The sequence below is a fragment of the Salvelinus namaycush genome, chromosome 12, assembly GCF_016432855.1.
Source record: "Salvelinus namaycush isolate Seneca chromosome 12, SaNama_1.0, whole genome shotgun sequence".
Lineage (NCBI taxonomy): Eukaryota > Metazoa > Chordata > Actinopteri > Salmoniformes > Salmonidae > Salvelinus > Salvelinus namaycush.
This window is the reverse complement of record NC_052318.1, coordinates 11,938,745-12,010,833: the sequence shown is the minus strand read 5'-3', so window position 1 is coordinate 12,010,833 and position 72,089 is coordinate 11,938,745. Positions and strand designations below refer to the sequence as shown.

Here is a 72,089-nt window from a genome sequence, read left to right as displayed (position 1 = left end):
ATGTGCTGCTCACTGCAGTCTGCAGTTCTCCTGAGTCAGTCCACAGCACACAGTGAGACGCCTGAAGGACAGACTCATCATCTGTACACATGGGTTCTGTCCCAACTGGCACCCTATTCCTATATAGTGCACTACTTTGGACCAGAACCCTATTGGACCAGAGCAGAATACACGTGCCCTCACAAGTCGACGCCACTAATGTCCTCTCAATGCAGCACAGCCACAACCAATGTCCTCACAATACAGGACTACCACTGTGGGGAGCCTTTTATGGTTTAAATCGACATTTCAGAGACATTTGCCCCCATCTTGAAGTGTTCAGTTGTTCTCATATGGGTTGTTATTGATTGATTTGATGTTTAAGCCGATGACATATGTGGTGTGGCCTGATATGGTGAGGGTGACATTGATGGCTTTAGGGATTTCTATGGTATACGTTTAAAATGTCCCTTTGTCTCTTGCTAGCTCGATGTCGTTGTGAGGTTTGAGGCGGAGTATAGAGAGCCAGTAGTCTCTTACACTTTGAAACTTAGGGCACCTCGATGTGTCGCTAAAGTGCAATCACCCACCCCCTTCCCTGACATCCAATCCAGAGCCTTTGAATCCCGCGGTTCAAGGGTCAGCATTCAAAACACATATCCTGATAATCCTCTTTATATTCATTCTTATTCCGGGCTGGGTTTGTTTTGTTGTTTTTTTACAATAATGTTTGAAGTCTTATGTTCGGCCTCCTTGGAGGTTCCTCTCTTTGCTCAGGGTTTGATGAAGAAGATGTTAACATATATCTGTATAGCTTAGATTTATTTTAACATTTGTGAAACTGTGAGTGAAACAAGAGTTTCGATGAAAATGATGGATTCTGAAATATGAAAATACCTGGAATGTCGTGCTGTCTTCTCCTGCTTGTTCTGTTGTTTTCTTTGCTTTCTTCCAAATGCGTTCTGGCATGGCTTGCGGTATCGCAACCTGTAGGGTTGGTAGACCAAAGATTGTCAGGCACTTTAGTCAACCATGTTATCATAGAATCATGACGAGAAACATTAACATTCATCTCCAAACCACTGTAGCACAGATCTAGATCCCACCCCCCACCACCCTCGTTGTCTCACACTGTCATCCTCCTCCTTCCTCCAGCCTGGTTCTCCAGGGGGGACTCTCCACTATTCATACCCAAGAGAGGGCTTATCCTCTTGGGCTTACTGTAGACTGAACCCCCCGCCTACCCCCACCCGGCCAGGGAGGAATGAGGACTGGGAGTGCATGGCTTACCAACCAGACTGCATGGCAGTGTCTCCACTCCCCCACTAACACAACCCTTATCCCAGGTCACCATCCATCCACATCCAGTCTATGTAGGAACATTGGTGGGGTGGACCGTGAGGTGTGCATGGCCAGTGTGATCAGGATTAATGGCTGTGTGGAGGTGGCAGGCTTACATTTCCAGTATTTTTGCTGCTTTGATTTCACACACATCCATACAGGGCCAGTCGCTCCTATCAAGGGACTCATGGGTCTGGAGGGTTATCGAGGGTATGGCCCACTGACTGGCTGGCCAGTGGATTTAAATTCCGATTTAAGACTGAATCGGGTTGTAAAAAAACAAGAGGGAAGAGAGTTATATTAGTAGAACTGGGCTGATGAAATTAATGAAAGTTTTTTAAATTTAAATTTATCAAGAAAAAAAATTGGATTAGAACTTTTGGGCAAATGTATGGTCCAGATTGATTTTATCATTTGTATGTAGTAAATATATTCTTAACTCTATTTCTTGAACTGCATTGTTGGTAAAGGGCTTGTAAGTAAGCATTTGATGGTAAGTTCTACACCTGTTGTGTTATTCGTCGCATGTGACAAATAAAATTTGATTTGATTTGGAACTCTGGATATAGTGAACCAAATTGGTAACCCTTGCCTTTGTGATACCCACAAAACTCGGCGCGATAACAGAGTAGGCAGCATTTACAGGTTGTGGCTGTCTTTCTTTCTGGGTAAACTCCAACTTTTGGTAAAAAAACTCAAATGAAAGCAAACTCTTGGGGCATTATCAAACGAGGAGGCGGGAGTTTTATCCGTTGCATGCACTCCCATCGTCCTCTTAGTACAATACCACTGTACACGTGTTCAAAAATCCCCCAAACTTTTATCTTAATTTTCTTAAGACAAAAAGGTGTTTGTCGACTCCTATGTGTGTTTCTCTCTTCCGTCGTCACGATTCTGTACATTTGTTTATATACTCCAGTTCAGAATTAGTTTGCTGTGCTTCGTTATTTTTGAATTCAAATGATTTTCTCTCTCTATGAAAGTACATGGTGTATGTTAACGTTTTCTGTCCCGAATTGGACTTCCATCCTCACAATAGTGTCTGTCATCTCATGTCCCATCTTGGCTGTGTAATTTACCATATGCAGCTTATTCACAACCTTCAACACTCTCTGCCTCCTGTTACTTTTGATAACATTATCTGATTTTTTCATATATATTTATATATCTGATTTGATATATACATATATGTTTTTTTGTTTGTAGTGTGCCCTTTTTGAAGAATTTCTTATCTGAGAAGAGAATGGGCTCTTTAATTAAATAAACTAAGCATTGATTGAGAGGAATTATTTTGTTGCAACTTGTGAAATCAGACACCCCTTAAAGACAAATAAAACTGATTTGATGAATTATTTTGAACCAGAGTCTGTTATTTGCTGTACATGCCTCTTCCTCAATTTGCACAGAGAACTCTAGGGTTTCTTCAGTAGCTACAAAATTTGAGAAAATGTTCAGAAATGGAGTGAAACAGGGAGGTACCTGAAGTTGTCCAAGAAGAAACACACATTAACGTTTATCGTTTTTCTATGGTGGGACCCAATGAACACCACCCAGGGTTGTGTTCGATACGACAGAACATTGCTTAATTTAATGGAAAAGGTGTTGTACTGAACGACCAGTAGAAGAACGGTGTGATTATGGTGGCCCAGAGGGCGATGGAGTATGGTTGGCTGCATGAGTTTTGTGATATCTAATGGTCACTCCCATATTGATCAGGCTACACCTCGTCACACCCACCAAACGGGAGCAGGCGTAGCCTACTTCAAAGGCTGTTGAAGAACGGTGTGCACAGTTTTGTGGAAGCATGTCGTTCAGTACAAACCGTCACACAACGTAGAAAACATTGAACCGAACTAAACGCATCTCTGGTCTTTGTTTCACTCTGGGTGCATCTCTGAAGTCTGCAGTGTCTTCCACTCTAGTCCTTTGAGGTAACTGATTAGAAAGATCTGGACAAGTGAAAGCTGGTTTCCGGGTAGGCATCATTTTCCATATGTCTTCAGTACAGATGAAGGAGAGTAGAAGAGGATGCAACTTCAGGTTATTGAGATGCACCTTCTGAATCTTTCCTCCCACGTTCCTAGCCTTGTCCCAGATCTGTTAGTGCTGTATAGCCAACTCCTATAGTCGTATAACCACTAGAGCAGGGTTCCCCAACAGGTGATTTAAATTTTTTGTTGAAAAAAAAAAAAGCAAAAACACCAGAAAATCAGCTCCAACTGATTTAAATTTTGAAAATCTGTGCCGAAGTATCCCCACACATAATAGAGAGATATATGTGATCGTATACAAACGTAAGCACGGTTTGAAATTATTATATTTTAGTCAAATATTTTATCTGTTTGTGCTTCTTGCGGTTAATTTGCAGTTTACAAATGATTTGTAATTATGTTCCGGCCCCCTGACCATCCGCTCAAGAAAAAATCGTCCTGCAGCTGCATCTAGTTGATGATCCCTGCTAGAGAAACAACAAAGACTACACAAACCGATCTGGGACCAGGCTGCCACATTTCTTTAGAAAATGAAATGTTCTCTCTAAAACCAGCAGATGGCAATCACACGCAACACAATAAGGCACCTCTAGATCTCGACACCTAACTTAAATTTTCTCGCAGGTCTCCAGTTGCCATCAATGGATGATTTTACATGATTTGTGCATGGCTCGTCAGTCAAACTAGGTTGCATGGGGCGAGTGTTGGAGTCTGTTGGAGCAGATGCAATGGGAAAGGCCATTTCCCTGTCCTGGACAGTTGGGGGAGCAGATGGAGATTATAAGGCAGCTCTATTTGGGCCCGAAGCTCTTGTTATCCTGTACCACTGTAGAGAGTTATCTCATGTCACTTGTCTCTCTCAGTTTGATCTGAAATGTCTAAGGCTTTTATTTTGATGGCTACTGGGTTTATACTTATCTAGTTGAACCTTTTAAAATGCCACTTAGCAGCTTTCCCTTACGCAGAGGAAACATAGTCCTTTAAAAAATATTCATTTGAATTCATGACCTGTCTGTCTGTCGGATCAGCCAGTCCGAAATTGCTCCCTATCCCTCCCCCTTGGCCCTAACCGCTTGATCTTAGCATGTGGGATGGGCCTGGATATGTATCAGCAGTGTAGTGTTGAAGCTTCCACCATATTGCTTCCACCTGACAGATCAGCAAACATTAAAGGGTTTGAGGGGAGGAGAAGGTGGGAGGGCGATTTGGAACTGGCTCTGTTCCTTCTCACAGAGTCAGGTTAAACTATATAATGTTTATGTCTCGGTCCATGTCAGTCTGTGTGTTAAAGTTAAAAGAGTAGGGTCAGGCTGTGGTGGCACTTGCGGGGGACAGTAGTCAGGCTGTGGTGGCACTTGCGGGGACACATGTACAGGACAGGTCACAGGGTCAATTTGATTTGCTCAACTCCTGCGTCCTCTCTGGCCTACTTTTGAAAAAGCTCAAAAGTAATCGAGGATAAGTGGGGAAAAAATGCACTTGTATGAAATGGGACTCTCCTTCTACAATCGTGCTTCATTTGGCAAATTACATTTACAGGGTAGATTTCCAAAATAAATGTATAAAGTGATACAAACTAATTTAGCTAGTTATGCAAGACATTTTATTGATAAAAGGATACATAGCATATCGTTTTTAAATGTTTCCAATCTTTTCCCATTGAGAAAAATATAGCTGATTCAAAGGGGATCTGGCAGATTTTAAAGATGCACTATGCAGAAATCGCTCCGCAATTTCCTGGTTGCTAAAATTCCAATAGTTCACCTAACTTCTGTTTGTGACAAAAAAAGCAACTGTAGTGTAGAGAATCATTGTACCATCTAAACCGCTGTGAAATATATTTCCCATAACCAAAAATATTGTATTTTCAGCTGTTTGAAGCTGGTGTACAAAACCAGAAGCAAAAATTGAACTTAAGAACGGGAAGCATGGAAATAGAGCATATAGAACAGATATACCGCTTCTTAGACTTGCTTTCAATGAGAATAACATATCTATAACTCACATGTATTATTGAATTTGGTCAGGTCGCTCAAAAAGTTACATATTGCAGCTTTAAAAACTATTCGGACAAAAGCCTCCGGTAGGGTACACTTGTGCTTCCTCACCAAAAGGAGGCTATTGAAGAGGGGATGACCATCTTTCGTTTGCCTACTAATGAATTCACACACTCCTTGACCACTTATCGGTTACTGGGTCACGGAGGAGAGAGGACGGAGGACAGACTTTTGCCCAATGAGAGAACCCCATAGTGTCCCAATTCCAAAATGGTCGCTACTGCCTACCCACAAGGAACCTTTCTAGATCTAGAGAGATTAAATGGTGCCAGCAAAACAGCAATAATGACACCGAATATGGTAAGGTAGAGGTAATACAGCTAATAACCGTCTAATCATTTGAGATCTACAGTACGCCTGTTTCTGTAAGCAGTAGGGCTCCATTTAGATTCCCGCTAAATTCAGAGAGGGCTGAAGCTCTTTCAAAGACTCTAAAGTCCAATCTTTCTTCATACTACTAGTACTGCATGGGAGGCCATGGCCCTAAGGCAAACAGGTGAGTGTCCTTGCATACTTTTCAATGTAGCCTGTAATGTTTTTGTTGGACCAAGGGACAAATCACTCCACACTTGAAGAAACACCACCAGCAACATGAACAATACCTTGTATTACCTCCAATAATAAATCACTTTTACTACCCTCTCTACCCACCCTTCCTGCCTGATTAGGTGTTTCCTTTCAAAGAACCATGATATCATAATGTTGGCACAATGTTTTGTTTGGTTTGGTTCTAAAATCCGTCTCTCATAGCAACCGTGATGTCACGGCCAAGACAGAACAGACACCGACATCAATCCATCATCGATAGACACTTTTTATAGTTGTTTGTCGACGCATCGAAGGAAGCTGTTTTTTGGTGTCTCCAGTGTGTCTAGCTGACTGTTTGTGCACGTATTTCTCTGTAGCACCCGTGGGATATGTCTATTCAGGTGTCTGATTGTATCTTATGTGACCTTACATGGTGTGGAACAGTGTAGTAGTAGTATAGTTTTAATTCAGTACAGTAGTTTAATTCAGTACAGTAGTGTACAGTACACTATACTTTTCTATACTGTATTCTAGTGTGTATTGTACTGTACTCTACTTTTCTTTACTGTACTGTGTACGGTACTGTGCTGACCAAACTATGTTTGGGCTAAAAGGCCGATCCTGATGGGACCAAATCAGAACGTCTTTGTTTCGGTAAAATATAGGCCGTTCCGGACCAAAAATCAATGTCCGTGGAAGGTGAAATCAAGGCTGGTCCGGATCACATAAAAAAATATCAAAAAAAGGCATTCAAAAGACGTCAAATGCTTAGTGGAATATCTCTCTAAAAACATTCGCCTCCATAACATCCCGTTGTGCTTCAACAGTACAGCTGAACCTACAAAGATTAGTGAAGTCTGGGGCCTGTTCATTCCCAGTGGTGAGATTGCACTCTCATTCTGACTCGTGTACCTGCTCCATCAAATAAGAGTATGACTCATGGGAGGCTAGCTACACAGTCACTACCCTTACAGTCAATAACTATACATTCACTAACTATACAGTCACTAGCTATACAGTCACTAACTATACAGTCACTACCTATACAGTCACTAGCTATACAGTCACTGGTTATAAAGTCACTAGCCATACAGTCACTACCTATACAGTCACTAGCTATACAGTCACTGGTTATAAAGTCACTAGCCATACAGTCACTAGCTATACAGTCACTAACTATACAGTCACTACCTATACAGTCACTAGCTATACAGTCACTGGCTATACAGTCACTAGACATACAGTCACTAACTATACAGTCACTAGACATACAGTCACTACCTATACATTCTTTAGCTATACAGTCACTAGCTATACAGTCACTAACTATACAGTCACTATCTATACGGTCACTGGCTACACAGTCACTAACTATACATGCATTACCTATACAGTCACTAACTATACAGTCACTAGCTGTACAGTCACTAGCTATACAGTCACTGGCTATACAGTCACTAGCTATACAGTCACTATCGATACGGTCACTGGCTACACAGTCACTAACTATACATGCATTACCTATACAGTCACTAACTATACAGTCACTAGCTGTACAGTCACTAGCTATACATCCACTGGCTACATAGTCACTAACTATACATGCACTAAGTATACAGTCACTAGCTATACAGTCACTGGTTATAAAGTCACTAGCCATACAGTCACTAGCTATACAGTCCCTAGCTATACATTCACTAGCTATACAGTCACTACCTATACAGTCACTAACTATACATCCACTGGCTACATAGTCACTAACTATACATGCACTAAGTATACAGTCACTAGCTATACAGTCACTGGTTATAAAGTCACTAGCCATACAGTCACTAGCTATACAGTCACTAGCTATACAGTCCCTAGCTATATATTCACTAGCTATACAGTCACTAGCTATACAGTCACTAACTATACATTCACTGCCTACATAGTCACTAACTATACATGCACTAACTATACATTCACTAGCAATACAGTCACTAGCTATACATTCACTAGCTATACAGTCACTACCTATACATTCACTAGCCATACATTCACTAGCTGTAAAGTCACTAACTATACATTCACTAGCTGTACAGTCACTAGCTATACAGTCACTATCTATACGGTCACTGGCTACATAGTCACTAACTATACATGCATTACCTGTACAGTCACTAGCTATACAGTCACTATCTATACGGTCACTGGCTACATAGTCACTAACTATACATGCATTACCTGTACAGTCACTAGCTATACAGTCACTGGCTATACAGTCACTAGACATACAGTCACTAGCTATACAGTCACTAGCTATACAGTCACTGGTTATACAGTCACTAGCCATACAGTCACTAGCTATACAGTCACTAGCCATACAGTCACTAGCTATACAGTCACTAGCTATACATTCACTAGCTATACAGTCACTAGCTATACAGTCACTAACTATACAGTCACTAACTATACATTCACTACCTGTACATTCACTAGCTATACAGTCACTAGCTATACAGTCACTAACTATACATTCACTACCTGTACAGTCACTAACTATACAGTCACTACCTATACATTCACTAGCTATACAGTCACTAGCTATACAGTATCTATACAGTCACTAACTATACATTCACTAGCTGTACAGTCACTAACTATACATTCACTAGCTGTACAGTCACTAGCTATACAGTCACTAACTCTGCAGTCACTAGCTATACAGTCACTAGCTAAAAAGTTACTAACTCTACAGTCCCTAGCTATACAGTCACTAGCTATACAGTCACTAGCTATAAAGTCACTAACTATACATTCACTACCTGTACATTCACTAGCTATACAGTCACTAGCTATACAGTCACTAGCTATAAAGTCACTAACTATACATTCACTACCTGTACATTCACTAGCTATACAGTCACTAGCTATACAGTCACTAACTATACAGTCACTACCTGTACAGTCACTAACTATACAGTCACTACCTGTACAGTCACTAACTATACAGTCACTACCTATACATTCACTAGCTATACAGTCACTAGCTATACAGTATCTATACAGTCACTAACTATACATTCACTAGCTGTACAGTCACTAACTATACATTCACTAGCTATACAGTCACTAACTCTGCAGTCACTAGCTAAAAAGTTACTAACTCTACAGTCCCTAGCTATACAGTCACTAGCTATACAGTCACTGGCTATACAGTCCCTAGCTATACAGTCACTAGCTATACAGTCCCTAGCTATACAGTCACTAGCTAAAAAGTTACTAACTCTACAGTCCCTAGCTATACAGTCACTAGCTATACAGTCACTAGCTATACAGTCACTAGCTATAAAGTCACTAACTATACAGTCACTAGCTATACAGTCCCTAGCTATACAGTCACTAGCTAAAAAGTTACTAACTATACAGTCCCTAGCTATACAGTCACTAGCTATACAGTCACTAGCTATAAAGTCACTAACTATACATTCACTACCTGTACATTCACTAGCTATACAGTCACTAGCTATACAGTCACTAACTATACAGTCACTACCTGTACAGTCACTAACTATACAGTCACTACCTGTACAGTCACTAACTATACAGTCACTACCTATACATTCACTAGCTATACAGTCACTAGCTATACAGTATCTATACAGTCACTAACTATACATTCACTAGCTGTACAGTCACTAACTATACATTCACTAGCTATACAGTCACTAACTCTGCAGTCACTAGCTAAAAAGTTACTAACTCTACAGTCCCTAGCTATACAGTCACTAGCTATACAGTCACTGGCTATACAGTCCCTAGCTATACAGTCACTAGCTATACAGTCCCTAGCTATACAGTCACTAGCTAAAAAGTTACTAACTCTACAGTCCCTAGCTATACAGTCACTAGCTATACAGTCACTAGCTATACAGTCACTAGCTATAAAGTCACTAGCTATACAGTCACTAGCTATACAGTCACTAGCTATAAAGTCACTAACTATACAGTCACTAGCTATACAGTCCCTAGCTATACAGTCACTAGCTAAAAAGTTACTAACTATACAGTCCCTAGCTATACAGTCACTAGCTATACAGTCACTAGCTATACAGTCACTAGCTATACAGTCCCTAGCTATACAGTCCCTAGCTATACAGTCACTAGCTATACAGTCACTAGCTATACAGTCACTAGCTATACAGTCACTAGCTATACAGTCACTAACTATACAGTCCCTAGCTATACTGTCACTAGCTATACAGTCACTAACTATACAGTCACTAACTATACAGTCACTAGCTTTATAGTCAGTAGCTATACAGTCACTAACTATACAGTTACTAACTATACAGTCACTAGCTTTATAGTCAGTAGCTATACAGTCACTAGCTATACAGTCACTAGCTATATAGTTACTAGCTATACAGTTACTAACTATGCAGTCACTAGCTATACAGTCAGTAGCCATACAATTACTAGCTATACAAGCTATACAGTTACTAACTATGCAGTTACTAGCTATACAGTTACTAACTATGCAGTCACTAACTATACAGTCAGTAGCTATACAATTACTAACTATACAGTCACTAGCTATACAGTCATGTGAAATCAATGGTTCAGGCTTGTCATTCTCTAATCTCCCAATGCATTCCCTTTTCTTGTATCGGGCATATTTAGGTGATGTAATCTTCCCTCTCCTACACACACACACACACCAGTGGAGGTTGGTGGGAGGAGCTATAGGAGGATGGGCTCATTGTAATGGCTGGAATGGAATTAATTGAACGGAGTCAAACGTGGTTTGATACCGCTTGATACCATTCCATTTATTCCATTCCAGCCATTACAATGAGCCCATCCTCCTATAGCTCCTCCCACCAGCCTCCACTGACACACACACGCACACACACTTACTTTCAACTCCAGCACAAGTTGGGCCCACATCAAGGTGGGAGGGAGGGAGGAGGAGTGCTGCATGAAGTTTGAGCCCTCCCCTTTTACTCCCTCCTCCCGCTTATTCCCCAAATACAGAGATGAACCTACTCACAAGGCTGGTGGTTTAAAGCAGAGCTGCACAGCACACAGAACACACACAATAAAGCAATTCTCATGACATTACTTTAGAGGTGTGTGGATGAAATCCACACAAACAACCAAACAAACAGATACACACACAAGAACACACTTATATAAACATACACACATGGGGACTGGATTACACTACTGGACTGCTCCCTCAGCAGGACTCTTCAAAAGGTTTGTTTGACGTCTACCTCCTCAAATTTTCCATAACCTTCGCAGTATGACAGGTGACAACTTGATTTTGACAACTTGACAACTTGATTTTGAAGGGTATTTTGAAGGATATTTTGCATCTCTCTTTTTGAACAACCACAGAGCCTAGAAATAACAGCTCTTGTCCTCTGGAAGTGAGAGAATCTGACTGTGTCGAGACTGAAAGACCTCTGTGTAGTTAATTGACTTGGCTGCTTAGGAATCTATTTTCCAGCACAGTCCTCCTTTAAAACCACTTTAACTGTACTGGGAAACAGTTATAGAGCACCTTCTAAAACTCCCCTCTTCTAAGAGAAAGATCAATCCCTCTCTCATCACCTCCTCTCAGTAGCCCAGGCAGGAGAAACGGGGAGAGAAGGAGAAGAGGAGGAAAGAACAGTAGAGCCGCCGCCGTTGTCCATTAAACATATGCACCGCTCCATTTCCTCTAAGCTGAGGGTGTCTGTTGCTAGTGGGGACATGGACGCCGCTCCTACAACCGTGTTGGCAGCCGGGGATGCCACGTGCGACGAGACGGTGTGTGAGGCACTGGGTCGCTTCGAGGCCACGCTGGCGGCGGCGGTGCGCGAGGTGCACGTGGACGTGAGTGCCTTCAAGCGGGGCGTGGAGCGGCGGGTGGACGAGGCGTGTCAAGCCCAAGGGCCCCTGGCCGAGGCGGTGCAACGGCTGACGCAGGAGAACCTGCAGCTCCGGAGTCAGCTGGAGGCGCTGGCCCGCCTGGTGGAGGGTCTGACAGGGAAAGGGGTGGACAGGAGCGCCCTGGAGGAGAGGGACAGTAGGGGACAGATCCCCATGACTTCGTCCCAGGGGATGGTGAACAGGAGCCACGGGAGTCCCTCCACCATGGTCCCCAATGGACCGTCAGAGTCTGGTTCTTCTGGTCTTGGTTCTGGGTCTTCTGGTTCTGGCGCCTCTAGTTCCACATCAGCCCATCTCTCCAGCAGAGAGCCCATGGAGGACAACATGGTTAATGTGAGTATTGCCTTGTTACTGAAGAAGATATTGTCCCATTTAGTATCATTTAGTAGAATGCAAGGGAATGTCATCTGGGAAAATTGAAAGCCTTTCATGATGGGGGGGGGGGGGGGGGGGGGGGGGGGGGGGTGTGTGTGAGAGAAAGAGAGATTGAGACAGTGCTAAGTTGTAAATCTGTTGTCTCTCTCAGTGGGGAAAGTGCTGTGTTGCCCCTGGTGATTCATTTTAAAGCTCCTGGCTTAGTGTAGTACTAATACATTAAATAGTGTGAAGCTGCGTGTATCTACAGTAGGCAGTAATGGGACAAGGGGAAGCTGCCCATCCTCCACCCGAATGACCTTCTTTAAACATGTCACTTTTTGCATTTGGAGACACTCCAAAAAACGAATTCAAGCGTCTATGTGTACACCACAGGAGGCTGCTGTGGGGAGGACGGCTCATAATAATGGCTGGAACGGAGTGACTGGAATGGCATCAAACACATGGAAACCACGTGTTGGATGTATTTGATACCATTCCACCTATTCCACTCCAGCCATTACCACGATCCCATCCTTCCTGTTAGGGGCGGCAGGTAGCCTAGTGGTTAGAGCATTGGACTAGTAACCAAAAGGTTGCAAGATCAAATCCCCGAGCTGACAAGGTAAAATCTGTCGTTCTTCCCCTGAACAAGGCAGTTAACCCACTGTTCCTATGCCATCATTGAAAATAAGAATTTGTTCTTATTAACTGACTTGCCGAGTTAAATAAAGGTCAAAAATATATTAAAAAATGTGGGTGCCACCAACCTCCTGTGATGTACACACATATTCATGAATATACAGACACCAGAAAATACAAGTAGTGGAATGTATTTGGAAATACACTTGGAAAGTAAAGGCATGTATTTGAGAATATTCAAATACACTGACTCAAATACACTCCCATACATTTAACCCAAGTGGTTTCGGTGTTTGAAATAATGTATTTGAAATAGTATTTATAGGAAATTATTTGAAAATACTTTCACATACACTGTACATCCAATAGGAGTAGTTGATTCGAGCCACATCATTTGAAAAATACTCAGATACACAGAATATAAGTATTAAAATAAAAAAAGAACACACACACACACACACACACATTTCTGCAGACACCCATATCTACACATTCAATGTAGCATCTCTGCTGGTGGTTTCTCCAGTGGGACCATGAGCATGGCATCCAGAGGACCTCTTACTGTCTGCCTGTCTGTCTGTGTGTCATTAGGTACCTCCCATTGAAAGAAGATACTGTACATGTACACACATGAATGCTCCCACAGTTTTATTATTTAATCAGACTGTGTAAGGGTATCTATTTTTCTTTCATGGCTATTTTTAAGTGTACTTGTTGTACCCTGTAGTGCACCTTGAACTAACTGGATGCTCGTACACTACTTCTAATCTCTCATTGAATCCGAAGATTTAAATCTGTCTGTGTGTTTTTCGGTTAAGCCATGAGGCCAGTCAGTGTTATCTGCTCCTCCATTCCCCTCTCTCCGCTCCTTCCGTCCTCGCAAAAGGGCACATGTATTTTTGTCAGGGCAGGCCTGATTGATGGCTCTGGTCCTGGACATTTGGGTTGGAACTCTTTGGGACCGCTTTGTACCCCCCTGGTACAGACAGCTCCGTATGGAGCTTTAAATCTCCCATCAACTTTTAAAACAGGCCTCACTTTTTATAGCCAACGCCAAGCTAGTTTGAGTCCTCAGCTGTGTGTGTGTGTGTGTGTGTTTCACCTGAAAGTATAATTTTCAGTCTTGGTTCAGGATAGATTTTAAAAGCACCACAAAGTCCTAGCTAACATAACTTCCCATAACTGCAACTCTGGATGTATAGAAACAGAGAGAGAGGAGAGAGAAAGGCTGGAATAGGAGACAGACAGAGCAGCAACCCTCTCCACCCTTCCCAGCACCTTCATAGGTGTGTATTTTGGGTTAACATTTTTAAACTCAAAGCACAGATAGGACACATGGAAATTCATTTCCTTAGGCATTAATCATGCAAACACATTTTTATTGAGACACAGCATCAGTGAGATTCAAACCTATAATCTTCTGTTCTCTATCCATGGAATTAGTCCACTGCACCACCAGGATGGAGCTAGCATGCCATGTTTTTTAAGCATACAAAATCTGTTCATTTTAGTCTATTCAAACAGACCCCATTTCAAAGGAAACAAGCACTCATTAAGATTGGGTGTGGCCAATTAGTGGGCACACCTGAACACACCTGAACACATTTAAGATAGAGGATAGAGAGAGTTTTGCTGATGGTGAGAATGGAATGTACAGTTGAAGTCGGAAGTTTACATACACTTAGGTTGGAGTCATTAAAACTCGTTTTTCAACCACTTCACAAATTTCTTGTTAACAAACTATAGTTTTGGCAAGTCGGTTAGGACATCTACTTTGTGCATGAGACAAGTAATTTTTCCAACAATTGTTTACAGACAGATTATTTCACTTATAATTCACTGTATCACAATTCCAGTGGGTCAGAAGTTCAGAAAATGATGTCATGGCTTTAGAAGCTTCTGATAGGCTAATTGACATCATTTGAGTCAATTGGAGGTGTACCTGTGGATGTATTTCAAGGCCTACCTTCAAACTCAGTGCCTCTTTGCTTGACATCATGGGAAAATCAAAAGAAATCAGCCAAGACCTCAGAAAAATAATTGTAGACCTCCACAAGTCTGATTCATCCTTGGGAGCAATTTCCAAACGCCCAAAGGTACCACGTTCATCTGTACAAATAATAGTACGCAAGTATAACCACCATGGGGCCACGCAGCCGTCATACCGCTCAGGGAGGAGACGCGTTCTGTCTCCTAGAGATTAATGTACTTTGGTGCGAAAAGTGCAAATCAATCCCAGAACAACAGCAAAGGACCCTGTGAAGATGCTGGAGGAAACAGGTACAAAAGTATCTATCTCCACAGTAAAACGAGTCCTATATCGACATAACCTGAAAGGCCGCTCAGCAAGGAAGAAGCCACTGCTCCAAAACCACCATTAAAAAAAGCCAGACTACGGTTTGCAACTGCACATGGGGACAAAGATCGTATTTTTTGGAGGAATGTCCTCTGGTCTGATGAAACAAAAATAGAACTGTTTGGCCATAATGACCATTGTTATGTTTGGAGGAAAAAGGGGGAGGCTTGCAAGCTGAAGAACACCATCCCAACCGTGAAGCACGGGGGTGACATTATCATGTTGTGAGGGTGCTTTGCTGCAGGAGAGACTGGTGCACTTCATAAAATAGATGGCATCATGCGGAAGGAAGATTATGTGGATATATTGAAGCAACATCAAGACATTAGTCAGGAAGTTAAAGCTTGTTCACAAATGGGTCTTCCAAATGGACAATAACCCCAAGCATACTTCCAAAGCTGTGGCAAAATGGCTTAAGGACAACAAAGTCAAGGTACTGGAGTGGCCATCACAAAGCCCTGACCTCACTCCTATAGAAAATGTGTGGGCAGAACTGAAAGTGTGTGCGAGCAAGGAGGCCTACAATCCTGACTCAGTTATCAGTTACACCAGCTCTGTCAGGAGGAATGGGCCAAAATTCACCCAACTTATTGTGGGAAGCTTGTGGAACGCTACCCAAAACGTTTGACCCAAGTTAAAAAATTTAAAGGCAATGCTACCAAATACTAATTGAGTGTATGTAAACTTCTGACTCACTGGGAATGTGATGAAAGAAATAAAAGCTGAAATAAATCATTCTCTCTACTATTATTCTGACATTTCACATTCTTAAAATAAAGTGGTGATCCTAACTGACCTAAGACAGGGAATTTTTACTCTGATTAAATGTCAGGAATTGTGAAAAACTGATTTCAAATGTATTTGGCTTATGTGTATGTAAACTTCTGACTTCAACTGTATTTGAGAAAATTCCAAATATCAAACCATTAGGAGAAGTTTCCTAGAACACTACCAACATTTAAATTAAAAGTAACCATGTTTGAACTTTTAGGAAATGTTCTGTTTTTTTTTTGTCAAGTTCCTTAAAGGGATACTTTGGGAGTTTAGAAGTGAGCCCCTTTATCTTCTTCCCCAGAGTCAGATTAATTTGTGGATACAATTTGTATGTCTTTGTGTCCAATATGTAGTAAGTTAGAGGTACTGTAGTTTAGAAAGCCAATGCTAACTAGCGTTAGCGCAAAGACTGGAGGTCTATGGGTATCTGCTAATTCCAGTCATTGCGCTAATGCTAGTGCTAGTTAGCAACTTCCTTCAAACTGCACAAAGAGACATAAAAATGGTATCCATGAGCATCTGACTCTGGGGAAGTTTATAAAGGGCTTCACTGCCAAAATCCTGAAGTATCCCTTTAAATGTGCTGAGAAAGTTCCAAAGCCAAGCAACTATCCTGCACCATTCCCAGAAAGTTGTGGGAAGGTTGTATGCAAAATAACCATTGGACAACCACGCTCTCACCATGCTCTAAGAAACATGGTTCTCAGAATGGTATGTGCTAGCTGAGAGGCTATTTTGGGTTGTTGCTGGTTACAGGTCAGGATTTTTTGTGTTTCATATCAACTGCTCTTGGAGAATGAGAAGGGTTTGGTTGTTGGATAGATGATAGGATTAGTGGTTGGTAGGATTATGATAGGTGGTAGGTGATAGTCTGACACGGATTGTTGTTCTTATTTGACTTCCACCCCTAACGTATCTGAACACACACACATACACAAACACATACACACTTGAATTTGTATTTGGATCTACAATGAAATAAAGGGTTAGGTTTACAATTGGTACACACACACACACACACACTAACACACACACATGTATCTTGGGGCAGCAAGTACCAGGTGGAGGCCCTTAAGGAACTATTCTGGGTCTCCATATCTCTTCACTTCAGAGCAGCACATGAGGGAGTGCTTCGTCCAACCAATCCCAGTCCTGAGCTGAGCCTCCTGACAGGACGGAAAGTAGAATTCCCAAAGTAGAATTTCGTCTCCCTGTCAATATCCCCCTGAGCTGGATTGCCAGCTGTTCCCCTCTCGAAACACACACCCTGCCAACATTCCACAGCGCTGATGTCACCTGGCTGTTCCCCCATCAACCCTGACTACGTCAGAAATGCGTTCCTACAGATTAGCTGGTCAAAAGTAGGCTACATGAAAAGTGCAATACTGTTAATATGTGTTAGTGCAGGTTTTCATTGAATTTATGTCAATCAAAGCTCATCTGCAGAAAAATTCTCAGCAACAAAAGAGGGATCAAATTAAGATCTTACATCTGTACGTGTGTGTATCCCTTGTAACCATAGTCCTGTAATCCTGAGATTCAGCAAGTCTTGGAGGACAATGGAAATAAATAAAAAGCATCTTTATAGTTAAAAGTAGATCTAAATGACATCTTAAAATGTGTGTGTGTGTACCCCTTGTAACCCTAACCCTGTATTTCCTGCAAATGTGTGTGTGTTTGTTTGACTCTGTACGTGTGTTTGCATGTTTCTGAGGAAAAAGGGAGAGATCGACTAAAAGTAAAATAGATTCAGAAAGAGAGTGAGCGGGATTTTTTTTAAATGGAGAAGCAGACAGGGTGAGACAGATAGAGAGAAAAAATGATACAGTAGGTATGTGAGCCGTGCACACAGATCATCGCTACTGCTAATCCCTAGCCTCTACTGTCCCTAGCCTCTGCTATGACTTGACCGGGCTCTCATCATGGCTCTATCGCTGGCAGTCGCAGCCATGGGGGGATAGCGGGTGCGACTGCCAATCTAGAAGGCTCTGAAGTACTGAGTTCTGGCACTGAATGATAGCATTGGAACAGTTTGGCTGTCCCACTACTAACTCCCTGATCTCAAAAGGCCCTGTTTGGGGCTATATTAGGATGTAAGAGGAGTGGGGGACATTGGGGTGACTGATTACAAATCCAAAATAGCTCCAGGACTTAAGGCTTGTCTCTCCACACCTCTCAGTTAGACCCACGCGCTGAGCCCCAGTGCCACTAAAGACTACAGTCACAATTGGGACTTATGGAGACCCAGAGATAAATAGGAATAATACCCTTCCCAATGTCCAATGTTGTAATTGTCGGGGGGGGGGGGGGGGGGGGGGGGGTCAAATGGCTCTGTTTTTTGGTTCTTGGGGGGTTAAAGAAGACCTAAAGCTGTACTTTTGTTTGTATCCACAAGGTGGACCATGTTTTCAATTTGCTCATCTGGCCATTTAAGGCTATGCTAGATTCTAAGGCTATGTTCCTGGTGCCATTTTGGGCCTGTAGCAAATTCCAGTATGTTGTCCCCCACTATGAAATCGGGAAGGGGACTGTCCGTCCGCTAGTCACACACCATATCTCAGACAACTCTGGACAGATTTTGACGAAACTTGGGTGAGTGATGCATCTTGCCATAGAGATCCAGCATGTACAAAATTACACTGATTACTATAGCCCAAGGCGGGAGCAATAGTAATTAACTGAAACGTGTGAGTCACACCAGAGAGGAAGAGGTGAAGCGAGAGGGATAACTGGGCCCAAAATCTGTCTTCTCCAGCAGGTGGCATTTTATTTGGCCCATGACATGGAATACAGGGAGTGGATTAGCTAAAGAGACTGCAGTGCTCGACAATCAGGGCTGCTTGCTGGCCCGGGCAACATCTGCCGAGTTCACTGGGCCAGTTAATAAAGCTTTCATTCACACTTGTTATCAACCAGCATTCCCTCTCTGTCTCGAGTGAGCCCCGCCCCAGTCCTGGATACGTCCTGGATACTCCCACCAGACTCGTCTCAGCGGAGGCGGGAAGCCCATCAACGCTTTCAAAAGTCCTTTTCACAGCGATGTTGGCCATTCGAATGCATTAGCAAAAATCATAATAACATTTCTTAACAGGGCCATGAGCCATGCCCACATCATGTATTGTTCCTGATTTAACTTACATTTGTTTTACAGTTTATTTTATGTTGTGTTCTTTTAGATTGTGCCTATTGTGTAGTAATGGGGACGTAGTTAAGTGTGTTCTGTTTCTCTTTTATATAGGGTCACAAAAGTGTTGACAAAACGGAAGACAGAAATGTTGCTGCTGTGTTGGAGAATGGACATCACAAAGAGAAAGGTTTAAACACACACCAGTGTTGGGGTCAATTCAGTTGAAAATTCTAAGTTATTATTCAAGATTTTAGAAAACAATTTCAATTAGGGATTTGAATTTAAACTGAATTGACACACACACACCTCTTTCCTCATGCATGTCTGCTACCTCCCATTCAGTCAGTGGTCAGGAGGTAGAGGAGCACAAGCCTCATCTCCCCGTCAGTGCCCTGACCAGGACTTGTCCCGAGTCACCAACTGGCCCCAGACGAGCCTCAGTGGAGCTCAAGTCTCCTGGTCATTTATTTGCAGGTGTCACCTCACCCAAAGCCAGACCAGATTTTTTGTTTAAATCTGGTGAGTAAAATAACTGTAATATAATATAGCTAGCTATATGTTACGTATTTGTTTACTTACCTTGTAAGCAGGCTATTGATATTTTTGTAATCCTCATATTGTATGTACCCAAATCAGACGACTCATCATTCGGCGAGCCACATCTTCCCTGCACTGCCATAACCAAAACAGACTCCCCAACTGGCCCCAAACCGCCAGCACAATCTCCTGCTTTGGCCAGGAAATCTCCTGCTTCAACACCAAAGTCTCCTACCTACCCAATAGCTGACGTCACCACTCCCAAAACAGCACTAGATGCTCTGTTTAGTCCTGGTGAGTAGAACATGGATTGGACTATCTACCCTTAAAGGGATAGTTCACCCAAATTCCAAAAAGTAATTTTGGATTTTGTGCAAAAGTCTAGTAATTTTGGGGTGAACTGTCCCCCTAAGATGTGTTTTGAAAAATCAACCTTTATTATCAATAAAGGTAAATGAAGGAACATATCCATGGCTGACTTTGTTGACTTGTCTTGGTTGTTTCAGCACCAGCATTGAAGAGAGAGACCCCCGTATCAATGCGTACATTTACCCTTCCAGGCCTATCACAAGGATCAGGTACATCATATTTTTTGCTTTCAGTGGGCCAAGATTGTAACATGTAGTCATTTCTGCCAGATTGGGAATCTGTGTCTGTCATCTACTCTCATTGACACCTGGCCAGGTTCAAATAGTACGTGTTTTCTTTCAAATACAAATACTTGTTGATTAAGCCGGCCTGGAATGCCAAATGTACAATGTTTCCATTGGTTTCATTGCAGCAGTCAAGCTCAAAGAAGTGCAGCTAAAGTATTTGATAGAAAATGAATACTATTTGAACTCAGGTCTGGTTGACACAATCGATCTGACCTGATGTCACCCTCTAGTCCAAATCACACCTTGCATACAAGCTAAACTTTACCAGCAAACATTTTCTCCTCTTCTGTCCATTCTCACCCAATCAGAGAGTTTTTCTGGACAACAAACGCAAGTGAGGTCACCAGTCAGCAGTCATGCAGTGCAGAAGGAGAACATCTCTGTATCTCTGGCCCCACCTCATACCCCTGTCAGTGCCTTGAGCAGAATTAGCCCAGAGTCACCAACTGCACCTGCCCCAAATCAGTCCCCTGCCCCCCCATCATGGGCTCCTGCTGCCCCAACTCAGTCCCCTGCCACCCCAACTTGGGCTCCTGCGACCCCAATTTGGTCTCCTTCTGCCCCAACTCAGTCCCCTGCCACCCCATCATGGGCTCCTTCTGCCCCAACTCAGTCCCCTGCCACCCCAACTCAATCTTCTGCAGCACCAACTCAGTCCCCTGCCACCCCAACTCAATCTTCTGCAGCACCAACTCAGGCTCCTGCAGCCCCTCCATCTCCTTCCCCTGCACCCAAAACACCTAGTCAACCAGTATTTGAGGATACCACACCCAAAGCATCGGGAGAATTTCCTTTCAAACGTGGTGAACGTGGTAAGGGACACAAGTACTCTCTCCCTACTATCTCTTTCCTCTTTTCCGTTTCCGACTTTGTTCTTTCACATTTCTTTGTCTGACCTCCAGTTCTATTTCATTTTTTTTCTTTTCTTTCGTTCTTTTACAGTAGCAGTTAAGGCAGCGAGCCCGAGTCTAACGCGTAGCATGAGTTTCCCAGCAACCACAGGTAAAACTAGGAACTGGGCCCGAATTTGCAAAATGTTCTTAAGAATAATGTTCTTCTTAATTGTAATTTTTTCCTTAACTATGAACTTATGAAAAGTTGCTATTTCTTAATAAGGTGCTTATTTCTTATGCTTCTCATTAAGCAAAAAGTTCAGAGGAAATTAGATTCTTGAAAATAAACTTGTTCTTAATTCCAAGATAGCTAAACCCTAGTCTTAAAAACGATGGGCAGTGAGAGAATAAGCTAATGAAAGCAATTGAACATGTTTAATTCACTCAAACTTCCTCTGAAAGTTACAGTATTGATTATTTTAAACCCAAGAACATCTCAGTAATAAATATGCTAGCATTTTTAGATTGCTAGCTAGACCGGTTGTCCAGCAACAATCATCTTAAGAAGATAGTTAAGAAGTTCATTAGAAGATATTTGAGAAGTTTGTGAGAAAAATTATGAATTCTTAAGAAATGTTAGTTTGCACTTACAAACTATCTTATGAACTTCTTATTTTTTTGTTAAGAAGCTTGTTTTTGTGTAAAGTGTTTTGTGAATCTTTGTTCATTGTGTATTTTGTTGTCTGCCTTTGCCTCTCTTAGTCTTTTGTTCATTGTCAGGTTAACATTGTTCTCTCTCTTTCTGTTTCTCTCCCCCTCTCTGTCTGTCTCTTTCTCTCGCTCTGTGTGATGTGCAGAAAAACTCCTACCACCCAGAAAGGTGCCTCCCCCTGGCACAGACAGGTCAGTCCTTGACCAATTATAAAACATCAAATGAGACACTATTCAAATACATGTAAATCACAACCATGTAAACCTGGCATTTTAGTAGTTATTCAGAAGCTCAAAGATGTACATTTTTACATAATCTTTAGGAGCCTGGTCAAGTTTGGCGGTTCGGACAAGTTTGGTGGTCCAAATAAATTTGGTGGTCCAAACAAGTTTGGCGGTCCGGACATGCTTGGGGGTGGTGGGGAGCGGAAACTGCAGAGGTCACAAACGCTTCCTCGCAACCTCGGGATGCAGAGCAAACGGTCTCTGTTTGAGAGTTTGGCCTCCGAGTGTGACAGGTACAAAAGGCACAGTCAGTCACCCTGACTTCACCCATTGTCTCTCTTACCCGACTTAGCTAGCTATTACTCCCTATTGAGTAATTGCTAAACCCTAGGTTTTGAGACCATAACCCTACTCCTATCAACCCTGTACTTTGTTTTGAGTGTCAATAAAAGCCAACAGGCCCTTAGTATCACATTTTACATGTCCCTCAACCCTTTATTACATGTATATTATCACTATCATTGTGTGATAAGTCAGACAGTTGGGTCCTGTTCATATGCCACTTAGCAAACACTGTTGTCCAAAGTGACTTAAAGCATAGTGTGTGCATACATTTGTAGTGTGTGTGTAAAGAATCCCTTTGGGAATTGAACCCATTACCTTGGTGTTGCTAGAACCATGTTCTTACCAAGTGAACTATACAGCCACAAACAATTAACCACCTCTATGTTCCACTCTGCAGGTCCAAGGCTGCAGGCTCCAAGCCCAAACTGCAGCGCTCCCAGAGTTTTAACAGCGCCAGCAGCATCAAGGCAATGCTCCTGGAGTGGTGCCGATCCAAAACTTTTAGCTACCAGGTGAGTCAAGCCCTAGGCCCTTGTGACAGACTGTTCACAATGTGATAAATGTTAGCTAGCACACATGAGATTTGATTCTGGTTTCCAGCAATTTGTCCATCTCAGTTCTTCCCAGGGCTTTAGACAGCTTAAGAGGCTCCATATTATCATACCATTATTTGTTCATAACTGGACCATGTGTGTTATGTTAATAGAATATTTACCAGCAAATGTGGCTCTTAAAGTTAGTCAATATATAGGAATACTTAAGTTTTTAACTGGTCTTCTATGGAAATAACACTGTATTTGGCTCCTACCATTTTCTCCTCCATCAGAACATAGACATCCAGAACTTCTCATCCAGCTGGTGTGATGGAATGGCATTTGCTGCCCTGGTCCACTCCTTCTTCCCCCTGGAGTTTGACTACAACACACTGAATCCTGCCAATCGCAAAAACAACTTTGAAGTGGCCTTCACCACAGCAGAGTAAGTGTGTATGTGTGTGTTGGTAATACCTCAAGGAGGAGATCCTGTTACAAGTCTGTGGCATACGGTGTTATAATATATATGTATTAGAAACCTTATCTTTAAATATTGTGGGTTATATATATTTTTTTATCTTTCTCCTTCTGTCTCTCTTAGGGAGCAGGCTGACTGTGTTCGTCTCATAGAGGTAGAGGATATGATGGTGATGGGTAACAAACCAGACCCCATGTGTATCTTCACCTACGTCCAGTCCCTCTACAACCACCTCAAGAAGTTTGAGTGACACCCCTGTGCAGAGGCGATCACCCCTATCACCAGGCACACTGACACTTCGTCAGCGAGCCAAAGCACTACTCCCTACTTTGTTCAACTCTCGATAACTGTATATAACGATTGTGCTTGTACAATTCTATTTGAATTTGTCTTGTCATATAATAATGTGGTTTGGGGCTCTTATTTTGCCTCCTTTAGAAAATAGAGGTAGTGAATTGGAGAAAAGATTGTAGTTTTACAAATATATTTTTTAACTCAGAGAGCCACCTGCTGGTTATTTTCTAGTGGTGTAATTATGATTCAATGTAGATCATAAAATAAATGAAACAAGATTTCTAAAATAGTGTTTGTCATGCATGAAGCTAGCAAAACACCTGAAAGACATAATTTAAAATTCAAGTTGTAAAGAAAGTGGGAAGAAAGTGAAAATGAAAGAAGTGTAAATGCAAAGAAAGGTGGCAGGAACAACTTGTTAGTTGTACGCACTGGTCTTGAATCAGTTTGGCCTTCTGCTAATGCCATTGGCATTTTTGACTGTCTTGCAGTGAGATCATGATATTTACAGGTATGTTGATGTTTAAAAGACGTCTGTTTTTTATGTAATAAAAAGTCCAGATTGTCACTGTTACAAATAAATAGCTGTATCTACAAATTGTATTCAATGTCAATCAAATGTATTGGATTAGCTTTTATTTCAACTGTATTAAAATAATAGTGATGTACACTATTTGTTATTACTTTCTGAATTAGGTAATGGGTTGTTATATCTTGGGAATGAAACCAGAGTGGAGCTTATGCCGCGTTCATGTGCTAGTCTGAACTAGGAAAAAATTACCAAATTGCTAACTGGTTGAGCACGGCATGTGTATAACTCAGTGGTATAACTACAACCAGTTAGCAAGTCGGAAATGTCTGAGTTTCCTAGTTCAGACTAACACGTGAACACAGCATCAAACCAGCGACCATTTGGTTATAGGCACACTATCCCCTAGCCTACACCTTTCAAGGTGTTGTCACTTGCTTCCATAGCCACAAAGTCATATACCCTGCATATTTCAACACTTTATCTTCTTAGAATTAGATTTTAAACCTTAATCACACTACTAACCATATGCCTAACCTTAATTAAGACCAAAAGGCACTTTTTTTTCATGTATTTCTACAATATATATAGACAATTTTGACTTGGTAGCTATGAATCTCGTTGAAATCCTCTCAAATATAGTCATTGATACACACACACACGTCACACCAAAATGTGAACAGAGGCTAGAGATGCCAAATAGGTACCAGAGTGAGTTGGTGACTAGTACTATTGCGTGTCGTGTGTAGATGGTGGTGGGAATTACATTGATCATTCCTATGTGCATATATTTATTTAACCTTTATTTAACTACGCAAGTAAAAAATTAAAAAATTAAATATCACATTTACATAAGTATTCAGATCCTTTGCTATACAGTAAGACTCGACATTGAGCACGTTTCCATTGATCACCCTTGAGATGTTTCTACAACTTGATTGGAGTCCACCTGTGGTAGATTCAATTGATTGGACATGATTTGGAAAGGCACACACCTGTCTATATAAGGTCCCACAGTTGACATGATGGCTACGGAGGGGATGGCTGCCGTCTTATCGACTCTTAACCAACCATGCTATTTTGTTTGTTTTTTTCGCATTGTTTATAACTTGTTTTGTACATAATATTGCTGCTACCGTCTCTTATGACCGAAAAGAGCTTCTGGACAGCAGAACTGTGATTACTCACCTCAGATTAGACAAAGAGTTTTTCTTCAATGAGTTGGATGGGAGGGAGATACTACAGACACCCGACCAGGCCAAGAACCCCATCATTCGCTGGAGAAGGAAACATATTTTGCAGAAAAAGATCAGGGTGCCTTGTGAGGATCAGGCGACGAGTGACTAATCTGCCTTTGCCTTCCGCCCTGCTAGCTAATGTTCAATCGCTGGAAAATAAATGGGATGAACTGAAAGCAGGTATATCCTACCAATGGGACATTAAAAACTGTAATATCTTATGTTTCACCGAGTCGTGACTGAATGACGACATTAAGAACATACAGCTGTCGTGTTATACACTCTATCGGCAGGATAGAACAGCAGCCTCTGGTAAGATACGGGGGCAGATGCATATATGTAAACAACAGCTGGTGCACGATATCTAAGAAAGTCTCGAGGTTTTGCTTGCCTGAGGTAGAGTATCTCATGATAAGCTGTAGACCACACTATCTACCTAGAGAGTTGTCATCTGTATTTTTTGTAGCCGTTTACATACCACCACAGACCGATGCTGGCACTAAAACTGCATTCAATGAGCTGTATACCGCCATAAGCAAACAGGAAAATGCTCATCCAGAGCTGGCGCTCCTAGTGGCTGGGGACATTAATGCAGGGAAACTTATCAGTTTTACCTAATTTCTATAAGCATGTTAAATGTGCAACCAGAGGGGGAAAAAATCTATACCACCTTTACTCCACACACAGAGATGCGTACAAAGCTCTCCCTCGCCCTCCATTAGGCAAATCTGACTATAATTATATCCCCCTGATTCCTGCTTACAAGCAAAAATGAAAGAAGGCAGCACTAGGGACTTGGTCTATAAAAAAGTGGTCAGATGAAGCAGATGCTGAACTACAGGACTGTTTTGCTAGCACAGATAGGAATATGTTCCGGGATTCTTCCTATGGCTTTGAGGAGTACACCCCATCAGTTACTGGCTTCATCAATAAATGCATCGAGGACGTCGTCCCCACAGTGACCGTACATACATACCCCAAACAGAAGCCATTGATTACAGGCAACATTCGCACTGAGCTAAAGGGTAGAGCTGCCGCTTTCAAGGAGCGGGACTCTAACCTGGAAGCTTATAAGAAATCCTGCTATGCCCTCCGACTAACCATCAAACAGGCAAAGCATCAATACAGGACTAAGATCGAATCATACTACACCGCCTCCGACGCTCGTCAGATGTGGCAGGGCTTGCAAACTATTACAGACTACAAAGGGAAGCACAGCCGAGAGCTGACCAGTGACATAAGCCTACCAGACGAGCTAAATCCCTTTTATGCTCGCTTCGAGGCAAGTAACACTGAAACATTCATGAGAGCCTCAGCTGTTCCGGACGACTGTGTGATCACGCTCTCCGCAGCCGATGTGAGTAAAACCTGTGAGTAAGGTCAACATTCACAAGGCTGCAGGGCCAGATGGATTAGCAGGACTTGTACTCCGAGCATGCGCTGACCAACTGGCAAGTGACATTTTCAACCTCTCCCTGTCTGAGTCTGTAATACTAACATGTTTCAAGCAGACCACCATAGTCCCTGTGCCTAAATGACAACCAACCCGTAGCACTCATGTCTGTAGCCATGAAATGCTTTGAAAGGCTGGTCATGGCTCACATCAACATCATCATCCCAGAAACCCTAGACCCACTCCAATTTGCATACCGCACCAACAGATCCACAGATGATGCCATCTCTATTGCACTCCACACTACCCTTTCACACCTGCACAAAAGGAACACCTATGTGAGAATGCCATTCACTGACTACAGCTCAGCGTTCAACACCATAGTGCCCTCAAAGCTCATCAATAAGCTAAGGACCCTGGGACTAAACACCTCCCTCTGCAACTGGATCCTGGACTTCCTGACAGACTGCCCCCAGGTGGTAAGGGTAGGTAACAACACATCCGCCACGCTGATCCTCAACACAGGGGGCCCTTTAGGAGTGAGTGCTCAGTCCCCTCCGGTACTGCCTGTTCACTCATGACTGCACGGCCAGGCACAACTCCAGCACCATCATTAAGTTTGCTGATGACACAACGGTGGTAGGCCTGATCACCGACAACGATGAGACAGCCTATAGGGAGGAGGTCTGAGACCTGACCGTGTGGTGCAAGGACAACAACCTCTCCCTCAACGTGATCAAGACAAAGGACATGATTGTGGATTCTCCGCTTCCTCTTCACGCAGATCACGGGGATCGGGGCCTGTTCCCGAGGAAGCAGTATATCCTTCGTGTTGGGCTCGTCAGAGTCGTGAAAGGAAAAGAAGGATTCTGTTAGTCCGTGGTAAGTAATTGCAGTCCTGACGTCTAGAAGTTATTTTCGGTCATAAGAGACGGTAGCGGCAACATTATGTACAAAATAAGTAAAACAATAAGTTACAACCACGCAAATAAACAAACGTGATAGTGAGAAGGAGAGATGTTCCTTGCTCAGAACATGAGAACATATGAAACGCTTTATGAGCTGAAATAAAACATTCTGGTGGGAATTCTAACCAAGTGAGAGAGACTGTCATTTCTTCAAACAATCACCTTTATTTTTTATCAATGAATTATTGCATTAATGGATCACACGTAGGTGACCGTTGGGAGCCCAACGAGCAGAACTGAGAAACAGCATTTTATAGTTAAGACACATCCTCCTGAATACGTACAAACAACATATGTGTGGAATGGGTCAAAAGGTTATGATTTGTATGTGAGAAAGGAGTATCCCCCAGCCAGATAGCATTTGCTGTTCCAATTGTATAGAACACAGGGTTTGGCCCCTAAGACAAGGTTCTTCTTATCAGCTGTCGACACCAGAGACATCTCCTCCCTGGTACCTCATAGTACCCAAACACCAACTCATTCTATGGAATGCAGGCTGTAGGTTCTATCACCAAGCCATCATAAATCAATTGCCAGCGCCAAGCCCCAAAGGCCCAACTCAGTCACACAGACACAGATGAGAGAGTACTCATCAAAGCTATTCGATGCATAAACAGTATTAAAACATAATCTTGTAATTTTCTACCATAAGATCCCAGAAATGTTCCATATGCACAAAAAGCTTATATCTCAAAAATGATGTGCACACATTAGTTTACATCCCTGTTAGTTAGCATTTCTCATCTGCCAAGATAATCCATCCACTTGATAGGTGTGGCATATGAAGAAGCTGATTAAACAGCATGATCATTACACAGGTGCACCTTGTGCTGGGGACAATAAAAAGCTGCTCTAAAATGTGCAGTTTTGTCACACAACACAATACCACAGATGTCTCAAGTTATGAGGGAGCGTGCAATTGGTATGCTGACTGCAAGAATGTCCACCAGAGCTGATGCCAGATAATTGAATGTTAATTTCTCTAACGTAAGCTGCCTCCAACATCGTTTTAGAGAATTTGGCAGTACGTCCAACCGGCCTCACAACAGCAGACCACGTCTAACAATGCATGCCCAGGACCTCCACATCCGGTTTATTCACATCTGGGATCGTCTGAGACCAGCCACTCAGACAGCTGATGAAACCGTCGCAGGGAAGTTCATTTGCTTGTTCGTTGTTCTCATCAGGTTCATGCCCTGACTGCAGTTCGGTGTCAAACCAACTTCAGTGGGCAAATGCTAACCTTCGATGGCCACTGGCACGCTGGAGAAGTGTGCTTTTCACGGATTAATCCCAGTTTCAACTGCACCAGGCAGAGGGCAGACAGTGTGTATGGCGTCGCGTGGGCGAGCTGTTTGCTGATGTCAATGTTGTGAACAGAGTTCCCCATGGTGGCGGTGAAGTTATGGTATGGGCAGGCATAAGCTACGGACTGAACACAGAGCATGTTACATCAATGAAAAGCCAAGCTTGTCCAGCTGGCATTTGAGAGGGACCTGACAAGTACATTTCACCAGGAAGCAGAATTGAATCCGAAACTTCTTGAGGTTTAACACAGCACACGAGGAGACTGCAACTGTTCTCAATGGTAAGCTACAACCTTTATGGCCCTGTCCACCATGACTGAATTATTTATTCACTGGTTTTCTCTCATGTAAGCCTACTGGTTGTTTGGCTCATTTTTTATGTAATGTATAGTTTAGGCCACATGTGTCTGCTGATTTTCACACCACCCTTGTACTTGATTGATAAATGAAGGTCACTAATTAGTAAGGAACTCCCCTCAGCTGGTTTTCTAGGTCTTAATTGAAAGGAAAAACCCAAAACCTGCAGACACTCGGCCCTCCGTGGAATGAGTTTGACACCTCTGGTGTAGGCCGTTGCTTTTTACTTCAATGCATCTTTAAGATTGATCTGTGATAGTACCATTAGGCTACTTACCTTTGCGGGTCTAATTGCTATTGATAAATATACAGATCTTCATTATTTGATGGGTATAGGGAAAATGACCAATGTAGCCTTGTCTGAGGTGAGCCCTGGCGCACTGTTCCTGTTTTCCTGGCTGTCCACTCTGGTGGTGCTGAAATTGGCAGTGCATCTAACATTATCCTTTTATCGCCTGACTGGCAGTAGCCTTCTGTCCATGGTCCTGAATCGATGGTTACGTGTGTGGTGTGTACTGTTTTAATAAGGTGTGTGGTGTTTTAATAAGCGCATCTTAGCCTACCAGTCTTTGTAGGACTACTCATAAAAATGAGCGTGCTTTCTCGTGTGCAAAATGGCAGTTGTTGTGTATATGTCTGCATTTCAGATAGGCCTATATTTTTGTACATGTTGTACATGTTGTACGTCAGAGTAGTAGGTCCAATACCGTGTGCAGCCTACTAAAAGAAGTATGGAAAACATTCACTCTTATCATTAATTTGCATTACATATTAGTTGTGTGATAGGCTAGTGATGTCAATACTATGACAACGCCCCCTCTAACTCTCCGACACAGAAAATATTGCGCACCTGGAGAAGTAGCGGATTGGTTACGCTCATTGTGTACTAGGGTTGACCCCATTTAGTTGACTGGTCGATTGTTTAGTCAATAGGCTGTTTGTCGACCAAGACTTCTTTAGTGGAGCAGTAGCAACAACAAATAAATATCATGTCTGTGTGTGGACTGATCCACTGTGGAGGCCTAACAGGCTGTGTGGCTCTATCACCTGGACATGTTGAAATACCATATCTTCACGCCTAGAATAAAAACCTCCAGGATTCCGTCCTTAACTGTCAATTTATTGAAAACAAATAAGAATTACAGGGGGCAGTTTGGAAAAAACGAATCCCGTCCGAATCGTCCTCTGGAATAATGGAAATTCTGGAGTAATAATTACATAACCAATGTTCTCTAGTACTACTAGTCCCGTGTGAATAGGTCTTTGGTCACGTGCATGCGATGCATACATGTGTCAAGTAAAGAGAGCAAGGGTTGAGGGATTAGGGAATGTTTTTCCTAAACAAATGAGGGATTTCGGTAACAGAACTATTTAGTCAGAAATGGCTGTAATTATGTTGCAGCTTCAGCAACACGGACAGCGAGATAAACAATTTGATGTTCTGTTGTGGTCGCTGCAGCAGGGATACAGTCACTCAGTCTTTTTTTTACACAGTGCACAAGTCTGAGCTGGTCTGGTCTGACTCCCTCTAGTCATAAACTCGGCAAAAAAAGAAACGTCCCTTTTTGAGGACCCTATCTTTCAAAAATAATTAGTAAAAATCCAAATAACTTCACAGATCTTCATTGTAAAGGGTTTAAACACTGTTTCCCATGCTTGTTCAATGAACCGTAAACAATTAATGAACATGCAACTGTGGAACGGTCGTTAAGACACTAACAGCTTACAGACGGTAGGCAATTAAGGTCACAGTTATGAAAACTTAAGACACTAAAGAGGCCTTTCTACTGACTCTGAAAAACACCAAAAGAAAGATGCTCAGGGTCCCTGCTCATCTGCGTGAATGTGCCGTATGCATGCTGCAAGGAGACATGAGGACTGCAGATGTGGCCAGGGCAATAAATTGCAATGTCCGTACTGTGAGACGCCTAAGACAGCGCTACAGGGAGACAGGACGGACAGCTGATCATCCTCGCAGTGGCAGACCATGTGTATCAACACCTGCACAGGATCGGTACATCCGAACATCACACCTGCAGGACAGGTACAGGATGGCAACAACAACTGCCCGAGTTACACCAGGAACGCACAATCCCTCCATCAGTGCTCAGACTGTCCGCAATAGGCTGAGAGGCTGGACTGAGGGCTTGTAGGCCTGTTGTAAGACAGGTCCTCACCAGATATCACAGGCAACAACATCGCCTATGGGCACAAACCCACCGTCGCTGGACCAGACAGGACTGGCAAAAAGTGCTCTTCACTGACGAGTCGCGGTTTTGTCTCACCAGGGGTGATAGTCGGATTTGCGTTTATCGTTGAAGGAATGAGCGTTACACCGAGGCCTGTATTCTGGAGTGGGATCGATTTGAAGGTGGAGGGTCCGTCATGGTCTGGGGCAGTGTGTCACAGCATCATCGGACTGAGCTTGTTGTCATTGCAGGCGATCTTAATGCTGTGCGTTACAGGGAAGACATCCTCCTCCCTTATGTGGTACCCTTCCTGCAGGCTCATCCTGACATGACCCTCCAGCATGACAATGCCACCAGCCATACTGCTCGTTCTGTGCGTGATTTCCTGCAAGACCGGAATGTCAGTGTTCTGCCATGGCCAGCGAAGAGCCCGGATCTCAATGCCATTGAGCACGTCTGGGACCTGTTGGATTGGAGGGTGAGGGCTAGGGCCATTCCCCCCAGAAATGTCCGGGAACATGCAGGTGCCTTGGTGGAAGACTGGGGTAACATCTCACAGCAAGAACTGGCAAATCTGGTGCAGTCCATGAGGAGGAGATGCACTGCAGTACTTAATGCAGCTGGTGGCCACACCAGATACTGACTGTTACTTTTGATTGAAACCCCTTTGTTCAGGGACACATTGTTCCATTTCTGTTAGTCACATGTCTGTGGAACTTGTTCAGTTTATGTCTCAGTTGTTGAATCTTGTTGTGTTCATACAAATATTTACACATGTTAAGTTTGCTGAAAATAAACGCAGTTGACAATGTGAGAGGACGTTTCTTTTTTTTTTCTTAATTATTTAATCAAACAGTGTGCTTAAAGCATCAGACCATCTTAGTGAATATAATTAATTAGATTAAAACACATAGGATATGTCAATATATGGAGAAACATTTTTTTTGTTAGGGACAGCCCTATTGCGTAGTGTCACAGATTCGACAGAAATGTAGTCTATAAATTCTAATTATTGAAGTTTAAGCTATGAAGCTTGTAAGAATCTTTGATAGCCTAGTGGTGCTCATTCTGTCGAGCTGATCTGTGCGTGTTGGTAGCCACAAGGTATGTGTAGGCCTACGGCAGCATTTGTAGTGGGGCGCATATCTTTGTGTTATTCTGTACAACGACAGTTTCTGATACATTTCATATACATTTCTGTACATTTGAACAGTAGTAGGACCAATCTACCTTGTTTTATTTAGACTCTAAAGCAATACTACGATAGTCGTGCCCCTCATGGTTTTAAAATACCCTCCTTTTAGGCATGTCATCCTGGAGCCGAGCCAGGCTGTTACTCACGCCATGTTTATAGCTTATTTCTCGCTTTATACGTGGGGGCTCAGGTTGGCAGGACTTAAGGGAAAGCGTGCTTATAACTTTGTGCTTAATTCTGCAATGGTCACCTCTCATTAAGCTAGCAACTTTGCATAGCTTGTTCACTGGGGAACACACAAGGTTCTAGGCAAGATAGCTGCACCCTGTGAGCGATGAAAGTAATAGGCTCGGTCCCCGAGCCCAAACGCTAAAACCGGGAGGGTTCAGGTGGACAGACAAGTCACATGGACAACTAGGACAAAGCCTCAGCACCGCAATACTGGTAGATCAAACCGTGTATCGCCCAGGTTGGTACACTGTCACAAGTAATTAAAACATGGACAAAAAAAAAAAAAATCGAGTGGGGGGACAGCAGAGCACCCAGATTGAGAAGTATACTTCTGCAATACACTCTAACATAGAGCTCTTACCAAGCTAACTCTCTCTGGAAGGAACCAAGTAAAAGAAGAGGTGGAAGTAGTGCCTTGGCAGCTATATAACGGGTCAGCCACAGCACTACCCGGTACACGGGACTGATCTGGAAATCCTTACTCGGAATGTATCCTGCCGCGCAAAAGATACCATATGAAGTGATCCAATATAATGCTACATAATGGTGCAGGAGGGGGGAGTGGTGGAAAGATGGCGGAAGTGGATGAACAGTTCGAATCAAGCAGTGCGTTGAGCAAAGTTGGTGAAGACGAATGTACTGAATGGACAGTAGTATCGAAAACTGGAACAAAAAAGAAATTGTCTAAAATTGGAGTGGATGATACGTGCATGAATTATAATGAATCGCTGGGATGCGTTTGTTGAGTAAGGATTTATATGTGAGAGACCCCTTTGAGGTGTCGAAAATGGTAAAGTATGCGCTGGGAAAGTGGACTGTCAGAGTGACCAGGAGTGGTCTTATTTTGATTAATTGTATTTCTGAAGAACATAAGAAGATTGCAGTGAGCTTCAAAAGAATACAGACAACATAAGTTTTGAACTTCAGAGTAGAGCAACAGTCAAAGGAGTCATCTCAGGGGTGACGACGGATGTTCAGGTTGAATCCCTGAAGAGAATTCCTGGTGTGATTGGTGCCCGGCGTCTGACCCGCTGGGTGAATGGAGAAAAATAAGAAAGTCTGTCAGTCCTGTTGTTTTTTTGATAAAGAGCAAATACCTACACATGTGAAGCTTGGTTATGTAAGATACACTGTAAGAGTTTTTGTCCCCAAACCACTGCATTGTGTAAGAAATGTAAAAGGATTTGGCCATGTTTCAAGTGTGTGCAGACGGACAGAGTATATTGAAGAACGGTGTGTAGAAGGACGACGGTGTTGTAATTGTGGTGGGGATCATGATCCAGAGTTCCTGGAGTGCCCTGTAAGGGTGAAAGAGGTGGCGAAAGTGGTCAATCAAATCTCCTATGCTGAGGCGATTAAAATAATTGAGAAAACGAGTGATGCTAGTGAAGATAGGTAGTGGACGCACCACAGACTGTAGTGAATGTGGTGGCAGGTAGCCTAGTGGTTAGAGCACCTAGTGGTTAGAGAGCCTGGTTCCTATCTAGGTTTCTTCCTAGTGTCATGACGTTGCCCTGTTGGTGAAGTTTATGATCCCCATAAATACCTTCCCCCCTTTCCTCTCTCTACTCTACAGATGTGACTGTTGGAAACTCATTGTTAACATAGAGAGAGTCTGGTAACATCAAAAGGGTGGGGAACAGAACCATATTTCGGTAATCCAACCAGCTGAAAATATGCGTTGGTACTAATGAATATGATGTCCGATCAGTTGTCGTCTGAGACATTATTACTGATGATAGGATGACTTAAATTGTATCTTGGAAAGTCTACACATTCTAGTTATCAGATTCACATGGAATTGTTGTGCAATTTAAATGTTTAAATATGAAACTATTTGTGAAAAGATTAAATGTAATTTTAGCTTCTAAATGAGAGAATGGTTTTCATAAAGTAAAAACTCTGCTCACTCAGTGGCCCCGCCCAAGTGAACAGACATTGGTTGTAAACTATGAACCACGCCCTTCTCTCCCACCACTACATAAGCCCCTTTACAAAAATGTAATATTGTGTTCCCGAGGACGTGAGGACTGCTGTCCATACGTTAAAAGAGCTAATATCAACTACAGAACTAAGCCAACCTCAGCGTGAGCTCTGGTTGCGAACGGTTGAACTACAACAACCTAACGAAATTAGCATTGTGTTCCCGGTGACGTGAGGACTGCTGTCCATACATTAAAAAGGGCGAATTTCAACGTGGAGGTGACGATCAACACGCCGTAGGGATGAATTTCGACTATACCAGCCAGAATATAGCATGAACTTACAGTATGGCAACTTGGTATGAACTTTGAACTCTTACTCACTAAAGAAGTGATACCTCCTAGCCGTTAGCAGCAGCTGTAAACATGGGCTAGGAAAGGACAGACAAAGTAACTGTTCTATCACACGACGACGGTACTACAACGTATCCGCTTTACCACCAGACATTCTTCAGAGGACAAGAGATCTCTGCTGGGCAACCCAGCCTTCCATCTACGACCAATCTATCGAAGCACAGCTCAGAGTAAATATTTCTTGCATTTTCCTTTTCCAAATGGGCGGTTATTTAGAATGCAGATTCTGTATTTACGGTAGCATAGCTTCATGACGTCCGATAGAGACCCAATTCTTTTGTTCCTCAGTCTTCCCGCGCTTTCATTCAAACCCAACCCCCTTTCTTTGTGTAACCAGCCGTCATATCGGTTCCGTCCACCAGGGACGTTTTCTTGAATGACATTATTAGTAATCAATGTATGATCCATCCTGTGTATATGTAATTCTGTGTGATTATTTAGGTATTTAGTAAATAAATAATTAAACCAAATTGTGTATTGCTGATTCAACTTGTTAGCCAGGGTTCGTGAAGATAACCAAGAATTCTACGACGTTCAGATGAGACTGAATAAGGTGATGATTAATAATTGACTGCTACTGATGTAAAAGATTACCAGGTCTTTAAGAGATTATTCGGAAGATAACAGCTCTATAAACATTCTTCCGTGGTGCCTTTCTAGGCACTTTCTAGTTAATTACATTTACATGATTAGTTTAATCAGGTAATATTAATTACAGAGAAATGATTTTATAAAATAGCATGTCATATCACTTAATCCGGCATAGCAAAGACACAACACTCTAGACCCAAACTGCTACAGACCTATATCTATCCTACCCTGTCTTTCTAAGGTCTTCGAAAGCCAAGTTAACAAACAGATTACGACCATTTCGAATCCCACCGTTTGGTCTGCCAACTCAACCCCAGAATCCTTGAGCAAGTGCTGGCTAAACTTCGTAATGCATATTCTTGATGAAATGTATGCAATCTGGTTTCAGAGCTGGTCATGGTTGCACCTTAGCCACGCTCGAGGTCCTAAACAACATCAAAACTGCCATCGATAAGAGACATTACTGTGCAGTCGTATTCATCGACCTGGCCAAGGCTTTCGACTCTGTCAATCACCACATTCTTATTGGCAGACTCGACAGCCTTGGTTTCTCAAATGATTGCCAACTACTTCTCTGATAGAGTTCAGTGTGTCAAATCGGAGGGCCTGTTGTCCGGACCTCTGGCAGTCTCTATGGGGGTGCCACAGAGTTCAATTCTTTGGCCGACTCTCTTCTCTGTATACATCAATGATGTCGCTCTTGCTGCTGGTGATTCTCTGGTCCACCTCTACGCAGACGACACCATTCTGTATACTTCTGACCCCTCTTTGGACACTGTGTTAACTAACCTCCAGATGAGCTTCAATGCCATACAACTCTCCTTCCGTGGCCTCAACTGCTCTTAAATGCAAGTAAAACTAAATGCATGCTATTCAATCGATCACTGCCCGCACCTGCCCGCCTGTCCAGCATCACTACTCTGGACGGCTCTGACTTAGAATACGTGGACAACTACAAATCCCTAGGTGTCTGGTTAGACTGTATACTCTCCTTCCAGACTCACATTAAGCATCTCCAATCCAAAATTAAATCTAGAATCGGCTTCCTATATCGCAACTAAGCATCCTTTACTCATGCTGCCAAACATACCCTCGTAAAACTGACCATCCTACCGATCCTCGACTTCGGCGATGTCATCTATAAAATAGCCTCCAACACTCTACTCAACAAATTGGATGCAGTCTATCACAGTGCCATCCGTTTTGTCACCAAAGCCCCATACACTACCCACCACTGCGACCTGTACGCTCTCGTTGGTTGGCCCTCACTTCATACTCGTCGCCAAACCCACTGGCTACAGGTTACCTACAAGTCTCTCCTAGTTAAAGCCCCGCCTTATCTCAGCTCACTGGTCACCATAGCAGCACCCACTCGTAGCACGCGCTCCAGCAGGTATATCTCACTGGTCACCCCCAAAGCCAATTCCTCCTTTGGTCGCCTTTCCTTCCAGTTCTCTGCTGCCAATGACTGGAACGAACTGCAAAAATCACTGAAGCTGGAGACTCATAGCCTCACTAGCTTTAAGCACCAGCTGTCAGAGCAGCTCACAGATCACTGCACCTGTACATAGCCTATCTGTAAACAGCCCATCTATCTACCTCATCCCCATACTGTATTTAATTACCGTATTTATTTTTCTTGCTCCTTTGCACCCCAGTATCTCTACTTGCACATTCATCTTCTGCACATCTACCATTCCAGTGTTTAATTGCTATATTGTAATTACTTCGCTACCATGGCCTATTTATTGCCTTACCTTCCTTGTCTTACCTCATTTGCACTCACTGTAAATTAGAGGTTGACCGATTAATCGGAATGGCCGATTAATTAGGGCCGATTTCAAGTTTTCATAACAATCGGAAATCGGTATTTTTGGACACCGATTTGGCCGATTTATTTTTTAACATTTTTTTTACACCTTTATTTAACTAGGCAAGTCAGTTAAGAACACATTCTTATTTTAAATGATGGCCTAGATGAAATGATGAAAATGATGAAAATAAATGATGAACGACAGATTTTTACCTTGTCAGCTCGGGGATTCAATCTTGCAACCTTACAGTTAACTAGTCCAACGCTCTAACTACCTGCCTCTCATTGCACTCCACGAGGAGCCTGCCTGTTATGCGAATGGAGTAAGAAGCCAAGGTAAGTTGCTAGCTAGCATTAAACGTATCTTATAAAAAACAATCAATCAATCAATCATAATCACTAGTTAACTACACATGGTTGATGATATTACTAGTTTATCTAGCGAGTCCTGCGTTGCACATAATCAATGCGGTGTGCATTTGCGAAAAAGGACTGTCGTTGCTCCAACGTGTACCTAACCATAAACATCAATGCCTTTCTTAAAATCAATACACAAGTATATATTTTTAAACCTGTATATTTAGTTAATATTGCCTGCTAACATTAATTTATTTTAACTAGGTAAATTGTGTCACTTCTCTTGCAACAGAGTCAGGGTATGGGCCTTCTGGCTCGTTGCGAACTGTGTGAAGACTATTTCTTCCTAACAAAGACAGCCAACATTGCCAAACGGGGGATGATTTAACAAAAGCGCAATTGCGAAAAAAGCACAATCGTTGCACGACTGTACCTAATAATCAATGCGGTGTGCATTTGCGAAAAAGGACTGTCGTTGCTCCAACGTGTACCTAACCATAAACATCAATGCATTTCTTAAAATCAATACACAGAAGTATATATTTTTAAACCTGCATATTTAGCTAAAAGAAATCCAGGTTAGCAGGCAATATTAACCAGGTGAAATTGTGTCACTTCTCTTGCGTTCATTGCACGCAGAGTCAGGGTATATGCAACAGTTTGGGCCGCCTGGCTCGTTGCGAACTAATTTGCCAGAATTTTACGTAAGTATGACATAACATTGAAGGTTGTACAATGTAAAAGCAATATTTAGACTTAGGGATTCCACCCGTTAGATAAAATACGGAACGGTTTTCTGTGTGTTATTATGTTATAATTAAGTCTATGATTTGATATTTGATAGAGCAGTCTGACTGAGCGGTGGTAGGCAGCAGCAGGCTTGTAAGCATTCATTCAAACAGCACTTTGCTGTGTTTCAAGCATTGAGCTGTTTATGACTTCAAGCCTATCAACTCCCGAGATTAGGTGGTGTAACCGATGTGAAATGGCTAGCTAGTTAGCGGGGTGCGCGCTAATAGCGTTTCAAACATCACTCGCTCTGAGACTTGGAGTAGTTGTTCCCCTTGCACTGCAAGGGCCACGGATTTTGTGGAGCGATGAGTAACGATGCTTCGAGGGTGGCTGTTGTCGATGTGTTCCTGGTTCGAGCCCAGATAGGGGCGAGGAGAGGGACGGAAGCTATACTGTTACACTGGCAATACTAAAGTGCCTATAAGAACATCCAATAGTCAAAAGTATATGAAATACAAATGGTATAGAGAGAAATAGTCCTATAAATACTATATTAACTACAACCTAAAACCTCTTACCTTGGAATATTGAAGTCTCATGTTAAAAGGAACCACCAGCTTTCATATGTTCTCATGTTCTGAGCAAGGAACTTAAACGTTAGCTATTTTACATGGCACATATTGCACTTTTACTTTCTTCTCCAACACTTTGTTTTTGCATTATTTAAACCAAATTGAACATGTTTCATTATTTATTTGAGGCTAAATGGATTTTTATTGATGTATTAAATTAAGTTAAAATAATTGTTCATTCAGTACTGTTGTAATTGTCATTATTACAAATAAATAAATAAAAAAAATCGGCCGATTAATCGGTATTGGCTTTTTTTGTTCCCCCAATAATCGGTATCGGTGCTGAAAAATCATAATCGGTCGGCCTCTACTGTATATAGACTTTTTTTCTTTCTTTTTTTCTACTGTATTATTGACTGTATGTTTTGTTAATTCCATATGTAACTCTGTGTTGTTGTATGTGTCGAATTGCTATGCTTTATCTTGGCCAGGTCGCAGTTGCAAATGAGAACTTGTTCTCAACTAGCCTACCTGGTTAAATAAAGGTGAAATATATATTAAAAAAAAAAAAAAAAGGTTCTGGCCTTTAGTGAGTTTTACCTAGCCACCGTGCTTCTACACCTGCATTGCTTGCTGTTTGGGGTTTTAGGCTGGGTTTCTGTACAGCACTTTGAGATATCAGCTGATGTAAGAAGGGCTTTATAAATACATTTGATTTGAGCATTGGGCCAGTAACTGAAAGGTTGCTAGATCGAATCGCAGAGCTGACAAGGTAAACATCTGTCATTCTGCCCCTGAACAAGGCAATTAACCCACTGTTCCGCAGTAGGCCGTCATTGTAAATAAGAATTTGTTCTTAACTGACGTGCCTACTTAAATAAATGTAAATATATATATATTTTTGCTGCCAGGCAAAATATGGATTTTGTGGCGTTCATTGCCACAGTTATAAACTGTATGGCAGAAATCTAAGAAATGGGACATTATTGTGGCTGCGGCAGAACAGTTTTTGGGACTTGCAAGGGGCACTGGAGCTGGAAGACCCAGACTCAGGTGCCCCTTGAGCCTGTTTTATTTTAGAATTTATTTTTTAACAGAAAAGTTGTTTGATTTCGTTTTTTCGGGGGAGGGGTAGTTTGTAGTTGTTTTGTTATAATTTTGGTAATCCTGTTTCGATCCCGTACAGTAGGTGGCGGAATGCAGATTAAATTGAGAGATCGCCAATATACCATCGAAGAAGAAGAATGCTACAAACCAAAAATACTATGTAGGAGCGTGTGGGGTCCACGCCAATGCAAACGCTAATCTAAACAAAGATGGCGGCCTGTGTCATTCGTCGGACGTTGTTGTCCACGGTTAATAAATATAATAGGAAACACGCCATCAGTGTACTAAATGTCGATTTAAACAGTAGACAAACTCCGAATAGGACGCGTTTATCATGTAGCTTGTTCAACGTCCAACAGAAACGGTTGATGTCGTCAAGGTAAGTTAGATATTAGCTAGTTAACTCGCTACGGTTGGTAGCTCACGTTTGTTAGCCAGCTAATTTAGCCTGACCGACTAGCAGTTAGCTGTAACAGTTGTTATTGTCCTGCGTCTGTGCTAAAACAAAACCACCAAAAGCTGGTTATAGTACCCTTTCATTAATAGCATTGTTAGCTAGCGAGTTACTTATGTTTAGCTAGCTAACGTTAGATCGGTAGGTTAACTAGTTAGCTGGTTAGCAAACGCAGGTTGCTTTGACTACAGAATCTACTGCACGTCAAGGTCAAGTTCCCAATTACTGTCATTGCATCCTTTGTATCATAGTAACGTCGTTAATTACTATACTTGCCTGGAAACCCGACGTTGAATGACATTGAAATCTACTTTGGGTAGAAATTAGCGTTTCCTCTCACGACCTCTACAAGCCAGAATGTTAAATACAATTATATTTTAATATACTTTATCGGTTGTCCGTGCGGTTGGTCCTTTTGGCTGTAAGAATGTGAGACACTATATCCACAGGAAAGTATAATTACGTTTCAAAGATTTCTATCACCTGAAGTATGTGAGGACGAGGAAAATAAATAAATTCAGGACTTGTCCGCATACTTGCCGAGCTCGTGCACGGGTTTATGGTTCTTTGCATGCTTCAGGTGATAGTAATCGGAATGCACTACCAGCGCTTTTTTTATTTTATAATTTTACCTTTATTTAACTAGGCAAGTCAGTTAAGAACAAATTCTTATTTACAATGACGGAACAGTGGCTTAACTGCCTTGTTCAGTGGCAGAACGACAGATTTTTACCTTGTCAGCTCATGGGTTTGATCTAGCAACATTTTGGTTACTGGTCCAACGCTCTTACCACTAGGCCACCTATACTTTCCTGTGGATATATTGTGTCTCATGCCTCCTGCCAAAAGGACCAACCGCAGAACAACCGGTAATGTATGTAAAAATGTAAGTGTATTCAACATTCTGGCTTGTAGAGGTCGTGAAAGGAAACTTTTCCTGATTCAAACAGTGTCAACATTGGATTTCCAGGCAAGAATCTGGTCATTTACGAGTTATTTAGCACCAGGTTCCCCACAAACATGCGGTGCGCATCAGGAGAGGGGCGGTAACTCATCCGGCCGGACCCCAACCCCATCACGAACAGCTCTAATCACCTGCCAAAAGAGGCATGCTATCCCTGGCTAACCGAAGATCTGCGGCGCTATGGCATTGTTACGTTTGGGGGGATTCTGATTTTAGAGGCGTTCAGTCATAATCCCACAGATGGTAGCTTCGCACCATTGGCTCCTCAAATACATAACAGCTAGCAATCTACCTGTTAGAAAAGCCCATTGGGCCTCTAGTACCAGAATGCTAACAAAATTAGCACAGACTAATGCTGGTAACAAATGAAAACGAACAAACTAATTGCAAAGGCAGGCAAATCCAGCTCATAGTAGCTACCAAATGTCATTTTCAACGAGTGTGGACATTTACAAGAAAATGTGAATGAGGGAAATGGTGTAAATGAGAAGTTGTAGTACATGCTTTTCTGAAGGAAGAGCAACATATGCAGATGGAGCAGAGGGGAGAACAGAGGGAAAATAAACACTTGTACTAAGCACGGAAAAAATGGCAACTGTACAGAAGTCATCCAGAGCTCTTTTACTTCTGTCAGAAAGCAGTTATAAGATATCTGATGGCTAACATGTAGTAGTGGATTGCATACAAGTGTAACTTCCATCACCTCATGTGCGTCGCACAACAGATTTGCGAAACATATAGAACGCTATGGACTCTTTTTGCTATTTACAAACAAGCACGTGTCTGGCTCAACTGTTCTGGGGAATTATGGTAACACGGAACCCAAACCGGCTGCGCGCGTGCGCTATCGTGCATAAATTTATTTTGTCCCCCCCACACCAAACGCGATCACGACACGCAGGTTAAAATATCAAAACAAACTCTGAACCAATGACATTAATTTGGGGACAGGTCGGAAAAAAAATTGCTAGCTAACTTGCACTTGCTAGCTAACGTTAATTTCTCCTATTTAGCTAGCTTGCTGTTGCTAGCTAATTTGTCCTGGGATATAAACATTGAGTTATTTTACCTGAAATGCACAAGGACCTCTACTCCGACAACTAATCCACACATAAAACGGCCAACCGAATCGTTTCTAGTCATCTCTCCTTCCAGGCTTTTTCATCTTTGAACTTATATGGTGTATAAGTCATCATAGTCATAGTATTACCACGACAACCGGCAACAAAGTTCGTCTTTCAATCACCCACGTGGGTATAACCGATGAGGAGATGGCACGTGGGTACCTGCTTCTATAAACCAATGAGGTTTTCAGCGTGATCTGCATCAGAAATAGGAACGACTTCTATTTTAGCCCTTGGCATCGCAGACGCTCGTTGGCGCAAGAATTGAATAACATGGATTTCTAAATGTATTTTGCGATGTGTCCGGTTGGTCAGCATGTGTGACAAGTGAAATGAAGAACGCGATCTGCTTTATCTCCTAACGTATTGCACAAGTTGACTGCAGGTAACGTAAACTCACCCCATTCCGTACAATTAATCCACACATAACCGCAACATTCAAACAAGGCTACAAAGAAAACTAATGGGACTGTAGCGACTGTGTTGACTTTAAAATCGGGGGTGTGAACTAGGTTTCTATTCAAGCGTTTAGAGCCATTACCATGTTGATCTAGTATTGGAGAAAAGTTGAAAAAACGGACCCTCCGGTACGTCGTGTCATGTCATGTCGTAACGTACAGTGTAACAGTATAGCTTCCATCCCTCTCCTCGCCGCTACCTGGGCTCGAACCAGGAACACATCGACAACAGCCACCCTCGAAGCAGCGTTACCCATGCAGAGCAAGGGGAACAACTACAAGTCTCAGAGCGAGTGAAGTTTGAAACGCTATTAGCGCGCACCCCGCTAACTAGCTAGCCATTTCACATCGGTTACACCACCTAATCTCGGGAGTTGATAGGCTTGAAGTCATAAACAGCGCAATGCTTGAAGCATTGCGAAGAGCTGCTGGCAAAACGCACGAAAGTGCTGTTTGAATGAATGCTTACGAGCCTGCTGGTGCCTACCATCGCTCAGTCAGACTGCTCTATCAAATCATAGACTTAATTATAACATAACACACAGAAATACAAGCCTTAGGTCATTAATATGGTCGAATCCGGAAACTATCATCTCGAAAACAAAACGTTTATTATTTCAGTGAAATACGGAACCGTTCCGTATTTTATCTAACGGGTGGCATCCATAAGTCTAAATATTGCTGTTACATTGCACAACCTTCAATGTTATGTCATAATTATGTAAAATTCTGGCAAATTAGTTCGCAACGAGCCAGGTGGCCCAAACTGTTGCATATACCCTGACTCTGCGTGCAATGAACGCAAGAGAAGTGACACAATTTCACCTGGTTAATATTGCCTGCTAACCAGGATTTCTTTTAGCTAAATATGCAGGTTTAAAAATATATACTTCTGTGTATTGATTTTAAGAAAGGCATTGATGTTTATGGTTAGGTACACGTTGGAGCAACGACAGTCCTTTTTCGCGAATGCGCACCGCACCGATTGTATGCAACGCAGGACACGCTAGATAAACTAGTAATATCATTAACCATATGTAGTTATAACTAGTGATTATGATTGATTGTTTTTTATAAGATAAGTTTAATGCTAGCTAGCAACTTACCTTTGCTTCTTACTGCATTCGCGTAACAGGCAGGCTCCTCGTGAGGCAGGTGGTTAGAGCGTTGGACTAGTTAACCGTAAGGTTGCGAGATTGAATCCCTGAGCTGACATGGTAAAAATCTGTCGATCTGCCCCTGAACAAGGCAGTTAACCCACTGTTCCTAGGCCGTCATTGAAAATAAGAATGTATTCTTAACTGACTTGCCTAGTTAAATAAAGGTGTAAAAAAATACAGATTTTCGATTGTTATGAAACCGTGAAATCGGCCATAATTAATCGGCCATTCCGATTTAATCAGTCAACCTCTAATACTAATCTCTACAAGCAGATAGATGAATCTTCAATATTAAGGTTGGTCTAATAGTTCTGTAACTAGTATTACAGTACTATATCCCTAATCCAGCCGCCCAAACAGTCAGACTTGTGGGCCGGATGTAACACTTGACTCTACTGTACTACCCCAGGAGTCATGTCATGTAGTCATTCTAATAGGAAAAAGCGGACCTGATGGAAACCCTGTCCATTGGTCCTGCGTTTCTCACCTTAGTTCTAGCCTTCCCATCAGCAATGCTGAGTGCAGGCTGAACCAATTTAGAAGGCATACTCACTGATTTCTCAGTGTAACCCGCCACACTCAATCCATAGGCAAAGCCAATGATTTGTGGGCAGATAATAGAAAATGGGTCACTAATCTGACTCAGCAGATAGTTGATACCTCAATATTCCATCAAATTTAGTGACCGGTCTAATAGTAAAGTAACAATAGTTACAGTACTATTTCCCTCATCACGCTGCCCCAACACAGTGATACACTGGTGGGCAGTCAAGACATTCCCTACTGTACTGACCGTGTCAAACAGAGGTCATGTCACACGTCTCTCCTTGAAAAAAGAGCGGACCTAATGGGAACCCCGCCCAATAGACCTGCATCCTTAACTCAAGTTCTCCCTTCAGCAACGCTGAGTACAGAAAGAGCTAGACGACATGTCTAACAGGTAGAATTCGATAAAAGGAGACGATGACGCCGCTGCAAAATATCCTCTACCCGTGTTCCTCTGAAAAGGGCCGTAGACGCTGCTACTCCACGAGTTTAGTGGGCTCTTATGCCCTGAGGCAATGGCCACCCTGCCACCTCATAAGCCGTCTCAATGCCTTCGCAAAGCCAATGAGACAGCGGTCTGCCAAGTGTACTAGCACCGTGACACCCAAACAGCTGAGGCGTCAACCTAATCATCGCCGTGCTCTACACTTAGCACGCCAAGGTGCGCACTGGGCACAGGCGAAGCCTCTCTCTCTGCTCTGTGTGGAGGAGGAGAAGGCCCACAGCTTAACGGTCTGTGACCTATATGAGCTCTTGATAACCTTCGGCATAAATGCTGGATTGGGACGTAACACCGCTCCGCTCAGATCGCCAAAGGCAGTTGGGTCTTGTCGAAAGAGCACACAAATCACTGATGCGCTTGGCCGTAGTCAAAGCAAGCAACAGTGCCGTCTTAACTTTTGCCAAAAGTAAACTGCCTGTTTCTCAGGCCCAGAAGCTAGGAAATGCATATATGCTTGGTAGCATTGGATAGAAAATACTCTGAAGTTTCTAAAACTGTTAAAATAATGTCTGTGAGTGTAACAAAACTGATATGGCAGGCGAAAACCCGAGGAAAATCCATCCAGGAAGTGGGATTTTTTTGATGTGAGGTTTTTCCATTGAATGCCTATTGACTATGTAATTGGGTAGGGCCCAGATTGAAGTTCCTATGGCTTCCACTAGATGTCAACAGTCTTTAGACATGGTTTCAGGCTTGTTTTCTGAAAAACGACAAAGTAAAATACCTTTTGGTTAGGGGACTGGGGAAGCATGCAGTACTGGAATGCGTGACTGTGCGCGCGCCCTTCGTTCTTTTTCCTTTCTATTGAATACTCTATTGTCCGGTTTAAATATTATCGATTATTTAGATAATTGACACCCTGAGCATTAGTTATAAACATCGTTTGACATGTTTCGACGAACTTTACCGGTACTATTAGGATGTATTCGTCTGCATGTTTTGATCGCCTTTGAGCCAGTGGATTACTGAACAAAACGCGCCTACAAAACTGAGTTTTTGGGATATTATGAAGGACTTTATTGAACAAAAGGACCATTTGTTACGGTCCTGGGACCCTTGTGATTGCAACCAGATGAAGGTCTTCAAAGGTAAGTGATTTATTTTATTGCTATTTCTAACTTTCGTGACTCTTCTGCTTGGTTGGAAAATGTTTGTATGCTTTTGAGTGCAGGGTGCTGTCCTCAGATAATCGCATGTTATGCTTTCGCCGTAAAGCCTTTTTGAAATCTGACAAAGCGTCTGGATTAACAAGAAGCTAATCTTTTAACCGATGTATAACACTTGTATTTTCATTAATGTTTATTACTATTTCTGTCGTTTGAATTTGGCGCTCTGCAATTTCACGGGATGTTGTCTGCGCCAAAGAGGTTTTAATAGAACTTCTTTAGGGGATTTGATTCAGTGGCTCGAACGGCGTCTCGCAGAGCGCCTCGAGTACCAAAGATAAATCCCACTGGGGCAGCGTGGCTCTAGGCATTGCCTAAACCGCCGCGTTTTCAATAGAAACCGTTTCACTAGAGGGTGACAGAAGACAGTGTCTCTGCCAAACCTCTCATGACAAGCTGAAATCGCTGCCGCGAATACCTTAATAGTGGTGGGTGAGCGCTGCTTGTCAAACATGAACTGTACGAAAGAGAGCATGCCCTTGACATGAGAGCACACGGTGTACACATTCTCTGTGGCACACCATTGTGAAAACATGTATTCCATCAATATTCAATGACCGGTCTAATAGTAGTGTAAAACAAAGTTACAAATACTATTTCCCTCATCCTTCCAACCCACTGGTGGGCAGGTCATAAAACATGATTCACATATCTCTCTCATAGAAAAGAGCGGACTTAATGGGAACCATGCCCATTGGTCCTACATCTTTCCCTCTTGGTCCTTCCATCAGTTACCCTGAATACAGACTGAGCTAGAGTTATGACATCTTCAGGGGGACTTAATTCGATGGCTCGCAGCGCGCTTCGAATACCAAAGTCAAATCCCACTGCGGAAGCATGGCCCTTGACATCGTCCTAGGTCGCCGCGTTCCCAGTAGGAAACGTTTCACTAGAGCGTGGCTGAAGACCGTGTCTCTGTTAAACCTCTCATGACAAGCCGAAATCGCTGCAGCAAGCACTTTAATGGTTGCGGGTGAGCGCTGCTTATCATGTGAAAAACACATTCCATTCACTGCAGGTGCAGGAGTCCCAACGGACTCTCGAAGTGGGCAGACGACGTGAGACCCAAGAGTGTCATGCCAGAATGCGCCTGCACCGTGTGAACCAGTAGGTCGCCTAGGTAGGCCAAAACCTATATTACCTGAAGATGCAATGATTTTATTGCTGCCTCCACGCATTTGCTTGAAAGGTGAAATGCAGGAACTTCCTGTGACGCGAATACACTTGGAAGAATGCGTCCTTTTAAGTCTATGCTTATACATACATCTTTGTGGAAACAATTCAGCAGACGCTTTGTCGTAAGCATTCGAAAGGGCCGTTTGGCTACGCTCTCGTTGAGAATGCGAAAATCCAATATTGGCCTCATTCCCCCTAGTCTTTTTTTGGCACTAGGAAGTAGGGTGAATATAGACCGCTGTTCCGTTGCTCTTTGGGGAACTACTGTGACCGGCTCCTTCGCCAAAAGTTCTGTGATCTCTTTCACGAGTAGCTACTTACTCTGGCGTTTTTATCAGTCTCAACCACGCCCGAAAACGGATGAGGAGTTCAGTGGAACTGGATGGCATAACCCTTCTCCAGCGTCTGGCTTAGCCAGGCTTTGCTGCCACTCCCAATAATGCTCTGAGAGCGGGAGAGTGCAAAGCTGTGGTGCAGACAGTAGGAAGGACCTGTATTCCTCTATGGCCCAAGCAGCTGCTGTTCCCCAACATTGAACATTGAACTTCCCCTTGAAAAGGGGAAGGAAAAATTGCCGATTTCTGTCAGAAACGGAGGCGACAACACGTTGGTTATACTCATAACCTTGTAGTTACATCCCTCTTTGAACGCAGCACTGGTCTGAACTGCACTAACTGAGGATCTTGGCTGAGTTGGTTCTCTGTCTCCCAAAAGTGATTGCATCATCAAAAAAAACATGGGGTTGTGTACACTGGCTGTTCTTAGAACCCTGAGCTACATTACTCCTAGGAGTCTGTGGTGTGGGGTTCTTATGAGGTGTAGCATAGCGGCTCAAGAGTGTCCGCTTTGCTGCCCTCTTATTCTTCCCACTTAAACCATCCTCGTGTGTGCTCAGCTACACACCCATAGTGGGCTGTGCTACACTCAGTGGTGAGAGGCAGAGGGCATGAATACGTTATGAGAAAAACAGGGGCGATGACATGTTGGTTAACCTCGTGGTTCCAGCCCTCTGAATGTAGCACTGGTCTGAGCTGCACTGACTGAGGCGTTGAGCCGTCCCCAAACAGCGATTGTGTTATTAGTTCCAAAGAAGACTCCGTACACAGCCCGTTATGTGAAACATGAACCACATTACTCCTAGGAGACTGTGGTGTGAGGTTTTTATAAGGCGTAGCTTGGGGGCTCATGTCCGCTCTGCCACCTGTGTCCTCCCTGGAGAGCGAGTTTCTCTTGTAACAGTCAATTGGAATCCATTCTTTACTAGACAAACATGTTGGCTCCTCGATAGTAATAGTGGGGGGGGGGGGTGTGTGACAGTGGGTACACGTAAGGCACGTGCTCTCTTCCGTTCTCTCCCCTGCGTTTCGTCAGAGGCGGTGTCTCTTCTGGCTGTCCTTCGGATGATGCCATGCGGACGGCTTAACGATATCTCTCGCCGGTGGAACGGTTTCTCTCAGGTGCTGCACGAGGGGCGTGGCCAGAATCTAAAATGCAAATGAATTACTTAAATCATACAATGTGATTTTCTGGATTTTTGTTTTAGATTCCGTCTCTCACAGTTGAAGTGTACCTATGATAAAAATTACAGACCTCTACATGCTTTGTAAGTAGGAAAACCTGCAAAATCGGCAGTGTATCAAATTGTTGTTCTCCCCACTGTACGTGATTCGTGTAGATCTGATGAGAAAAGTTTGGGCGGCGGGGGGGGGGGTGTTTTGGATGAGTACTGGCTGTATGCGAACGAGTGATGCGGGTTTGGACCAATACTGGCTGTATCCAATGCTCAGCCAATCGTTCACGTAACAGAATGCAGCACGTGACTGAAGAGCGAAGAGGCAACCAAACACGCTCTGGGAAGGCAGTTTGAGCGTCCATGAACGGTAACGTTAGCTGAGAAGCTTAACCATGGAGACGGGGGTGAGAAGGTGATGAAGCGTACTTCATGAGCTGTAACTAAAAAACACCTAGCATTTGGAAAGTTTGAGGTGAGGGAGAAACTGTGGTGGAACAAGAATTGTTTGAAAATAAAGGAGAGCCGCACACTCTAGGAGCTCAGATGCAAAAATATTTAATTTACCAACGTTTCGACAGGCAAGCTGTCTTCATCAGGGTACAATCACAGACACTGCGGGATGACTCGTTTATACACTGCTCAAAAAAATAAAGGGAACACTTAAACAACACAATGTAACTCCAAGTCAATCACACTTCTGTGAAATCAAACTGTCCACTTAGGAAGCAACACTGATTGACAATAAATTTCACATGCTGTTGTGCAAATGGAATAGACAAAAGGTGGAAATTATAGGCAATTAGTAAGACACCCCCAAAAAAGGAATGGTTCTGCAGGTGGTGACCACAGACCACTTCTCAGTTCCTATGCTTCCTGGCTGATGTTTTGGTCACTTTTGAATGCCTTACTAATTAATGTCTTACTAATTGCCTATAATTTCCACCTTTTGTCTATTCCATTTGCACAACAGCATGTGAAATTTATTGTCAATCAGTGTTGCTTCCTAAGTGGACAGTTTGATTTCACAGAAGTGTGATTGACTTGGAGTTACATTGTGTTGTTTAAGTGTTCCCTTTATTTTTTTGAGCAGTGTATATAGTGTCAAGACACACAGGTGTCTGTAATCATGGCCAAGAGTGGCCTAATATCATTGGTTAATTTCTCTGTAATAATTGTCATTATTACAAATAAAAATCTATATACATTTTTTATCGCCTGATTTAATCGGTACCGGCTTTTTTCCTCCAATAATCGGTATCGGCGTTGAAAAATCATAATCGATCGACCTCTGTCAGGTGTACTCTCTGCCTGAAAGATATCAATTATGCCAACAAAGGTTATCGTTCTCTGCTGGCACATTGTAGAACAGATGTCCACAGGCAGAATGTGTACAATGTAATAATGTGTAGCCCAAAAATATTGATTTTGTTATGTTGAACTTGACAGTAACACGTGTAATGGGGATTTATTTAAAAAAATTACTCAACGTTATTTTTGCACATGTAGCCTTGAGCACTTGATCGACGTCTACTATAGTGGCCACTATAATGGAGCAAAAATGGAGATGCCTGTTTGTTATATTTCTACTTGAAGATGTTTTTTTCCCAATTCTTTTTTTTTTTACTGTGATTTAGGTTCACAATAACCACTTTTTATTTTACACACAGAGACTGATCATGTAGATCATATTCTTAGTTTAATTAGTTAAAATTAGCATTTCCCCCTAGCAGGGATTTTTTGGGGCATGTTTCAGTGTAAAAAAAAGTGTCACCTTTTTGGGCCCTCACCAGTTTGCATCCCTGAATAAAAGTACCCCTTTGAAAGTGAAGCAGAAGGTTACAATTGGTGGAATCATGCCATATCTAGTCTAAATAATGTTGGAATGTGAAGCAATGAAATGGGGTATCAGTCTACGCAGTGACACCCACAGCACACAACTGCTAAGAGTTTACGCAAATATTAGCTTTGTAGCTCTTATCGCAGGACTGTGTGAAATCAACTCCCCAGTCAGCCTATTGTGTGGATTGACATACATATTGCACTGTACAGCTTTACTTAAGGATTGGGGATCATTGAAATGGGGTATCAGTCTACTCAATACCCAATATTTTTTTCCCCCCCAACGTACTCAGTTATCAGACTCAAACATCCACGCAGTATTGTTTTTCCATGGGAATAGTGTTCAATACACATAGTAGGTTGACATGTGGCTCAATTCAGTTCAGAGTCCCGCAATAAGATCTTCAACATGAATGTTTTCTGGGTGTCACTGAGTAGACTGATGCCCCATGTCATTGATCCACAATCCATAAGTAAGGCTGTACAGTGAAATAAGTTTGCCCCCAATGCAATTCTAATGTCTAATTCATCCAGTGTGATTTCAACAGATTTGTCAAATTAAGTCTTTTTTTATTTTTCTATGACATTCCAACCTCGTTTTAGCATGATCTATTCAATTGATCGTGATCTATTCACTGTTAATTGCATACTTTTATTTTTAAGGCTACATGCAAAGTCCACTATTGTGGCTAATCCTTATTGTGGCTAGCTTCACATAGATGGGTACAACCACCATTCTTAAAATAACTGTCCTATAAATGAGGTTTATTTTACTCGATGACAACTAGCTGTATAGTTAGCTAACTATAGCTACTGTAGCAGATTGTCATTTTGCTATGTTTTTGGGGAAGAACATTTGTTTGTATCCATCAGCTAGCTTTTTTATGACCAGCACTGTAGATGCGCAAGACAGCAATACCAGCATCATAGCATACGTATCGTTGTGACATGAAATACGAGTGATGGTGTAATAAATACGTAAAAAATGTATGAACGCGTTAAATTGACGTGTAGTCATATTCAGGTCCTGATTGGTCAACAAGCTTATTTGACACGGGAAAGGGGGAAACCTAGTCAGTGTTATTTGACGTATCTTTTTTGACACGCAAAGACCCAAATAGGCGTTCCATAGCCATGAGTGTACAAAACATAAGGAACACCTGCTCTTTCCATGAGACTGACCAGGTGAAAGCTATGATACCTTATTGATGTCACTTGTTAAATCCACTTCAATCAGCATAGATGAAGGATTCTTCAGCCTTGAGACATGGACTGTGTATGTGTGCCATTCGAATGGTGAATGGGCAAGATGTGCCTTTTTGAATGGGGTATGGTAGTAGGTGCCAGGAGCACAGGTTTGTGTTAAGAACTGCGTTGCTGCTGGGTTTTTCACGCTCAACAGTTTCCCGTGTGTCTCATGAATGGTCCACCACCTAAAGGACAACCAACCAACAACACCACTGTGGAAGCATTGGAGTCAACATGGGTAAGCATCCCTGTGGAATGCTTTCGACACCTTGTAGAGACCATGCCCCGATGAATTGAGGCTGTTCTGAGGGCTAAAGGGGGTGCAACTCAATATTAGGAAGGTGTTCCTAATGTTTTGTTCACTCGGTGTATGTGCAAGTCAGGTAGGTAGAAAGTTTAGGCAACACTGATGAAATGAGACTGATTGAGACCCATCAACAGTGGAAAACTGTAAGTGTGCCCAAAAGTTAGGCCATAACAGTGTCAATGCAATAAGGTGTGAGCTTCTTTCGACTAATGCCAGTACCTTGAAAGCAAGCTGTTTTTTTCTTTTTTTTTCTTGGATCATTGTGTCAGGGCAGCAATATACACACATACTATCTCTAGTCACCTTTAGTCTTCAGGTTTACGTAACTACTCAGAACAAAAATATAAACGCAACATGTAAAGTGTTGGTTTCATGAGCTGAAATTAAAGATCCTTGAAATTTGTCTGCATCCCTGTTAGTGAGCATTTCTCCTTTGCCAATACAAACATCCACCTGACAGGTGTGGCATATCAAGAAGCTGATTAAACAGCATGATTGTTACACAGGTACACCTTGTGCTGGAGACAATAAAAGGACACTCCAAAATGTGCTGTTTACTCTCAACATACAAGTTCAAGGTGTGTGTAATTGGCATGCTGGCTGTGTGAATGTCCACCAGAGCTGTTGCTAGAGAATTTAATGTTAATTTTCCTACCATAAGCCGCCTACGATGAAGTTTTAGAGTTTGGCAGTACGTCCAACAGGCTTCACAACCGCAGACCACGTGTATGGCGTTGTGTGGGCGTGCGGTTTGCTGATGTCAACGTTGTGAACAGAGTGCCCCATGTTGGGGTTTATGGTATGGGCAGGCATAAGCTACGGGAAACAAACACGATTGTGTGTTATCAATTGCAATTTGAATGCAGAGATGACGAGATCCTGAGGCCCATTCTCGCGACATTCATCCAACGCCATCACCACATGTTTCACCATGATAATGCACGGCCCCATGTTGCAAGGATCTGTACACAATTCCTGGAAGCTGAAAATATCCCAGGCCTGCATACTCACCAGACCTGTCACCCCATTGAGCATGTTTGGGATGCTCTGGACCAATGTGTATGGCAGCATGATCCAGTTCCCGCCAATATCCAGCAACTTCGCACAGCCATTGACGAGTGGGATAACATTCCACAGGCCACAATCAACAGCCTGATCAACTCTATGCGTAGTAGATGTTGTGCTGCATGAGACAAATGGTGGTTATACCAGATACTGACTGGTTTTCTGATCCACACCCCTACCATTAAAAAATAAAAATAAAGTATCTGTGACCTACAGATTCATATCTGTATTCCCAGTAATGTGAAATCTTAAGGCATAATACATTTATTTCAATTGACTTATTTCCTTATGAACAAAACTACATAAAATCTATGAAAAATGTTCAGTTTTTATATTTTTGTTCAATATAGTTTTAGGGGCGGGCACATTTATAGACTAGCTGGGTTTGGCTTAGTTGCCTTGGCTTACATGGAGCCTTCAGCTTTGTTTCACATAACAGGATGCTTTTGGAGCTCCAGCAGTGCACATGGCTTACTCTATCTAAACGTGAATCGATTCTAAATTGCGATACAGTTCTAGAAACATAAAGCACTTTTTACTATCATATCAGAATAATTTAACAAATGTTCGGAGCATGCTAGATAGCTAATTAGCATGTGGTTCCTCTGTCTTCCGTAAACATGCCCTGTAACATGGAGATATGGCCGTATGGGAACACTAACCCTATAAAGGTATGTACCATGTAACCTTTCATTTTTAGAAAAATATTTCTTGCTGATATGAAAGATACGATCCTTATGCTTCCAAAACCGTACCACAAGCGATGCGTGTTAATGGTCAGACCAAGTTAAGGGGCTTTTAACAAAACTTCCCCTTCGTCCAATGACTCTTATATGTAATGGAGCTAGGAGTCATGGTTAAGGGAGAATGGTCTTGAGAGAACAGCTGTGCAGCCTGAGGCAAGGAATGGATCGCAAGTTATCAATAGCCTGTAGTCGCATCATGGAGCCCATATATGTTTTGATATCTAAGGTTTGTATCATTCACAAGTAAATTTGCCCAAAAACTTAATCTAGCACATAGGACATGTTCCAAATGATTACTTTTTAAATGTTTTAACATAGCCCCTTCATATGCACACTCGCTCCAGAATGGGGTAAATGTCCTTTCTATTTTATTCAGCTAATTTCAATTATTTTATTTTTCTTCTTACTATAAAGTCATGAAATAATTGCACAGATTTGGAAGCATATCTTGTCAGTTAAATGAACAAGCCTACAGTCTATGGCAGTGTTACTCACAATTTTTTTTGTAGGTGGGCCACTTTGGGTTGAGACATTCAGAGGGCCGCACAAATCTTTAATTTGTTATTTTTCTTCCAATATCAATTGAGAGCAAATTCAGCGCAATAGAGCACATGCAATTGATTTGCTGTACAGCACCTCACAAATATACACTTGCATCAAATAGGGTACATCACATGTATAAGACCAATATTAAGGCTTACCTCAGTAGTTGGATGAGCGAAAATGTCCCTTCTGCTCCTTGACTGAATTCATTCTAAATGTATAGTCTGTTGCTATCCTTGTGAGGCAATCAATGTGTGCATTGGTCAGTCTCTTTCTCTGTTTTTGTTTCACAATGTTCATTGTTGAGTCCCTTCTCCTTCCCTCGCATGTTTGGGGTGCCGTCAGTGCACACAGATGCCAGATTTAACCAATCAATATTAGAGGTCGACCGATTTTATGATTTTTCAATGCCGATACAGATTTTATTGGATGATCAAAAAAGCTGAAGCCGATTTTATTTATATATATTTGAAATAATGACAATACTGAATGAACACTTGTTTTAACTTAATATAATACATAATCTATTTAGTTTCAATAAATAATGAAACATGCTCAATTTGGTTTAAATAATGCAAAAAACAGTGTTGCAGAAGAAAGTACAAGTGCAATATGTGCCATGTAAAAAAAAAAGCTAACGTTTAAGTTCCTTGCTCAGAACATATGAAAGCTGGTGGTTCAATATTCCCAGTAAATAAATATTAGGTTACAGTTATAGGAATTATGATGCGTCGACTATTTCTCTCTATACCTTTGACTATTGGATGTTCTAAGAGGTACTTCAGTATTGCCGGCCTAATCTCTGAAGTTGATCGGGTTGAAGTCATAAACAGCACTGTGATCAAGCATTGCTGAGAGCTGCTGACAAACGCAGGAAAGTGCTGTTTGAATGAATGCTTACGAGCCTGCTGCTGCCTACCACCGCTCAGTCAGACTGCTATATCAAATCATAGTCTTATAATATAATAAGCACAGAAATACAAGCCTTTGGTCATTAATATGGTAGAATCTGGAAACTATCATTTTGAAAACAAAATGTTTATTCTTTCAGTGAAATACAGAACCGTTACGTATTTTATCGAACGGGTGGCAACCCTAAGTCTAAATATTGCTGTTGCATTGCACAACCTTCAATGTTATGTCATAATTATGTAAAATTTTGGCAAATTAGTTCAACGTGCCAGGCGGCCCAAACTGTTGCATATACCCTGACTCTGCGTGCAATGAACGCAAGAGAAGTGACACAATTTCCCTAGTTAATATTGCCTGCTAACATGAATTTCTGTTAACTAAATATGCAGGTTTAAAAAAATATATACTTCTGTGTATTGATTTTAAGAATGGCATTGATGTTTATGGTTAGGTACATTCGTGCAACGATTGTGCTTTTTTTGCGAATGCGCCTTTGTTAAATCATCACCCGTTTGGCGAAGTGGGCTGTGATTGATGATAAATTAACAGACACCGCATTGATTATATGCAACGCAGGACAAGCTAGTTAACCTAGTAATATCATCAACTATGTATAGTTAACTAATGATTATGTGAAGATTGTTTTTAATAAGATAAGTTTAATGCTAGCTAGCAACTTACCTTGGCTCCTTGCTGCACTCGTGTAACAGGTGGTCAGCCTGCCACGCAGTTTCCTCGTGGAATGCAATGTAATCGATCATAATCGTCGTCCAAAAATGCAGATTACCGATTTATGAAAACTTGAAATCGTCTCTAATTAATTGGCCATGCCGATTTAATCGGTCGACCTCTAGTCAATATTATTATCAGCAAAAAAAATGTAACAAGGGCTTTCAGAATATCCTCTCCTCCTCGTTTGTCCCTGAAGGGGCAGTAAACATAAGTTCCCCTCTGAACGTCTCGTTTTGAGGGAAGCGGACCCAAACACATAATTGGGCAATGTCACTTACATCAGTGCTTTTGTCAAGCGCGATACTAAAACACAGCGCCACGGCTATGTCAGTAATCAGTTGCTTACCGTTGTCCTCGCCGATGTCTTCTATGCGTCTTATGGTTGAGTCTGAGAGTTGCAGTCCCTGAATTTGCTTTAAAATAGCTTCCTTGTTTGTGAAATCAGCATGCAATATTTCGGCTGAGGCCAAAAAGCATTATTTGACCATGTCCGCGTCTGTGAAGGCCTTCTTGTTTCTCGCGAGTATCCAAGCAAGGTCATATGTTTTCTCTGCAACAGTGCTAGATCTGTCCATTTGTTGTTGTCCTTTGAGTTGCGCTATTTTGTTGTTTCTAAGGTGGCTTTGGGACGGATATGTTTTGTTAAAGTGGGCATGGTGTGACTGGAAGTGTTGCTCTAAATTTGCTTGTTTGAAACAATTGATTGCCTTCTGGCAAATAAGAAAGTGAGCTAGTCCCATTATGCAGTACAAAAAAAAGACTTGTCCATTTTCTCTTAACTTTGTGTTCTTTTTGAATCGACCGTATCCTTCTCTTAGCTACGTTAGCTAGCTGCATTTCCTGGTTCTCCGGTGGTTGTTTCGTTCATAGCTCTCACGTTCTCCAGCTCTTCTCCCTCATTTTCATTGTCAATAAATGTACAATAAATTGATCCATGTCTACCAGACTGCAAAATTAGCTAGTAGCAAACCTTTGTTGGTCGCTGTAGCTGAGCAGTTGCGTTCTATTTTGGCAAACGTTCTATTTCAGCCTTTCTGTTCAGCAGCTGCTCTATACTGCCTTCCAGGGAACAATAGATGTATTCAATGAAGGGCCTGCATTAAACACATTGAATTGAAATTGTATCATTGTATTTTTTATTAAACTAGGCAAGTCAGTTAAGAACAAATTCTTATTTACAATGACTGCATACCAAACCCTAACCCGGACGACGCTGGTACAATTGTGCGCCGCCCTATGGGACTCCCAAACACGTCCGGTTGTGATACAGCCTGTAATCGAACCAGGGTCTGTAGTGACTCTTCTAGCACTGCCTTAGACTGCTGCGCCACTCGGGTATTGGCATGGAGCATAGCCAGATAACATACAGTAGGTCAACTCATATTCTGTTCTTCATATGTTTCTTTAGATCTGATTGAGTATATCAAATTTATTTATTATACTATATGCAGCGAGTATGCCTGGAGATGCTAAACGTGTTTATGTTAATTAACGGTCAATTATGGTGAGACCGGCAGTCTTTTTGCATGACAATAACCGGCTGACAAAATGTAATGTCCGCCTCAGCCCTACTTGCGTCTACTTATTTTATTGTTCTCCACTGCTCCAAATAGGTATATGATAGTGTGACAGTGTCTGTTGGTTTTAGTGACGTGATCCCCTATGCAATGAACAAATCACGCCAGCAATTAAGACAGACTGTCAACAACTTGATCACTAATTGGCTGAGGGAGTTGCATGGATAACTTTGGAAGGGCAAGTCATGACATAAGGCAGTCTGTCTTATTACTTGTTCTTCTCCTAACGTCTTGATTTTCTTTGTCCTACAGGCCAGAGGGGAAGGTGCTGGAGACAGTAGGAGTGTTTGAGGCTCCCAAACAGCAGGGGAAATATGAAACCGGACAGGTGAGAGGGTCTCCAACCACAACTCCATATTTCACTCCACATTAGAGACTAACAATTTTACATGAGGGTTCCCAAGGGATCTGCCTTAGGACCATAGCAATAAAATTACTAATTATATAGCTAATTCAATTTCTATGATGAGCAAAATACTGTGCCAACCTGGCAGGGTTTTCTATTTACTCAACTGTTATACTCACTGCCCAGCTATTCCACACACAGCCTTAAGTTTGTCTGCCTCTCTCCCCAGTTATTCTTGCACAGTGTGTTTGGCTACAGAGGGATCGTGCTCTTCCCCTGGCACGCCCGCCTCTACGACCGCGACGTCACTCCTGCGACGGAGAGGTGATGACACCACCTCACACGGTCACCCATGTCTCCGCAACACCTGTCTGCTTAGCGTGCTTTTCACTGTCTGGAATGCCACCCTATTCCCTATATAGAGCGCTACTTTTGTAGTCCACTAGGCCTATATAGTGAGTAGGGTGCTATCAGATGTAGCCATAAGATCCAAACATGTCACAGGCAGTTTGTAAAGGAAATGGATTGGAGTTATGTTTTTGTTTGGAAGTGGTCTAGCTCTCGTTGACTGGTTATTCTTTATTGACACCTTTCCTCTGCTTGCTTTCTGCCCCCAGTAAGTCTACGGAACCCCCTGGGGCACACCGGTCCAAAGAGGTGAAAGGGAAAACTCACACATACTATCAGGTTCTGATAGACACCAGGGACTGTCCCCACATTGTGAGTATCTGACCCAAAGGGAATTGCCAGGGACCTCATATGATATTATCGTTCTATATGTATTGTGACTCAATATTGTGATTTGGTGTTCCAAACATATTGCTCACGACATGTCCGTTGCAGAGAGACGAGGGAGCATGAGAAAACGAGTTTTTATCAGTCAGGGAAATGAAAGTGTTGTAAACATGTTGGCTCACTATTTAAGGAGCTAGAGAACAAGCTATAGAATTTTTTAAATATTTGCATTTTGGCCCAGGTACACCTGACTAGTGCAAACATAATACTACCTACAATTTTTTTCTTCTTCTTAAAGATACTTGGAATCTCAAATCAATTTCATAGAAAAATAATATTGCGATATGTAATGAGATTCCCTCATCACTATTGTCTATATCACACACCGCAAAATGATGGTAACTTTCCCAAAACTCCTAGGTTTTCCACAAACCCTGGTTGTTCTGATTTTGCAACCCTAATCGTCTCCTTATAAATGGTCTGTGTCTGTCAGTCTCAGAGATCACAGACTGAGGCGGTGACGTTTCTGGCCAATCACGATGACAGCAGGGCGCTTTATGCCATTCCAGGTGAGTCAGATGTAAAGCATTAGACAAGTTATTTTAAGTGTTGCTAATACATAGTTACTGTCGCACAAAGGAATTAATGCACTAAGCTAACTCGTTCTCACTCTTTCAGGGCTGGACTATGTGAGTCATGAAGACATCCTGCCCTACAACTCCACAGACCAGGTCCCCATTCAGCATGAGCTGTTTGAGCGTTTCCTCCAGTTCAATGCCTCCAAAGGTTAATACAAACCAAAAGGCTTTTTGAGTGTTTTCAGTCAGTTAGCCAGTAAACGCAATGCGTATGTATGAGAACTTGTTGGCAGGTAAATCCCAAAGTTTCAAATGTGACCGTTGCGCTGTGACCCGTTCTCCAGTTCCCCCATTCATACCACGGGACACGCTGCAGGCGTGGCAGGAGAAGAACCACCCATGGCTGGAGCTGTCGGACGTGCACCGTGAGACCACTGAGAACATCCGTGTTACTGTTATCCCCTTCTATATGGGCATGAGGGTACGCCCCACACCACTTCTCTAAACTCTAAAGGGAATAAAGAATCAGGGTCACGTTCAGCACAACATTGCAGAAGAAATTTCATGAATAGAGCTGACATGATTCCCTTTCTAGATGTCAGAGGCATGTTCTTCTACATAACATACAGTGAGCTCAAGTATTGGGACAGTGAATTTTTTTGTTTTGGCTCTTCTCCAGCACTTTGGATTTGAAATTATGTGATGACTATGAGATTAAAGTGAAGACTTTTTAGGGTATTTTAATCCATATCAGGTGAACTGTTTATAAATTACAACTCTTTTTGTTCATAGTCCCCCCCCATTTTAGGGGAACAAATGAATTGGAACAAATTCATTTGTGTGTATTAAAGTAGTAACAAGTTTAGTATTTGGTCCCATATTCCTTGCACCCAATGATTACATCAAGCTTGTGACTCTACAAACTTGTTGGCTGCATTTGTTTATTTTGGGTGTTTCAGATTATTTTGTTCCCAATAGAAATTAATGCTAAATAACATTGTCATTTTGGAGTCACTTTTATTGTAAATAAGAATACAATATTTCTATGCTACCATGATTACGAATACTACTGAATGAATGATGAGTGAGGAAGACCATGTACAAAAAGGGATGTAATTTCTTAACTGTTCACCCGATATGGATGAAAATACCCCCAAATTAAAGCTGACAGTCTGCACTTTAACCTCGACGTCATTGTATCATTTGGCGTACAGAGTCAAAACAACATGTGTAACTGTCCCAATACTTTTAGAGCTCACTGTATTTCTATCTGAATGTTCCACAACTCTGCCCTGCTGAATGTGCACCAGTCATGATTAGAACCTGTTTGTATTTTTGCTTATGTATGTCATTTTCTCTGTCAGGAAGCCCAGAATTCCCACGTATATTGGGTAAGTGAAGGAAGCTGCCACTGATAACTGTAGCCTAGCGACTGTTGTAACTGTGTGCTAGCAAACTGTCAGATATGAGGAAACAATTATATTCACTTCAGTCCATTTCATGGTGTTCTTTGGGCTATAAACAGGGATGTTTGGGTGTTGCTGTCATTATTATTTAGACTCTCTGAATCTAGCTACAATTTTAGCCATACAAGCTAGCTTCCCATTCCCATAGAAACCGCCGATTGTGCTGGCGTACCTGCATACTACTGTAGTCAGTGTGCATCCAAAATGCCACGCTATTCTTTTTGGAGTGCACTACTTTGACCAGAGCCTCACGGGCCCTGGTAAAAAGTAGTGCACTACATAGGAAATAGGGTGGCATTTCAGACGGACCAGAGTGGTTTTCGTTGGCTCACTGCTCGGTCTGTGTGTGTGTGTGTGTGTGTGTCAGTGGCGGTACTGTATCCGTCTGGAGAACATGGGGGAGGAGGTGGTGCAACTGAGGGAGAGACACTGGAGGATCTTCAGCCTCTCAGGCACCCTGGAGACGGTCCGGGGCAGAGGAGTGGTGGGACGGGTGAGTCGGGCTGCTTTCAATAAATCTTTCCTGATTCCTCACATCCTCTCCTTTTCAAAATATATTGGAGAAGGTCAAAAAAAGTGTGGTAAAGACTTGTCTACCAAATGATACCCCCTCACTGTGTGTAGGAGCCAGTGTTGTCCGAAGAGCAGCCTGCCTTCCAGTACAGCAGTCACGTCTCACTGCAGGCACCCAGCGGGCACATGTGGTGAGTCTTGCCAAGAAACGCACACACGCACTGTGAAACACCTGCCCATTGTTGTCAAAAAGTAGACACTTTGTACCAGCAGAACACGTATGGCAGAATGTCACACAAGTGGTAACCATTTTTTGTTCCTCCTGGTCCAAGTAACCTACTATGATGGCAGGATTTATTTCCACCCTAAAATGAATACTAGCCTAATCAACATAATGGACAATATGTGCCATATAGCAAACATCAGGCAGAATTGTAAAATGGTTCATTAGGTGCCAAACAGAAGAAAAATGTACTGAAAGTACCTCAACTTTCACCCTATCTGGACTATGCAATTCCAGATTCCCCCAAAGTTACCAGAATTTTGCAAACCTAGTAGAGACTAGTATGGTTGAGCTTTAGCAGCACATAGTTCGGACTCTTGTCTTTATGGTAACTGACATTGGCTACTGCATTGTGTGTGTGTGAGCTATCTCTCTTTTCAATCATCCTTAAATGGAATTTCAAGTATGGGTCTGAGCTCCAATGAACAAACACACTTTGTTTGTGGTTAATAGGCTCTGCAAACTTCCTCAAGTTTTCTGACTTGCGATATCGGGCAATTTATTTACCTAATTTGGCCAGGTTTGCCCACTGTGCCAGGTTTGTTGTATTAGTCGATGAGGGACACACTGTGCGTGTGTATATATGTAAGTAAATTGGTATGTTTGTGTAGCATACTGTAGAAGCATGAATATTGTCAGTGGAAACAGTAGTAGTAAAATTACCCTAGTCGTAGTAGAAGCTGAAGTAAGCTAATTGTAGGAGCAGTAGTAGTTGAAGTAGAATACTTGGGAAGCTAGTAGTAGAAAATGAGTCATAGCAGTACTACTGTAGGACTCTGGACTGGGCAGTGGCTGGGCAGGGCAGAAGGGGCTCGGACTCTGACGGTGCCTGTCGTTGTCTTTTGACCCCTGCAGGGGTTCCTATCGGCTCGAGAGGCCCAACGGCACCTTCTTCGACGTCCGCATCCCGCCCTTTTCCCTCGAAAGCAAGAAAGACGATACACCCAACGGCTTCCTGCCCGGCCCTTTCACCTCATTGGCCTGAGTCGAGCCATGCCATCCTCCAAACTGCTCCACCCACACTCACATCACCCTCTTCAAAGCCTGCCCCTGTCCTGTTCACCACCCATTCTCCTCTCCACATAGGCTGTACCACCTAATCAACAACTGTAGCCCCTCCTGCCAACACAAATGCCCTAGGCTCTTGGCTCGATGTCAAGACTAAGTCATTGGGAAGTGTGAATGTGACTCTACGCCAAACCTTGCAGAGAGCCCTGTGGAGCTAAGCATTGTGCACATACCCGGGGACTACCTTGTCTGCACTACATCTACAGTACCACTAGTAGGATTGTGTGGCACTTCAATAGTGACCTTTGCTCTGGTAGCACATGGCGGTGTGGTCAAGACCGGTGCGGTCTGTGGTTCTCTAATGAAAAGTAGTCTATCCAACATTTAGTCAGCCGCCTAGACGAGTCAATACTCTTAAATTGCTGTCCTTTTCTCCTCCAGTCTCCTGCCCTAAAGTACAACTCCTATGGCTTAAAGGGCTAGGTTTCTGCCATCCTGTTTTTCACCAGTCATATGCAGGGCAGGCTCAGCAGTGGATGCGGAAAGGAAACCATCAGACTATTCTGACTTTTGCATCTATTCTGACTTTTGCATCTATTCCAGACTGATAAGACTTTTAGACACTTGAAACCATTAGGCCTAATACTGTTAGACTATTTTTGACTAGGCCAGTGCCGGTTTGACTGTGAAAAGGACAAACCGAGTAGAAGCTCAGGCTGAGAGGATCACAAACATGGTATTCAGTATCCTACTGAGCGACTCGTTCTGTTTTTGGATCATCTCTTTACATTTCCAATGGTACGTTTAGTTTAAAAGAAAATGTTATTTGAGTCTGTGCTCTAACACGTTTCCCCAGACATTTTAAGACCATTTCTCGCCAAACCATAGTGAATCAATAAGTATAACTCATTGTGAATGAAACACTATCTATTATGTTTTGTTGGTCAACCACATACTGTGTGTGCACAAATGAAGAAGAGCAGTTGACTGTTTGCAATGAGGAACATGAGTATAGTGTTTTATATGAACGTCATAGCACCTATAAAAGTCTGTTGCTTAACATCTTCCTAAACGCCGCTCATAGTAGAGACCTACTCCCAAAAAGAACCGATGGCCTTGATCAGACAGTGACTACATAATCTGTGTTTTCTACTCCCTGTCAGTGCTGTACTTATCAGGACCTCAACCCTCTAACACAGAGGCAGCAAAGCTGTGACGTAGTACACGACTACTAGTTATAATCATGTTGCTTTATTTATCACATGAGCTGTTAAAGGGGAAGTTCAGTATTTTACAACTTAATGTTAAATGGTTCCTCACCCTGAAAGTATGCTGCATGACCCTATCACTTCCATTTTTGTGTTGGCTGTTTAAAGAATTTAACCAGGGATTATAGTTTCTCTTGGGCCAGAGACTACTTTCAAGATCTAACATTAAGTTGTTAAATATTGTACATCCCCTTTTAATGATGGAATCCGCATTAGGGGTAACAGCCCACTGTCTGCCCCAGCACCTTTTTTTTGTTTTGTGGATGAAACGGAGGTGAGGTGCGTCAAACTGTTTGTTCATTTGTAGTAACTTTTTTGTTGTAATATCCAAAACGAACGTGGCAGATTCACTATTAAGGATTCCCGCTTTAATTTGTGCTGCTATGATATGATCACAGCTGATTCACTGCTGATCAAATAGCCAGTCACTAATCAAAGATGTGCAATTACTAGATTGTTCAATCAATGGCAGACATTTGAAGTTGTTGTCAATGTGTTACTGTATATCTAGTAATTTCATGGTGACTTAAGTATTCATGCTTGTCTTTTTGGCACTTTCCTATATCTCCAGTAAAGGCAAGGCATTGACACACAGTGACCCCAACCAAGGTCACGTGTATATTTTTTCATGTTAATTTATACTTTATGATGTGTGTGTGTGTGTGTGTGTATATATATATAATGTATGTGTGTGTGTATATATAAACAATTTTATGTGACGGAATCAGTCTTGTATAGCATTAATGTGGCTGAAGTGACACGGATTAGTCGATGCATTTGAATGGAAATGTAAAAATTTGTGTTAATGTGACTGGCTAAATGAATCAGTGTATGGATTTGTGGACTTCAGTTTGGGAATCCTAAATAAACGCTTCTGTGAATCATTGAAATTGTTCCGTCTATCACTATCTAAGTGTACTCCCATTTTAATCTGCATGCATTAGGGGCGGACTGGGACCACAAATCGGGCATTTCTGAGAGTCATTATTTTATTGCCGACCATTTTGATTGATTGGCCATTTGGAGCCAGTATCTGAAAAGGGACAGCAGCCAAATTATCATTCTGTGCAAAAATCATAATGTTAATTAACAGGCACATGGGCCCGGCTGCCACTTTTGTTCATTTTAACAAATGTTTTCCCCCAATTTTAGATCTGCTCACTTCTGTGTCTAGTCTTTTTCATTTGTTCTGCATTACATCCACTAGCAGGTCCTGATGTGAGGATGGCACTGTGGCCAAAACAGAGTTGATAACACTGAACTTTATAATTTATTATTTTTATGTTGAATGTTCAACAGCATTTTTGACTCAGGATTCACACATGGAAACATGCTTTGTTGGCACTGGCAGAATAGGTCCCTTTTAGCTTTTCGGTGAGATGTTACTGTCGTAAGTCTGTTAGACTAGACAGCATGCTGTGGCTGTGCTAGATACTGTATTTCTGTGGCTAGCGGCAACAGTGGTACAGGCTACTACAGTCTAGTACAGGGATGGGCAATTCCAGTCCTCAAGGGCCTGATTGGTGTCAGTTTTGTCCCAGCTAACACACCTGACTCTAAATAATCACCAAATCATGATCTTCAGTTTAGAATGAAATTTGCAATCAGCTGTGTTTGCTAGCAATGGAGGAAAGTGACATCAATCAGGTCCTCGAGGACTGGAGTTACCCACCCCTGGTCTAGTACCTCAGCAAAACTTTTCATATCACAGGGACTGAAGCCATCTCCTCTGAGTGAGTGTGCGATATAGAATGCTCCGCCATATCCTTGTTGAATAATATTGATTTTTGAAAATCTATTTTTTTTCTGCGCCTGCTGATTGGTATTTTCCGCCTTCTGCAGGGGGACTTTTACTTGCCAACGGGCTAATGGCGGCGCCATGTTCGAGGTGGCCATCCCCTCCTTCTCCCTGGAGAGCCACGGCCGTAGGGACAGCCCCTACTCCTTCCTCTTCTGAGAGAGGGGGGGGAAGAGAGAGAGAGACTGTCTGCTGGGGGAGACAGGCTGCCACTACTGGCCCCTCTTCTTTATGGTGGAAATGGACCCAGGCTCAGTGTTTCCCCCCCACATTTGTGTTTTATCTCTTCTCCTCAGGGACTTTATTTACACTTTCACCTTTAAGGCAATCCTTTATGCATGCAGCCAGAGGTCCGATATTAGTCAAGTTACACACCTCACACTGAGGTTGTGTAAAGCGGTTAAAGACATGCGGTGGCACATTGGCGACTAAGTATTTTAATTGTTTTGTACCTCACGCTTTGGGCTGGATGTTTCAATGTGTAGGTCATCCCTGCATAATCAATGCACAGAATTACTGTCTTACCTCAATTAGCCACGAAATCCCGAGTTTGAAAGAGACGGGCGTAGCTGATCTTCCAGAAAAACATTTTCCCCCACGTGGGCCAGCCCCCTAGCAATTTGAGTTCTAGCCAATGAGCTTCAGCCCCTCGCCAGAGTGTTGCCATTTGAGTGACGGCTAGCAAGATGCACATACAGCCGAGCGAGAGGGAGCAAAGACAACGTGCACATGATGCCTTCAGAAAGTATTCACACCCCTTTATTTAACTAGGCAAGACAGTTTAAAATGTAAAATGACGGCCAAACACGGACGATGCTGGGCCACCCTATGGGACTCCCAATCACGGCCGGCTGTAATACAGCCTGGATTTGAACCAGGGACTAGTGACGTCTCTTGCCCTGAGATGCAGTGCCTTAAACCGCTGCGCCACTCAGTACAGAGATGGGGTAGTCATTTACACTGAAATTTGTTCAAAGATTTTACTGAGTAACAGTTCAATTAAGGAAATCAGTCAAATGAAATGAATGCATTAGGCCCTAATCTATGGATTTCACATGACTGGGAATACAGATTGGTTGTGCAAACCCACAGTTCCATCAGCTGCCTGGGTGGCTGGTCTGATGATCCTGCTGGTGAAGAAGCCTGATGTGGAGGTCCTGGGCTGGCGTGGTTATACATGGTCTGCGGTTGTGAGGCCAGTTGGGACGTAATGCCAAATTCTCTAAAATGACGGAGGCGGCTTATGGTAGAGAAATTCTGGCAACAGGTCTGGTGGATATTCCTGCTGTCAGCATGCAAATTGCAGATGTGGAATTGTGTTGGGTGACAACTGCATGTTTTAGTGCGTTATTGGCCCCAGCACAAGGTGGTGTAATGATCATGCTGTTTAATCAGCTTCTTGATGTGCAACACCAGTCAGGAGGATGGATTATCTTGGCAACGGAGAAATGCTCACTAACCGGTATGTAAACAAATTTGTGCACGACATTTGAGAGAGGCGCCTTTTCTGCATATGGAAATTATCTGGGATCTTTTATTTCAGCTCATGAAACATGGGACCAACAATTTTACATGTTACATTTATATTTTTGTTTATTATAAAAATCGTGTTAAATACTTGCACAGAGTGAGTCCTGTAACTTATGTGACTTGTTAAGCACATTTTTACTCCTGAACTTATGCAGGCTTAACATAACAAGGGTTGAATACTTATTGACTCAAGACATTTCAGCTTTTCTTAAAAAAAATATGTAATTCCACTTTGACATTGTGTGTAGGTCAGTGACACAATCTCAATTTAATCAATACAAATTCAGTCTGTAAAACAAAATGTGGAGAAAGTCAAGGGCTGTGACTACTTTCTGAAGACGCTGTCGTTGCTTACCTTTTTTTATTATAGGCTACTACTCAGACACTTTTTTTATTATAGGCTACTACTCAGACACTTTTTTTATTATAGGCTACTACTCAGACACTTTTTTTTATTATAGGCTACTACTCAGACACTTTTTTTATTATAGGCTACTACTCAGACACTTTTTTTTATTATAGGCTACTACTCAGACACTTTTTTTATTATAGGCTACTACTCAGACACTTTTTTATTATAGGCTACTACTCAGACACTTTTTTTTATTATAGGCTACTACTCAGACACTTTTTTTTATTATAGGCTACTACTCAGACACTTTTTTTATTATAGGCTACTACTCAGACACTTTTTTTTATTATAGGCTACTACTCACACTTTTTTTATTATAGGCTACTACTCAGACACTTTTTTTAAAATTACGTTTAAAATGTATGGTTTTCATTTAAAAGCTTCATACCACACGTTTGTGTTTTAACACTCAAATCACTTCTACATAGCTCTGTTTACATTTATCCAGCATATATGAATGTTTTTTTTTTTGCTTTTCAACATAGTGAAATAAAATTAACTACAAGTTTGGACAAGATGAGCACACTTTCAATTTATTTTCTGTTCCTTCAGTGGACCTCCTTTACCTCTGTAACCTACCTCTCAAACTGTGACTACTTGACTCCTGTAGTATACTCTCCAACAGACCTCTCAAACATGTATTTTTAACAGTAAAAATATATTTCTTGCTCAGTGATATTAAAGCTGGAGTTCTTAATAGTGAAACTGTCCCATCTGCCTGATATTACAACAAAGTTACTGCAAACAGCCCCACCTCCCCGGACATCATTGCACGTGCAATAGAACAGCAGCATACTGTATGTAGTGATGATTGTTTTGTTGTTATTATTATTACGATGCACGACTCTCCCCAGCTCTGCTTCGTCAACAAAACAATAACAATGGCCGTGGGGTGGACAGTGGTGCTGTTTCACCATACTGCGAATTCTATCTTTAAGATGGTTAAGAACCAATGGAAAGAAGTCATGGGTTTGAGAACTATAGCTGTTTTAAAATTGTATGTGATGTTTGCAGCATGGGAGTGCATGTGGCTGCATCCTGTTACCTGGGAAATTGCCTCGTCACTTTGAATGTCATCAGGGATAATTAATTGACAGTGCTGACAGTCTGTATTGGGTAATAGTCATCTCGGAAACTATTCGTAATCTTCTGTGAGCGCTGGCCTCCGGACAACTTTTCGTACATCTGCCCACAAGAAATTAAGAAATAGTCTGAATATTTTAAAGGGTCACAATGAGAAAACATTACATGATGTTATCAAGTACCCAGAGCACTTATAAACTTAACTAGTGTTTTAAATAGACATTTGTTCTTATTATGACTTGGGTGATGTGGGCAGTTTGACTACCCGACAAGTTGTAACCTAGGAGGGTATGCGACTGGTTCAAAGCCTCCAGTACTCTCACACCGTTTTTATCTGGTAACTGTTGTACACTGCAGTGTAACAGAAATATTAGATGCCTTTTAAAAACTGATGTTATGTATTTATTTTCATATTGTGAACAGACGACATTGGCATGTGAAACTTGCCCCATATTTTCCTTCACGTTATATACAGGATTGCTCTGAATGGGATTTTTAGTCATTCTGTAACGAATAAACATGTCAAAGTGACTTCATATCTGCTTGTTCTTTTTGTCCGTAAGTCTCGACATACAACTGTGATGGCCAGTTACTGAAGAATTTGTCCAATGGCCTATCATAGTAATTGTGTATAAATTTTGCTTGTTTTTGATAAAATGCAGACCTAATTTTAACTCTGAAGTGTGTTTTTTTTTCAGGATCTCCTCACAGTATCTCTGGGCATTCATTTTTACTATTTTCTACATTGTGGAATAATAGTGAAGATGTCAAAATTATGAAATAACGCATATGGAATAATGTAGTAACCAAGAAAGTGTTCAACAAATTGAAATAGATTTTAAATTCTTCAAAGTAGCCACCCTTTGCCTTGATGACAGCTTTGCACACTCTTGGCATTCTCTCAACTAGCTTCATGAGGAATGCTTTTCCAACAGTCTTGAAGGAGTTCACACATATGCTGAGCACTTGTTGAGGTTGGGTGATTGTGGAGGCCAGGTTATGATTCAGCACTCCATCACTCTGCTTGGTCAAATAGCCCTTACACAGCCTGGAGGTGTGTTGGGTCATTGTCCTGTTGAAAAACAAATGATAGTCCCACGAAGCGCAAACCAGATGGGATGGCATATCTGTGCAGAATGCTGTGGTAGCCATGCTGGTTAAGTGTGCCTTGAATTCTAAATATACCAGACAGTGTCACCAGGAAAGCCCCCCCCACACACACACACCATCACACCTGCTTCACGGTGGGAACCACACATGCGGAGATCATCCGTTCACCTACTCTGCGACTCGCAAAGACACGGCAGTTGGAACCAAAAATCTAAAATTTGGACTCATCAGACCAAAGAACACATTTCCACCGGTCTAATGTCCATTGCGCGTGTTTCCTGACCCAAGCAAGTCTCTTCTTATTGGTGTCCTTTTTAATAGTGGTTTCTTTGTAGCAATTCAACCATGAAGGCCTGATTCACAGTCTCCTCTGAACTGTTGTCTTTTTACGTAAACTCTGAAGCATTTAGTTTGGCTGCAATTTCTGTGGCTGGTAACTCTAATGAACTTATCCTCTGCAGCAGTGGTAATTCTGTCTCTTCCTTTCCTGTGGGCGTCCTCATGAAAGCTGAAACTCATCATAGCGCTTGATGTTTTTTGCGGCTGCACTTGAAGAAACTTTAAATGTTCTTAATCTTCCGCATTGACTGACCTTCATGTCTTAAAGTAATGATGGACTGTCGTTTCTCTTTGCTTATTTGAGGGGTTCTTGCCATAATATGGACTTGGTCTTTTACAAAATAGGGCAATCCTCTGTATAGCACCCCTACCTTGCCACAACACAACTTATTGGCTGAAACACATTAAGAAGGAAAGACATTCCACAAATTCACTTTCGGTTAATTGAAATGCATTCCAGGTGACTACCTCATGAAGCTGGTTGAGAGAATGCCAAGTGTGTGCAAAGCTGTCAAGGCAAAGGGTGGCTACTTTGAAGAATCTAAAATATATTTTGATTTGTTTAACACTTTTTTTTGGTTACTACATGATTCCATATGTGTTATTTCATAGTTTTGATGTCTTCATTATTATTCTACAATGTAGAAAATAGGATAAATAAAGAAGTGTCAACTTTTGACTGGTACTGTATATGTTACGAATTACCATTAGTATTATGTTACGAATTTGCAAAATGTACGATATGTTACGAATTCTAGCTAGGTGGCTAACATTAGCTTGGCTAGGTGTTACGATTAGGTTAAGGTTAGGGAAGTTTTAGCTAAGTAGTTGCAAAGTTACTAAAATGGCAACGTTGTCCGTGATGAGATTCGAAGTCGTAACGTTTGGGTTGCTAGAATTTCGAATTTTGTGCCCTGTCTTATGTAACCATACCAAACGTAACATTTTTTTATTTTATTTTTTATTTTTATTTCACCTTTATTTAACCAG

The 72,089-nt window shown here is 42.2% G+C and overlaps 2 protein-coding genes and 1 long non-coding RNA gene across 4 annotated transcripts; all 3 read left to right on the top strand.

Annotated features, from left to right (window-relative positions):
- The first annotated feature begins 11,605 nt into the window (after positions 1 to 11,605).
- Positions 11,606 to 24,356, top strand: LOC120056771 (smoothelin-like protein 2). The gene is made up of 7 exons (XM_039004978.1): positions 11,606 to 12,151; positions 20,951 to 21,266; positions 21,955 to 22,000; positions 22,132 to 22,326; positions 22,776 to 22,890; positions 23,205 to 23,356; positions 23,513 to 24,356. The coding sequence occupies exons 1-7, from the start codon at positions 11,639 to 11,641 to the stop codon at positions 23,637 to 23,639; spliced, it is 1,464 nt and encodes a 487-aa protein (XP_038860906.1). The 5' UTR covers positions 11,606 to 11,638; the 3' UTR covers positions 23,640 to 24,356.
- LOC120056458 lies at positions 19,183 to 21,070 on the top strand. The gene is made up of 5 exons (XR_005477800.1): positions 19,183 to 19,258; positions 19,414 to 19,590; positions 19,708 to 19,902; positions 20,115 to 20,186; positions 20,573 to 21,070. It is a non-coding gene; the product is annotated as an uncharacterized LOC120056458 (long non-coding RNA).
- Positions 24,357 to 40,741: 16,385 nt separating the features above from the next.
- On the top strand, positions 40,742 to 67,522 carry LOC120056897 (polymerase delta-interacting protein 2-like). Of its 2 annotated transcripts, none has more exons than XM_039005165.1 (11): positions 40,742 to 40,977; positions 58,883 to 58,958; positions 59,206 to 59,300; positions 59,594 to 59,696; positions 60,205 to 60,280; positions 60,390 to 60,497; positions 60,634 to 60,770; positions 61,654 to 61,680; positions 62,123 to 62,248; positions 62,380 to 62,459; positions 66,670 to 67,522. In XM_039005165.1, exons 1-11 carry the CDS (start codon positions 40,808 to 40,810, stop codon positions 66,782 to 66,784), a joined length of 1,113 nt encoding a protein of 370 aa, XP_038861093.1. In that variant the 5' UTR covers positions 40,742 to 40,807; the 3' UTR covers positions 66,785 to 67,522. The 2 variants fall into 2 exon arrangements, with proteins under 2 accessions (XP_038861093.1, XP_038861092.1); XM_039005164.1 differs by lacking the exon at positions 66,670 to 67,522 and adding an exon at positions 63,407 to 65,713.
- The last annotated feature ends 4,567 nt before the right edge of the window (positions 67,523 to 72,089 follow it).

Bases quoted from the DNA above. Each gene is read 5' to 3' on its own strand.
- LOC120056771 (XM_039004978.1), top strand. From the start codon at position 11,639: ATGGACGCCGCTCCTACAACCGTGTTGGCAGCCGGGGATGCCACGTGC. The intron at 21,267-21,954 runs GTAAAACTAGGA...TGTGATGTGCAG, and splicing joins GAGTTTCCCAGCAACCACAG to AAAAACTCCTACCACCCAGA. The intron at 23,357-23,512 runs GTAAGTGTGTAT...TGTCTCTCTTAG, and splicing joins GTGGCCTTCACCACAGCAGA to GGAGCAGGCTGACTGTGTTC.
- LOC120056897 (XM_039005164.1), top strand. From the start codon at position 40,808: ATGGCGGCCTGTGTCATTCGTCGGACGTTGTTGTCCACGGTTAATAAA. The intron at 60,281-60,389 runs GTGAGTCAGATG...TCACTCTTTCAG, and splicing joins GGCGCTTTATGCCATTCCAG to GGCTGGACTATGTGAGTCAT. The intron at 61,681-62,122 runs GTAAGTGAAGGA...TGTGTGTGTCAG, and splicing joins AGAATTCCCACGTATATTGG to TGGCGGTACTGTATCCGTCT.